The sequence below is a fragment of the Budorcas taxicolor genome, chromosome 12, assembly GCF_023091745.1.
Source record: "Budorcas taxicolor isolate Tak-1 chromosome 12, Takin1.1, whole genome shotgun sequence".
NCBI classification, from domain to species: Eukaryota; Metazoa; Chordata; class Mammalia; order Artiodactyla; family Bovidae; genus Budorcas; species Budorcas taxicolor.
The window spans coordinates 24,834,102-24,906,190 of record NC_068921.1 but is presented as its reverse complement, the minus strand read 5'-3'; the positions used below and the strand labels follow the sequence as shown (position 1 = coordinate 24,906,190).

General features: G+C 41.7%; 2 protein-coding genes across 2 annotated transcripts; one reads left to right on the top strand and one right to left on the bottom strand.

The window, feature by feature from the left end:
- The first annotated feature begins 29,070 nt into the window (after positions 1–29,070).
- Positions 29,071–37,590, top strand: RFXAP (regulatory factor X associated protein). Its single transcript, XM_052650236.1, has 3 exons — positions 29,071–29,577; positions 33,648–33,755; positions 36,100–37,590. Exons 1-3 carry the CDS (start codon positions 29,086–29,088, stop codon positions 36,208–36,210), a joined length of 711 nt encoding a protein of 236 aa, XP_052506196.1. The 5' UTR covers positions 29,071–29,085; the 3' UTR covers positions 36,211–37,590.
- Positions 37,591–48,122: 10,532 nt separating this feature from the next.
- On the bottom strand, positions 48,123–70,945 carry SMAD9 (SMAD family member 9). Its single transcript, XM_052650171.1, has 5 exons — positions 70,534–70,945; positions 64,115–64,372; positions 60,872–61,093; positions 50,691–50,947; positions 48,123–48,337 (listed from the first exon to the last, which is right to left on the bottom strand). The coding sequence occupies exons 1-5, from the start codon at positions 70,943–70,945 to the stop codon at positions 48,194–48,196; spliced, it is 1,293 nt and encodes a 430-aa protein (XP_052506131.1). The 3' UTR covers positions 48,123–48,193.
- Between the last annotated feature and the right edge of the window lie 1,144 nt (positions 70,946–72,089).

Sequence of the window (72,089 nt, the reverse complement as noted above, 5' to 3'; positions counted from 1 at the left end):
TTCACTGAGTATATGTGCTTGAGCAAAGCCCTGAGTTTGATGCCAAGGTTGCATATCAAAATGTCATTCGTGTAAAGGGACAAAGACAGCTGAGGGCAAAGGGGAAAGGGAGCCCTGGAGATGGAGTAAGAAGGCCTGGGTGCGAGCCCTAGCTATGCCATTCACCAATTTTGTGATTTTGGACAATATACCCAACCTGATCACCTATCTAATGGAGATAATAATACCTACTTCAAAAACATTTTATGAAAATTAAACAAGATATGTCAAAGTGCCTTTGAAATGATAAGACTCCATATGATGGAATGTGGTAAGTGGAGCGAGAAAGGTCCCAATAGAGTGGTTTGGATATTCATAGGAGAGAGTACACCCCCACCTCATGTTACAGCTGATACTTTCCTTATGCTTTTACTATTTATAACAGATATAAATCACAGTTCCACGTAAACAGTCCCAGGATTTCTTCTCAGGTAAAGTAGGCCAACAGTCTGCTTGGTGGTATTTTGTAAGCTAAAATTGTAAGTCACAAATGTTGTTGTTGTTGTTCAGCTGCCAAGTTGTGTCCAACTCTTTGTGACCCATGGACTGCAGCATGCCAGGACTCTGTCCCTCACCATCTTCTGGAGTTTGCCCAAGTTCATGTCCATTGAATTGGTGATGCAATCCAGCCGTCTTATCCTCTGTTGCTCTCTTCTCCTACTATCTTCAATCCTTCCCAGCACCAGGGTATTTTGCAATGAGTTGGCTATTTGCATCAGATGGCCAAAGTATTGGAGCTTCAGTCACGAATATTTATTCCTTATTCTTAGTAAACAGCTTAAACAGGCAAGATTCAAATAATTTACGTATAGAATCATGGGATAGATAAACAGAAAACTTCCCACAGAGATAGGAGAATCTTGTCTATCTTTATCCTCCAAGAACTTTTGATGGTGACCATATAAATGTCATTGTGAGAGCTGAACTTTTTTTCATGTGTTGCTATCTTAAAACCCTCTATATCATTCCTTCCAACCCCCAAATCTGAATACATGAATAATTTTTATTTTTGAATTGCAGCAAGTTTTCACACTTGCCAGTAAAAGCCAACTCCATTACTGTTTTATAAGCTGAACTTTTGTTTCAATTTTTTTTTTTATAAAGGAATGCCGATTCCAGTCCAAGAAAGGCATTTTCTCTGAATTGCTTAAGCACTCCTATTCATACTTGTGAATCATGGGTGCAAAAATGCAGGCACAAATCTGTCAGAAAATGTGAATGTCTTTAAAAACACCTTTATGTGAGAAATCATTAACATAAGATGGTGAGGTATGAAGTAAAATGAATTGCATCGATAACAGCATAAGCAGACACTACTCTTAAAGTAACTTATGAAGGATCTGCATTTATTTAAAGAAGAGAAATGACTGCTAACATGTATTGAATAGTAGCTTTATAGTATGAACAGTGGTTGCCATTATAACCTTTTAATTAATTTAATCCTCACAACAACCCTATGTGTTTGAGGAACCACAATACTGTTTTCCACAGCAACTGCACCATTAAAACAAAACAAAAACAAAAAACTTCCTGTTAATGTGTTCAATTTGAATTGTTTATATAATGCATTTTGATATTACAGCATTAACATAGTAGTGCTTGATTAAAGATCAGCACATCTTTGTCATAACACATTAAGTTAAAAAATTACCTCAGAAGGTAAATATGAAATTGCCTAACTTCTAGAAGCAGGCAGTAGAATGGTGCTAGCCAGAAGCTGGAGAAGGGGGAAGGTACTGGACGATAGTAGTCGCAGGCCACAAAGTTCAAGTACCTATAGTTAACCTTAGTGTACTGTATACTGAAAAATGGGCTGACAGGGTAGATTTTATGTTGCTTTCTTATCATGCACATATTAAAACAGTAATAATAAACAAAAGGAGACAGGAGGAACTTTCTGGAGGAGATTGATGTGTTTATGGTGTAGGTTACAGTGCTGGTTTCATGGGTGAATACTTATCTCCAAGCTCCTCAAGCTTATATATCAAATATGTACAGCTTTTTGTGTGTCAGTCATACCTCATTACCATCCCCATGGAAAAGAAACGCAAAAAAGCAAAATGGCTGTCTGGGGAGGCCTTACAAATAGCTGTGAAAAGAAGAGAGGCAAAAAGCAAAGGAGAAAAGGAAAGATACAAGCATCTGAATGCAGAGTTCCAAAGAATAGCAAGAAGAGATAAGAAAGTCTTCTTCAGAGATCAACGCAAAGAAATAGAGGAAAACAACAGAATGGGAAAGACTAGAGATCTCTTCAAGAAAATTAGAGATACCAAGGGAACATTTCATGCAAAGATGGGCTCGATAAAGGACAGAAATGGGATGGATCTAACAGAAGCAGAAGATATTAAGAAGAGGTGGCAAGAATACACAGAAAAACTGTACAAAAAAGATTTTCACGACCCAGATAATCATGATGATGTGATCACTAATCTAGAGCCAGATATCCTGGAATGTGAAGTCAAGTGGGCCTTAAAAAGCATCACTACGAACAAAGCTAGTGGAGGTGATGGAATTCCAGTGGAGCTATTTCAAATCCTCAAAGATGATGCTGTGAAAGTGCTGCCCTCAATATGCCAGCAAATTTGGAAACCTCAGCAGTGGCCACAGGACTGGAAAAGGTCAGTTTTCATTCCAGTCCCAAAGAAAGGCAATGCCAAAGAATGCTCAAACTACCGCACAATTGCATTCATCTCACATGCTAGTCAAGTAATGCTCAAAATTCTCCAAGCCAGGCTTCAGCAATACGTGAACCGTGAATTCCCTGATGTTCAATCTGGTTTTAGAAAAGGCAGAGGAACCAGAGATCAAATTGCCAACATCTGCTGGATCATGGGAAAAGCAAGAGAGTTCCAGAAAAACATCTATTTCTGCTTTATTGACTATGCCAAAGCCTTTGACTGTGGGGATCACAATAAACTGTGGAACATTCTGAAAGAGATGGGAATACCAGACCACCTAACCTGCCTCTTGAGAAATCTGTATGCAGGTCAGGAAGCAACAGTTAGAACTGGACATGGAACAACAGACTGGTTCCAAATAGGAAAAGGAGTACGTCAAGGCTGTATACTGACACCCTGCTTATTTAACTTCTATGCAGAGTACATCATGAGAAATGCTGGACTGGAAGAAACACAAGCTGGAATCAAGATTGCTGGGAGAAACATCAATAACCTCAGATATGCAGATGATACCACCCTTATGGCAGAAAGTGAAGAGGAGCTAAAAAGCCTCTTGATGAAAGTGAAAGAGGAGAGTGAAAAAGTTGGCGTAAAGCTCAACATGCAGAAAACGAAGATCATGGCATCTGGTCCCATCACTTCATGGGACATAGATGGGGAAACAGTGGAAACAGTGTCAGACTTTATTTTGGGGGGCTCCAAAGTCACTCCAGATGGTGACTGCAGCCATGAAATTAAAAGACGCTTACTCCTTGGAAGAAAAATTATGACCAACCTAGATAGTATATTCAAAAGCAGAGACATTACTTTGCTGACTAAGGTCCGTCTAGTCAAGGCTATGGTTTTTCCTGTGGTCATGTATGGATGTGAGAGTTGGACTGTGAAGAAAGCTGAGTGCCGAAGAATTGATGCTTTTGAACTGTGGTGTTGGAGAAGACTCTTGAGAGTCCCTTGGACTGTGAGGAGAGCCAACCAGTCCATTCTGAAGGGGATCAGCCCTGGGATTTCTTTGGAAGAAATGATGCTAAAGCTGAAGCTCCAGTACTTTGGCCACCTCATGTGAAGACTTGATTCATCGGAAAAGACTCTGATGCTGGGAGGGATTGGGGGTAGGAGAAGGGGACGACAGAGGATGAGATGGATGGATGGCATCACTGACTCGATGGACGTGAGTCTGAGTGAACTCCGGGAGATGGTGATGGACAGGGAGGCCTGGCGTGCTGCAATTCATGGGGTCGCAAAGAGTCGGACATGACTGAGCGACTGAACTGAACTGAACTGAACTGAACTGTCATACCTCATTATTTTTTTTAAGCAGTTTGTGGGATGATGTTTTGGGACTATGAATATCTTGTTTTCCAACAACTTTTCTCCTGATAGTTTTAGCCTCAAATGATGATTCTTATCTATATCAATTCCAACAATAGTGATTGGAGCAAGGTGATTTTTCAGTTCTGTAATTCTCAATACATCTCAATTTTTAATGTTCAGCAATATACCTGACTTTCAAAAGAACGAACTCCCTAAGGGCAAGTGGAGGCTTCTCAGTGTGCTGAAAGTATAAATCTCCTAAATCTAATGTCACTCACAGACATGTCTGAATGCTCAGCAAGAGAAGGAAGAACCACCTGGTTGTATTCTAGAATAAACATATATGGATAGAAGTTGTTGAGAGACTGTGGCCTTAGTCTGCTATTATAAAAGTTCAAAAGTCTGATGATCTGGCCATTAATATGGATGCTTCTGCCTCTGGAGAAGGTGATCAGAAAACATACTTTTTAAAAAAGGGATATTCATGCTGCTGCAGTTATAAATCATACATTTGCAATCAGGCAGTTCTCTTCTAGACATTTAATTTTGCTTTAGCCTTTTCTTCTCTGCCACATGCGGATCATATTCTAGATGAATTAAAATCTGCTGCAAGTGGGTGTGGCATACACAAAGCCCTGTGACTCTTGGGGGATGAACCCTTGGTATGATGTGGGAGCCCACATCATCCTCCACTTATACCGTTTTTGTTTTGATGTGTATCATCAAACAGAGATGACTGTTTAATATTCTTGGGCTTTCTGGTGTTGTACCTCTTGGAGAAAGATTATCACTACAGCGAATAGCCTGAATTTTCAAGCCAGCTCTCTTCCCAACAATAGGTCGCTGCTCTGGAACTTCAGCACCTGGGATGAAAGGAACTGCGCTCAGCACATTTCAGCTCTCCCACCTGCACTTGCCTTGCTCGTTTCTGGAATTTCTATCACAGCCCCCACAGCAGCCGTGCACACCTGACTCAGGTTATAAGGAGGCCCTCAGACTCTTGAAAGTCTAATCTTATTTCTCCTCTAACAGATGTTCTCCTGGAAGGACCAATCAAGCTGTGAAATAAAATGAATTGTTAGGAAACTAGAAGCATCTCTACCCTTCAAAAAAATAAAGCTTGCATAATGCAACTTCCTGACTTTTTTCTAGTTATTTCATATTTTGAATATTTAAATGCCTGAAATTATTGTGGTTATTTGCTTCCTGTAGTGCAAACTCATGTTTTAAATACTTTATATTTATAAAAAATAAAAATTAAGACATATACATACTTATATTTTGATATCTTCAACATTTGACCCATTAACTTTTTTAAAAATGGTAATTTTTTAAAAAAGATCTAGTTAAAATGATATAAGTATTAACATGGAGAATTAACCTAAAAAGTGAAGATGGCCTTCCCCTTACAGACAGATATTGCTGTCACATAGTGTGGGCTTAGGAAATTGAGAAACCTTAGGAAATTGTCAAAGAAATGGAAAAGCCCCCACCAGCTATATTCCCAATTCCCAGGCCCCTGTGTGCACACCATGGGCCTTCACTGAAAAAGACACAATTGACATTAGATAAGAAGTCATGCTATGCCTTTGTCAGGATTCCATTGGCATTAACCTAACATACCAGATTTTAAAAAATCAACTTCATTGGCTCACAAAAGTGAAAAGTCAAGAGGCACATGTGGCAGGTTGAAGTCAGAAGTTCAAACAATATTATCTAGACTCTCTCTTTCCTTCCTCAGCCCTGCTTTCCTCTGTGTGTAGCTTCACCCTCAGACAGGCTTTTCTCCAGCACCAAGAATGGTCACCACCTACTCTCCACCTACCTAGTCCTTAGAGGCAGAGATTTCAAAGTAAAAAAAAAAACACAAGCTGCTCTCACCTGGCATCTATACTGTTAGTGAAAACAAGTTTTTATACATGATAAACTATAATTTAAAAGGAAACTAAAACAGTCTGCTCATCAACTATTTGTATTTATATTTGCTAACAGGAGAAGACTTTTGAGGAGGTAGCAGTTGATGGCAGAGGGGTGCAAGAAAGGCACACTTTGTTTCATTTTACTTTTTGTCACACCACGCAGCCTGCTGGATCTTGTTCTCCAACCAGAGGCTGAACATGCATGCTGGTGGAGTCTTAACCACTGGACTTCCAGGGAAGTTCCTAAGAAAGGTACACTTTGGATGGTGCATTATTCTCTCTACATTATCTTCACCTTTAGGAGAGTTTGTGATTATCTTGTACTGAATATAGCACAGAAAAATATCTTTAGTGCAAAATTATGGGTAAACTTAGTAGTGCTTCAAAATGCAAAAATAGTGCACATGTAAAGCAAGATCCTTCCACCTCAATTCTCTTACAGAGAACAGTTTTGAATTCACCAAAAGTGTGAAGTTCACACTTGTTCTTTTGATATCCTCTGACTATGAACTGTTGTGTCAATTGATGAATATGTTTTTGCCTGAAATGGATATAAAATATAACTGTATTTAGTGTGCAATTGGGTAAAAACACATAAGTCAGGAAAAAAAGGGAGTAACTGTCCAAAAAGTGGTAGAATCTTTCAAGATTTATTAACGGAGCAGACAAATTATGTGGAGTAAGTATATATTTGAAGCATTTATGACTGAGATTTTCCAGTTGATGGAAGATATAAATCCTTAGGTTCTAGAAGCACAAAGATCCTTAGGCAAGACAAATCAAGGAAATGCAAACTCAGACATTTCACAGGGAAACTGCAGAACACCAAAGACAAGCAGAAAGTTTTAAAAGCAGCCGGAGAGAGAAGACAAACGATTTACAAAAGGACAACAGTTAGGCTGACAACTGACTTCTCAACAGCAATGACAGAATCCAGAAACAGTGGAATGATACCCTCAGAGTTCTGAGAGAAAATAACTGCCAATCTAAAACATATACCCAACTAAATCATACTTTAAGAATGAGAATGAAACAAGAACAGTTGAAACAAACAACTGAGAATGTTTTCAATCTACTCTCACTAAAAAAATACTTTTTTAAAGGGTAAACTTCAAAAAGAGAGAATGCAAGATTCAAGAAGAAGCTATCTGAGGAACACCTGAATTTTAAAATTTACTTGTGCATTTCTTATAAATAAATTAGTACAGTATTTGCCCTCCTTGTTATGCTGTTAGTAACCTATACATGCCCATCTTTCCTTTGCCTTGTTTACTTCACATTAAAGCCTGGCAGTATTTCCTCAGCAGCATAAAAAACTAGTTCACCAGCACTTTTCAGGTTTATGATTGTGTCATGTTTGCTACTGTTTCATTGGAGATAGCAAGTTGCACAGAGGTCAGAGCCCATGTGAGAGAAGACTATCTGAGGGTGTGACAGAGGGAATCGTGAACAATTTGAGGGTCACTGCTGCAACATTCTCCTACCTTGTGCAACACGGACCCCAGCATCTTGGCTCAGGTATCTGAGGTTCTACAGGATTTGGACCAAAGACCTTGGTACACAGCTGTATCTAATGTTTTTTCTTTCTTCATTCTAGAAGGGTGGAGCCAGCCCACAATACTGAAAACATTTCAGTCTCTACACAGTAGACCCTCACATAGTAATGCCAGAGCCAGTGAGTAGAGGGACTGTGTGTTAAGTCTTCTGAAGCCCTTAAAAAACTGCAAACTGGGTCAGACCTTTGGCGCACAGCTTCTCAAACCACTTGTAATTGGGAGTGGAGAGGGCAGAAAGATACATCTCCTAATGTGTATATGCTAAGTCATTCTTTGCAGCCCCAAGAACTGTAGCCCACCAGGCTCCTCTGCCCACGGAATTTTCCACGCAAGAATACTGGAGTGGATTGCCATTTCCTCGTCCATGGGATCTCCAGGGATGGAACCTGGGTCTCTTGTGTGAAGATTCTTTACCTCTAGCACCACCTGGGAAAGTCGGTATCACCTAGTAACAATGCCAATTAAATAAAAGTGTTGACCTTTTGAAGATAAGACAGTACAGTGGATGGGTATGCTGGAGCTTTTATTCCCTGCATTCTCTTCCCTGCCTTGTTCTATGTCAGCACAGGCAACAAGGGACACTTTGCTTGAGATTCACAAGGCAGAAGTGAGGCAGGGGCCATCTTTTTATGCTCAAAAGGTTGGGGCAGAGCACAGGGCACTCAAGCACATCATCTCACCTGGCTGATGGGGGCCAGAGTGGGGCCCACAACATTCAGCGCCCATAGGATCCTTCCTCAGCTTCTCCAACTTTCAAGCCAGGTGCACGTTTTTCCTCCTTGACAAAGGACACCATCGCCTCCTACAGGACAGCCTCGTCATCACGGGTGGAGGCTTGGAGGCAGGAAGTGACCAATATGCATCCTTGCCCTTCCCTGGGGGCTTCAGTTGAGCCTTGCATGTTTCAGTTCACATCCATCTTCCCTTTCCGGCCCCCTGCCCCCTGCCCCCTGCATGCCATGCTCTAGCACCAGGTACAGAAACATCGACTTAGACTTTCTAGTTAGCTACGACAATGATATTAGGGCAATGTATTTGTTATCTATGGCTGAACAAACTACCTCAAAACAATAGAAACACTTACAGTTTCACACAGTTTTGGTGGACCAGCAATCTGGCAGTGGTTTAGTTAGTGTTTCTGTCCCATGAGGTTGCAGTTAAAATGGCAGCAGTGGTCTGCAATCTTTTCCTCTGAAGGCCAGGTAACAAATATTGTCAATTTTATGGGCCGCACAGTCTGTGTTGCAACTACTCAACTCTGCTGTGAAGGGGCAAGAGCAGCCATGGATGATACACGTACAAATGGTTGTGGCTGTACCCCAGGATAGCTTTATCTACAAAAATAGGTAGCAGGCTGGTTGGTGTGTGAAGTCAGTAGGCCAATGCCTGATCCAAAGGTTTAACTGTGGCAGGGGTATCTGCTCCTAGAATGGTTCATTTGGCAATCTGTTGCTGGCCTCTGGCAGGAGACAGTCCCTCATCTCTCCCGCTCAAATGTCCCCACAAAAGCCTGCTTCCCCCAGTGAGAGACCCAAGAGAATAGGCAGAAGCAGCCATGTCCTTCTGGCCTTGAAAGTCACATGTTATCACTTTCACTACATTCTGTGGCTCATATAGACCAAGATTAGTAGATTGTGGGAGTGGTTTACACAAGGGCACAAATACCAGAGATCATTGAGTGGGCTACCTTGAAGTCTGGCTACTATAAAACCAATTCCCTAAGATAAATAATACCCACACTGGTTTTGTTTCTCTGGTCTTACCTCAACTGATATGAGCGATATAACAGTATAAACTTTAGATGCTAACAACAACAACAACAGAACAGTCAATATGAAAACTGACTCATAACAGTCCAAGTGAATTTGAATTCTAAATGCCTGTACATAGACATGCTTTGTAAAAAAAAATTAATTAATATAAAATCCTGCAAATATCCAAGTAGAAAGCAGGAAAAGCAGCTTTCCTTAAAGGAATCAAAATTTAGATGCTTGCCCCAGACTTCCCTGCAACACTGAGTTCCTAAAGATAATGGTAAATTTGTGAAGATTTGGGCTTCCCTAATAGAAAAACATCTATTTCTGCTTTATTGACTATGCCAAAGCCTTTGACTGTGGGGATCACAATAAACTGGAAAATTCTGAAAGATGGGAATACCAGACCACTTGACCTGCCTCTTGAGAAACTTATATGCAGGTCAGGAAGCAACAGTTAGAACTGGACATGGAACAACAGACTGGTTCCAAATAGGAAAAGGAGTACGTCAAGGCTGTATACTGACACCCTGCTTATTTAACTTCTATGCAGTGTACCTCATGAGAAACGCTGGGCTGAAAGAAGCACAAGCTGGAATAAAGATTACTGGGAGAAATATCAATAACCTCAGATATGCAGATGACACCATCCTTATGGCAGAAAGTGAAGAGGAACTAAAAAGCCTCTTGATGAAAGTGAAAGAGGAGAGTGGAAAAGTTGGCTTAAAGCTCAACATGCAGAAAGCTAAGATCGTGGCATCTGGTCCAATCATTTCATGGGAAATAGATGGGGAAACAGTGTAAAGTGTCAGACTTTATTTTTGGGGGCTCCAAAATCACAGCAGATGGTGACTGCAGCCATGAAATTAAAAGACACTTACTCCTTGGAAGGAAAGTTATGACCAACCTAGATAGCATATTAAAAAGCAGAGATATTACTTTGCCAACAAAGGTCCATCTAGTCAAGGCTTTGGTTTTTCCAGTGGTCATATATGGATGTGAGAGTTGGACTGTGAAGAAAGCTGAGCGCCGAAGAATTGATGCTTTTGAACTGTGGTGTTGGAGAAGACTCTTGAGAGTCCCTTGGACTGCAAGGAGATCCAACCAGTCTATCCTAAAGAAGAACAGTCCTGGGTGTTCATTGGAAGGACTGATGCTAAAGCTGAAACTCCAATACTTTGGCCACCTCATGCAAAGAGTTGACTCATTGGAAAAGACCCTGATGCTGGGAGGGATTGGGGGCAGGAGGAGAAGGGGACGACAGAGGATGAAATGGCTGGATGGCATCACCGACTCGATGGACATGAATTTGAGTGAACTCTGGGAGTTGGTGATGGACAGGGAGGCCTGGTGTGCTGCGATTCATGAGGTCGCAAAGAGTCGGACACGACTGAGCGACTGACCTGAACTGAACTGAGTTGCTCAGTGGGTAAAGAATCCACCTGTAGTGCAGGAGACACAGGAGGCTCAGGTTCCATCCGTGGGTTGGGAAGATCCCCTGGAGATGGAAATACTGACAACCCACTCCAGTATTCTTGCCTTAAAAATCCCATGGACAGAGAAGCCAGGCAGGCTACAGTCCAAAAGGTTGCCAAGAGTCAGATACTACTAAGCACGATCATGATTGTAACTAAGAATTCTGTTCCTAGCCCAGCTGGGAACTAAAGAATAGGAAAACCAAAATCAGTTCTGTACTGGGACTCAGGCATGAATAACTGCTGTAAATATAATCGCGAAACTCATTACAAAAACAAAACTGGTGAAAATAAGGAAACAGTAGGTTAGCAGATGAGTAAGATGAGTCCATTCCTCTGATTAATGATACGAAGCCTGGGGAGTAAGAGAAGAAAAGAATGGAAACAAAGGTGGATGAAGTTCTGCCTCTTGCAGGAGGAAGGAACAAACACTGACATTAACACAGAGACCTTGAAAGAAAAGTTGGAGTTGGCCAGAAGAACAGTGGCTGTTCTGGTGGCCACAGCAGAAGGGCACCTACTCGAGCAGAGGTAAACAACGGTTTATGGGATGGATGTCAGGATTTCACCGAAGCAGTGAAAGGGCAGGAGGGCCAGATTCAGAAAGTGAAACACGCAACGCTGGAGGCTGGTCACCAAGGTCATCCCTGCTGGTGATAGAGCACTGCCCCCGGATGCAGGCATCCTAATGGGTGTCCACCCTTGTGTCCTTTTGCCCTGGACTCGAGGTCTCCAAGGAGAGAGCCTGCTGCTGGCTGGAGGAAGGCAGGATGTTCCCTGATGGCCCTGAAGAGACAGCTCACCAGCCAGGGGTCTGAAGGCTCAACAGGAAGAGGGAGGATGGCAGGGCTTTCTAAACCATAATTGTTTCCTCCGAAGGGAATGATGCAACCTGAGCTGGTGAGAGGAGCGGAAGCCAGATCACATAGGGCCTCGTAAGACATACTGAGCAGTGTGTACATTTTCCAGACTAAAATGGGTAATCAGTGAGAGGTTTGGAGCAGGAGAGTAACAAATTCCCGATTCCACTTTAGAAACATGGCTCTGGATGCTGAGAACATGCAAACTCGTGCACGGAACTCTAGCACGGTTTCCAGGAGCCTAAGGTCCACTTTTCAAACAGCCTGGAGTTTTTGCCTAGAAAAGGTCCAGGTTACCAAAAGAACTTAGCCTTTGTTCCAGTCAACAGCTGAGAAAGGTCCTTGACCTCTCTTTAAAGAGAGCATTTATTTAAAACGCTTATAATTGTGAATCCTTCTTCTGTCCTACAGAAGATTGTCTGTATTTCCTATAGCCCCAAAGTGTTTTTTTTGAAGGATCTCCAAGCTGTTCCTCTAAAGTGTAACCCTAAGGACAGGGCCTGGCTCCCACCCTCTGTGGAGGGAGACTAACTTCAGTAGATGTGTTAGCAGGCTCCAGTGGCCTAATCACCAGAACAGGAACCACTCACCTGCTTTTTGTAATTTCTCTTGTTCCTGACTCTGCTCCAGCCCCTACTCACTCCCTCTTCCTACTACCTCGTTCGCCCTTTAAAACACCCAGTGACCTCAGCAGAGATCAGAGTGGAACTCAGGATATCCTGGGGTCTCTTCTTTATTGCAATAAAATCCATCTTTATCATCTCTGTCTAGCACTGGTTTTGTTGATCTTTGACATGGAGATTTAGAGACAGAACTGGATGAAGGCAGTGATCCCTGCTTAACAGGAGTGGCCCAACCAAGGTACCAGCTATGAGTTGCAGAGAAGCTCAGGAGGGCTCCAGAGAAGAAATCGATTTAGGATGAATGGATTTTGTAACAGACTTTGGGGGACTATCCAAAACAGCCAAAAAAAAAATTTATGCTACAAAAACTGTGTTCCCCACCCCTCCAAATAACTGACACGCTCTATGCTATCCCTTAATTAGAAGTGTGTTATTAGCTTCCACTTAAATCTCATTCATAGCAATAATGTGGACTCCTGTCATTTGTGGTTTCCTTGCCCATGATTCTGACCTTTACCATCTTTATATATATGTATATATATGTATGTGTGTGTATATATATATATGTATGTATATATATAGTAAGGTTTCTAAAATACCTTAAAATGACAAAATAACCAAACAAGAACTCATCAGCCCAATACCCTCAACCAAAACCACTCTCCCCTCTTCCTCCCTTACTAGTAGTTCCATCCTTTCTCCCACAAGCAGCTTTCAGATCTCATCAACTAGCAGTGACTCTCCCCTGCCACTTCTCCTGAGTTGCTCATAATCAAATTATCTACACATGAAGAATTTTTTAAGTCAGTTAGTTCCCTACTTTTCATTCACACTTGCTATGAGTTTAATCTTTTCCTCTTGCTTAAAAATTCCGTCAGCCTTCTGACCAGTTTCTTCACATCTTCTGACTCTGTATCATTTCCATACTAAATTCTGATTAGTTTTACTTTCCTGCTGTAAAACTCTAATGATGCACCAGAGCTAATAAATTAAGCTCAAACCATTCTAGTGTTAAAGATTTCCTCTCAGAATATTATACTATGAAAAAGTTATGAACATAGAATCTCCCAAATTGAGTGCATATATGAGTGGGGGGTGAGGGTCTACTTTGCTTCATATTACTTCCCAGGACACAGATACCCCTGGCTTCTCACTCATGGAGTGAGAGGAGCAGTGAATAATCCAAGTGGTAGATTTGGGAGCTGGAGCTCAGCCTCTTTTCCCCCCAGCCCTCTCCTGGGTCTGCCTGCCTGCTGAAAACATGCACTCCGGGCCTCTCTTAGCCTTGGCATAAGCTTGTTTTAGAGGCCTTGTGCCCAGGGAAGGTAAGAGAAAAGTGGAGTGCTGGGGCTATTCAGGATGGGCAAGCCCAGATCTAGCCCCAGGGTTTGGTATCAGGAATTCTATTGTTGCCACACACCTGAATCAATTTGAAGACCAAAACTAAAACATGTGGAAAGTGAGGCTTCTAAAGGCTGGAGGAATTGATTGGGATAATTTCAGTTTTGAGAGGACTATACCAAGCTCAGGACCTGTGGGGGTTTTAAATCACTGAAAAGTTTTTTCACAGCTAATACTTGGTGCTTAGTTTTTCATGAAGTTGGTTCTTAGCTGCTTCAGCCTGTGTGAGTGAGATTAAGCCTCAGCTGCATAAAGATCTTGATCTGGTGACTTTGTATACAGGCAAGGGGCTCTCTCTATATTGCCTGACCTGCAGGTACGGATCACTTCAGGTGATCTTGGTGGCCTATAACATTACCCATATAGGTCTTAACAAGCAAACCTGGGTTGAGGTAAAATTTACTCTCTGGGCAGCTACAGATGACCTTGAACAACACATGTCCAGGAAGGTCTGTGACCAAAGATAGGGCTTATATGGGGATTAAACCATCAAGGGAGAGCCTTGAATCTTCAAGGCAAGGTGAAGTTTATGCCTTGAAAGAGCCAGTTTCAGCAGCATATTTTCCTGCTTCTACTGTGGTTTTCATCCAGGTCAGCAAAGATGTTAATTTCCTCATGAGTCATTGAGCAATAGCATGTAAGATTCTAGCTTTAAATTGTTAACATTAAGCTCAGGTAGGTAGTATCAGATTTTATTGCCCACATTCTATTCTTTAATCAGAGCAAGAGGGATTAATCTTAAATTCATGTGACATGTCAACAGTCTTGAGTCACCTTCAATCGTGCAAACTCAAGTTGGCTTGAATTTGTTAATTCCATTAATTCAAATCAAGGCTTTAGATTTCAGACTAAAATCATAGATTCAACCATAAAAGGCTGGTAGATTTACAACAAGAATAAATGAGTATCTGTAGTGAAAAAAAAATCCATCTTCTTAGTTTACACTAGTGAAATAGCTGAAACAAACTATTGCTGACCCAAGGCAAATAAAAAGGCTGATCATTTAAAAATACTGTGTCTAGGGAACAAAACTGCATTGGTCTGCATTTGTAGCTCTATAATCACAGTGATTCTAAGTAAATGTACAGATTTCCTCATTTAGCTCTTCTTTCAAAATGTCAAATATAAATTTTAAATGTCGGCAAATATTCAGTTAAATATTTGAAGCTGGGTTTTACAGGTTTTTGTACAAATGAACAGTCACCAGTGTGCTGACTCTGCCAATGCACTTTTTCTAATTAAGCCAATGAAAACATCAAGATTAAGTGAACATTTTACAAAGGAACATGTTGATCAAATTGGAAATGATACATATATATATATTTCCGATATTTAAAGAATACTAAAAACTGCAATACTGTCACTGGACTGTTTGACACTGTTCTATGCAGAAGGAGACGAGTCTCATTGTTTTCTACAGAACAACATTAGTGATCATGAAATATGGCATGCCACACAGTACTCAAGAAAAATTAGTCTTCGCTATAAAAACGGTAACTACAAAAAGGATGAAAAAAATCAAATTAAATCATTTCCTTTATTCCATTGTAATGTTGGTTTAAAAACAATACAAAGACATTGAAATCAACTGCATAATGTAAACAAGTAGATGAAAGCATCTATGATAAAGAAGCTTTACTATTTGCATATAGAAAATTTCCAAGGCCAGAAAAAATAGTAGAAAAAATGTTATTTTTGAAATGACTGACAATGAATACAAAAGAATTTTCAATATTTGAAATCCTCACCATTGCTTATTTAACAGATGAAGCATCAGTAATGTTAGTTCAGAGCTAATTTAAAAAAGAAGCACCAAATGTTTTTAAAGTCATTTCATTATTCATCAACAATACTTACAATACCAAGAATCTCAGAGAAAGACACCATAGATCAATGAATGTTTAAAAGTAATACCTTCAATGATAGATTGCCCATAATTTACCAAATGTCAATGAAGAGTTTGAATGTCTTGTCCAAATAAAATGGTTCAAGATTTTGTTTTGTAAAGATTTGGCTCACATTATGGACTTTTGTGGAATTTTTCATATAATCAATGAAAAAATTAATATCAAATTTGAAATACTGTAAAACAGGTTTATCTTTTAAGCTAAAGAAGATCTTTCTCTTTATTCAATTAATAAATATTTTATATTTTGTATATTACTATGCATATTTTGGGCTTCCCAGGTGGCTCTATGGTAAAGAATCCATCTGCCAAGCAGGAGATGTGAGTTCAATCCCTGGGTCAGAAAGATCTCCTGGAATAGGAAATGGCACTCCAGTATTCTTTCCTGGGAAATCTGATGGACAGCACTAAGCAACTCTCAGTCGTGTCTGACTCTTTGTGACCCTATGGACTGTAGCCTACCAGGCTTCTCTGTTCATGGGACTCTCCAGGCAAGAATATACTGAGCCACTGGGGAAGTCCCAGATTAATAGGTCCCTCTTAAAAGAAAGGGAATCAATCTTATTACAGTGCAGGGAATTATCTTGACTTTTTCAACAAGTCAAATATTTTAAAATAACCGTGTTCACTAAGGATTTTAATAGTTTCCAGCTTTGCACCATAGTCAATCTAACATGAAGAGAGATGAAAGGATACTGACTCAGAAATACATTGCTCTCATGTCGAAGTTATGATGATTAAAGATCAGTTAACATTTTACAACACCAGATGGGATGGTTTTAAGCAGATGTGGAACATGTTAACCAGAATTTTCAAGAAAAATTAATCGAGCTTCAAAAGAACCTTGAGGACAAAGCATGATTTCATCAGTCTAATTAAAAACGTTTGGGATCCAGCTAAGACTTTCACACCCACTTGTTTGAAAAGAATCAAAGTTATGGCAGCATTTCCTACCATATATATAGTTGAGAATGGTTTCAGCCTGTGCACTTATTGTAAAAATCTACAGGACGTTTTAAACTAATAGTACAAAATGATAAAACATAGACATAGGAAACAGATGTCATTGTATTTCAATGAAAGATATTTTTTCAAATATTTCATTTTTTATGTAACAAAAAATTTCTAAGTACTTTGATATTTATGTTATGAAACTTAACATTTTGAAGCTGTGCATTTATTTTTTGGTTACTTGGGTTTTTTTCTATTTATTTCTGATACTCAAGACTCCCCAGAGATCTAGCACAATCTCTCCATAGCCTTTTGATGGCTGTTTCTTTTTCCTATTTTTTATTCTTTGTTACTTATTAGAGGATGGTCTTTCACATTTTTAAATTCTAGAGGCTAGATGCAGCACCCGATAAATTGTAGGATTTTTAGACAGAAGAAATGTAATCTGAGATAATCTTATCAGTATCCTATGTCATAATATAAAAAAATATTTTGCCTTTCATTTATAAATAATGTCCAACTTATTCTTCATTGCTTCCTTCCTTTGGCAGTCCATAATTTGTCTTTGAGTATTCTCCCTACTTCAATTAAATGTTTTCCCCTCTTTCTTATCATATGAAATGATCTGTTTTAACTTATCCTAAATTATTTCTATTCTGGTGTCCTCCAATGCCTCTGCTCTTTCTTTGTCCTGTACCCTTTGAAACAAAAGACTTCTAATGTTCTTGCTCATTTTTAACAAATGAAGACATCTGACTAGATCATTTTATTTTCCAGCCTAACTGCCTGAAAACTAATCTGTTAGATATACACATAAGTTGATTATAAACAACCTTTTATGTTTCCTTTATATTACCTTTAGGGCAATGTTGATTTTTTTCAAAAAATGTGCTAAAATACACATAAGAAATTTCCACCTTACCCATTTAAAAATATGGCATTGCCCTATCTAAATGTACAGGTTCGGTTCAGTTCAGTTCAGTCGCTCAGTCGTGTCCGACTCTTTGTGACCCCATGGACTGCAGCACACCAGATCTCCCTGTCCATCACCGACTCCTAGAGGTTACTCAAACTCATGTCCATCGAGTCAGTGATGCCATCCAACCATCTCATCCTCTGTTGTCCCCTTCGCCTCCTGCCGTCAATCTTTCCCAGCATCAGGGTCTTTTCAAATGAGTCAGTTCTTCGGATCAAGTGGCCGAAATACTGGAGTTTCAGCTTCAGCATCAGTCCTGCCAATGAATCTCAGGACTGATTTCCTTTAGGATTGACTGGTTTGATTTCCTTGCAGTCCAAGGGACTCTCAAGAGTCTTCTCCAACACCACAGTTCAAAAGCATCAATTCTTTGGTGCTCAGCTTTCTTTATAGTCCAACTCTCACATTCATAGATGACTACTAGAAAAACCATAGCCTTGACTAGATGGAACTTTGTTGATAAAATAATATCTCTGCTTTTTAATATGCTGTCTAGGTTGGTCATAACTTTCCTTCCAAGGAGTGTCTTTTAATTTCATGGCTGCAGTCACCATCTGCAGTGATTTTGGAGCCCCCCCAAAATTAAGTCTGTCAGTCTTTCCACTGTTTCCCCATCTGCTTGCCATGAAGTGATGGGACCAGATGCCATGATCTTAGTTTTCTGAATGCTGAGTTTTAAGTCAACTTTTTCAGTCCCCTCTTTCACTTTCATCAAGAGGCTTTTTAGCTCCTCTTCACTTTCTGCCATAAGGGTGTTTTCATCTATATATCTGAGGTTATGGATATTTCTCCTGGCAATCTTGATTCCAGCTTGTGCTTCATCCAGCCCAGTATTTCTCATGATGTATTCTGCATATAAGTTAAATAAGCAGGTTGACAATATACAGCCTTTACGTACTCTTTTCCCAATTTGGAACCAGTCTGTTGTTTCATGTTCAGTTATAACTGTTGCTTCCTGACCTGCATACAGATTTCTCAAGAGGCAGGTCAGGTGGTCTGGTATTCCCATCTCTTCAAGAATTTTCCACAGTTTGTGGTGATCCACACAATCAAAGGCTTTGGCATAGTCAATAAAGCAGAAATAGATGTTTTTCTGGAACTCTCTTGCTTTTTCGATAATCCAACAGATGTTGGCAATTTGATCTCTGGTTCCTCTGCCTTTTCTAAAACCAGCTTGAACATCTGGAAGTTCACAGTTCACGTACTGTTGAAGCCTGCCTTGGAGAATTTTGAACATTACTAGCGTGTGAGATGAGTGCAATTGTGCAGTAGTTTGAGCATTCTTTGGCATTGCCTTTCTTTGGGATTGGGATGAAAACTGACCTTTTCCAGTCCTGTGGCCACTGCTGAGTGTTCCAGATTTGCTGGCATATTGAGTGCAGCACTTTCACAGCATCATCTTTTAGGATTTGAAATAGCTCAATTGGAATTCCATCACCTCCACTAGCTTTGTTCATAGTGATGTTTCCTAAGGCACACTTGACTTTGCATTCCAGGATATCTGGCTCTAGGTTTGTGATCATACCATCATGATTATCTGGGTCATGAAGATCTTTTTTTATAATTCTTCTGTGTATCCTTGACACTTCTACTTACTATCTTCTGCTTCTGTTAGGTCCATACCGTTTCTGTCCTTTATTGAGCCCATCTTTACATGAAATGTTCCCTTGCTATCTCTGATTTTCTTGAAGAGATCTCTAGTCTTTCCCATTGTATTGTTTTCCTCTATTTCTTTGCAGTGATCATTGAGGAAGGCTTTCTTATCTCTCCTTGCTATTCAAGTCTGCATTCAAATGGATACATCTTTGCTTTTTGCTTCTCTTCTTTTCACAGCTATTTGTAAGGCCTTCTCAGACAGCCATTTTGCTTTTTTGCATTTTTTTCGCTTGGGGATCATCTTGATCCCTGCCTCCCGTACAATGTCAAGAACCTCCATCCATGATTCTTCAGGCACTCTGCCTAGCAGATCTAAACCCTTGAATCTATTTCTCACTTCTACCGTATAATCCTAAGGGTTTGATTTAGGTCATACCTGAATCGTCTACTGGTTTTCCCTATTTTCTTCAATTTAAGTCTGAATTTGGCAATAAGGAGTTCATGATCTGAGCCACAGTCAGCTCCCGGTCTTGTTTTTGCTGATTGTATAGAGCTTCTCCATCTTTGGCTGCAAAGAATACAATCAATCTGATTTCAGTATTGACCATCTGTTTTAGTAGTGTTAAATACATTCACATTGTTGTCCAACCAATTTCCTGAACATTTCTATCTTCCAAAATTAAAAGTCCATACTCATTAAATAACAATTCCCCATTCCTCCCTGTCCCCAGCTTCTCAGGACAATGTTGATTCTTAAATTATGTGCATCAGTATATTATATTAAATGTGAACTTCATTTTTGGATAAGGAATTTTATAAAATATTTGATAAAATACATGGGACCTTTGGATCTAACAGGTGATAATTATTTTTATGTGTTAACTGAACTGGGCTAAGAGATGCCCAGATAGTTGGAAAAACATTGTTTCTGGATGTGTCTGTGAGAGCGTTTCTAGACGAAATCAGCATTTAAATCAACTGACTGACTAAAGAAGACTGCTTTCACTGATGTGGGTGGGCATCACACCATCTATTGTGGGACTAAATAGCATAGAAAGACTGAGAGAGAGCGAATTTGTCCTCTGCTCAAGCTGGGACATCCATCTTCTTCTGCTCTAGATCAGCACTCTTGGTTCTCAGGCCTCTGGGTTTGGACTGAATATACCACCTGAATTCTCGACTTTGCAGATGATCATGCGACTTCTCAGCCTCCACAACTGGATGAGCCAATTTCTATAATCAATCTCCTTATATGTATATAAAGTCAACTTATATAGTTTATATATATATATATATATATATATATATATAGTTGACTTAAAGAAGAATGCACACCAGGAGAATTGTGCCTTCAAGTTTTATTCAGGGGCTCAGTGAAGACTCTAACCTGGGAGACAGTTCTCAGGAGCTGCTCCCCACAGGTGGGGGAGGAGCCAGCATATATCCGAATTGTTTAGCTGGGAAATACGTATAGTCAAACACAGAACTTGGTAAAAATTATTGCTGATGACAAAGAACAAATATCTCAAGTTAATAATTTCAGTGCTTTTCTGTGTATGAGGAGGGGCAAGAATATGAGGTCACTGAAATTCTTCCTAAGATACATATATATAATTATTCCAAGCACAGAATGCCTCATCCTTTTTATCATCCTGAATTCCCCTCAGGGTGCAGTGTTGGTGGGCAGCAACAGTGGATTGTGACTTACTATTATAGAAATGGATAACGAGTGACACTCTTTATTCTTTTTTGTTCTCACTATATATATATATATATATATATATATATATATATATATATATATATATCCTATTAGTTCTGTTTCTCTGGAGAATCCTAACTTAATAACAGTGTCAAGGACCACTTGAAAGAAGAGTGTTTTATTTATTTTGATATTTCCAGAGCCTATAGCACTATGTAATAATAGAAGCTAAACAAATGTTTATTGAAAAAAATGAATGACTAATATGCTAAATGAAATGGATTGGAGAGGAAAAACTCAGAAAAGAACACGTATTTTATGATACTATTTAATGAAATGTCAAAAATATGCAAATGAGTGGACACAGAAACTAGTGGTTGCCAAGGGCTGGGGGAGGGAAAACAGAGAATGGGGGATGATTGTTAATAAGTGTAAGGCTTCTTTTTGAGTTGAATATGCTCTAAAATTATATAATTGTGATGGGTGCACAACTCCATAGATATATTTTAAAACTCTGAATTGTATACTTTAAGTAGGTGAACTTTATGATATGGAACTATCTCAGTTTAGTTCAGTTCAGTCGCTCATTCGTGTACGACTTTTCGAGACCCCATGAACCACAGCATGCCAGGCCTCCCTGTCCATCCCCAACTCCCAGAGTCTACCCAAACCCATGTCCATTGAGTCGGTGATGCCATCCAACCATCTCATCCTCTGTCATCCCCTTCTCTTCCTGCCTTCAATCTTTTCCAGCATCTGGGTCTTTTCAAATGAATCAGCTCTTGGCATCAGGTGGCCAAAGTATCGGAATTTCAGCTTCAACATCAGTCCCTCCAGTGAACACCTGGGACTGATCTCCTTTAGGATGGACTGGTTGGATCTCCTTGCAGTCCAAGGGACTCTCAAGAGTCTTCTCCAACACCACAGTGCAAAAGCATCAATTCTTCAGTGCTCAGCTTTCTTTATAGTCCAACTCTCACATCCATACATGAATTATCTCAATACAGTTAAAAAAAAAAAAGAATGATGGATTGATTGACTAAATCTTCAAATTCATAGTTCCCATACTTGACAAATCATAGGCCTTTATCAAATATTCAGCCAATTTTGATTTTATACTTTCCTTTGAAATGCTAGGTATTTTCAGAATATCAGATATACAAATGCATTTTATATCCAAAACAAAATATAAGTTACCATTTTATTTTATTTAACCATCAGAACAAATTTTATTCAAGACACCAACTCAGCTTTGTTATTGTTTGGTTGCTAAATCGTGTCTCACTCTTTGCAACCCCAGGGACTGTGGCCCACCAGGCTCCAAATCAGCAGCATAGTGTAAATTCAACAGAAGGGAAATACTGACTTATTTCTTCCTATATTGGCAACTCACGTTAAGCTCAATTAAACAAGCAAATGACATCTTAGAGGTAAGGGATAACTTGTCCAAGGTGGATCCCTTGCAGGCAGAGCTTCATATGTCAGCCAACTATATAAGGAATAAACTCTGATCAGTATCAAGGATTGGACCCTGGCACGTGATCTCACCCTGGAAATAGCTAGTGCTTCCCTAGCTGAGCTGGCAGATTAGGGCTGCAGTCAAGGTTCTGCTTTTGGATCTTAGTTCCTTACCATGCCAGGGGAGGGGCTGATGCTACCCTATGCTTGCAGTTTAAAGCTCCATAGCCCAAGGGCCTCGGTTGGATTCCTCTCCCAGAACCTAACATTTGACCCTCAGAAGGCAGTAGACAACAGGGGGATGACAGAAATACTGTTGCAACCCATGCCCAGCTCATCACTGTTCTAGAAGGCTTGCTGCCTTTCCAGCTTGGTCCTTTGCTATACTGACATACCATTAGTATACTCTTTATTTGTCCTATATGTATTTCTAAGGCTGGAAGGGGAAAAGATTTTAAATACTGTTCAGTTTTTTAAATCACAGTATTGTGTTAGTTTCAGGTATACAGCAAAATGATCCAGTTATATATATATATATTCAGATTATTTTCCCATTAAGATTATTACAAGATATTAATAGTTCCCTGTGCTATACAGTAAATCCTTGTTGCGTATCTATTTTATGTTTAGTAGTTTGTATATTCAGGTAGTTTTTAATATTTAGTTACTTTGTTAAAGAAAAGAAAAATCCAAGATAGTCTCTTACTATATTGAGTAAATACAGATGTATTGAGTGTTACGAATGCACTTAGTATGAATGTATGTAGTGTTAAACATCACCTTGGAGTTACTGCCCAGCTAGAGGTTACCTGACAATTACTTTCCCTTTTTTGTTTCCTTTTGGAAACAAACACTTCTGTTATTAATACTTGGTGAATAAGCTTGGCACTTTGACTTAATTTTTCTGCTGAATTTCACTAGCACTTAAAGTTGTATTCTCAACTCAAAAGTATTTTTATTGCTCTCCCAGAGGATACAGCCTTGAATTTAGTATAGTTTTTGTCTTCTAATCTTAAAATGTGACAGAGCAGTTCATTAAAAGCAGTGGTGAGTATACATAATACAGATGGTGTGATATCTAGCTCTTTTTTTTTTAACCTTATTTGAAAAAGCACTTCTATCAACAATTCTCCTTGTATTTTTAAACTGTATTTGCATGACTCCTGAATTGATTCAACCTGTTTGTTTTTTTTTTTTTAAAGAAGTCGTGTTCCCTGGGGCTACATTACAGACAGGTCTAGATGGCCCTCCTGAGATAGAAGCTGAAGTTAGCCACACAGAAGGGGATACCTATAGAATAAGTAGATTTTCACTGACCATAAATGTCAATCAGGCTCAGACTAGCAAACCTAAAATAGCCTCATGCAGATAAAACCTTTTTGGCTAAGAATAGAACTAGTGTTCCAAAGTTTAAGAAAAAGTATATTCATAAGTTGTACACTACAGCTTTAGAAATTATTTAAGCACACTGATCTTCAAAGTGTCCATAAAGCACTGGTGATTCTGTTCTAGAAGAAATGGACTACTGTTCTCTGTGTACTGCATTCTGAGCACTTTAAAGGACAAAGTCAGCCCATAAGATGGGCTGAGGGCACAGGTAAGGAGTTGCTGGACATCAAATAGCCTCTCGCAGTCTGTCAAGGCTCCTGGGATGACCCAGACTTGCCATGTAATGAGTCATTCCCATGCGAAATAGGTGGTTCGTGGGCTCACCCGTCACAGCAGTGAGACTGAGGGGTGCCAAAACACACTTCGAGGACAAACACCAAAGACTGCAGGGCATGCTTCTGGTCATTGCCATGATCCTCAAATCACTTATATAAAGTGGGAAACTTCATTTAAATATTTGCTAACAATGATGACATGTTGCACTCTTTCCAACCTTCGTTGGAGCTGTTTGTTCCCAGCTCCCTGACATATTTCTTTAATTGCTCTTCAATCACTTTAGTCTATACAATATTATCCTCTCACACTCAGGTCTCCTGGGAGTCTTCTGAATATTGTATTTCAAACTTTCCTTTGGTTCATGTCTACCTCTATATGCAATCAATTATTTTTAGGCAGAAGGTCCCTGTTCCCAGTTTAACTTGTTCAAACTATGTCTCCAATCCAGCTTCATAGGCTCAGCTTCCCTCTTGGAATCTTCATGTTCACTACCTTCTATGTCTCAGCAGATCTTCCTAACAGGCAGTATATTCCCTCTCAGTGTGAATCCCCTTTAACAGGCAGCCAAAAAGCCCATATATACCAAACACCATGAAAGAAAACCTTCACTTCTTCGTCTCAGTTTCCCATTTAAAGGAACTCTCTTGATCACACATAAGCATTGTTTTCAAAAACACAGAAGAAAGAATGTACACGGTTATGGAGAAACAGTAAAGCAAGCAATAGAGGAAATGAAAAAGCCCCTCAGAATTTATACAATGCCTTGTCTTTAGTAGTAAGTTTTTCAAAGAAGATAAATGGATAGAAATATTGTTAAAATTTTACTTTGACTATAATCCGAGTTTCTACCACTTTAAAAGTACTATATATGCAAAATCTTATTGGTTAGTGCAAATATACTGTTAATGAATCTCATAGCAAGGCTATCTGTTTGCATACATAAATCTACTAGATTACATTTTAGCTTTAGCAGATAAATCAGTGGTTCTCACTCTTGACTACTTATTAGAATTACTTAGAGAGCTTTCTAAAAGTATACATGCCCAGTCCCACACCAGACCAATAGAATCAGGATCCCAAGCAGTGGGCTTAAGCACTGACCATTACAGTATATTATAATCGAAACTCAGGACAGAGCTTACAGATCATTTAGACCAACTTGATCATTTTATAGCTGAGAAATGAAAGCACAGAGACCCAGAGCCCAGAAAGCCCAGGTCCCCACCTGGTCAGTCACACTAACACTTAGGGACAGAGCCAAGCCTAGAGCCCAAAAGTCTTGTGTCCATCCAGGTTCCTTCTTTCACCTTGACTCATTCACTTGTTAATATATTCATTCAGGAAATAGTTTGAGAGCCCATTCTAGGCTAAATCTTAGATTAAAAAGTTGTTGCTATTATGGAACATTGCTGGAAAGAATCCAAATGTCCTCCAATGGTGAACAGACAAACAAGGCAATGAAATAACATTCTGCAATAAAAAGAAACAAACTACTGATACAATTAACAAAGTAGATGAACTTTAAAAACATTTATGCTAAGTCAAAGAAGCCAGGTAGAAAAGACCATGTATTATATGATTCAGTTCAGTTCAGTCGTTCAGTCATGTCCGACTCTTTGCGACCCCATGAACAGCAGCACGCCAGGCCTCCCTGTCCATCACCAACTCCCGGAGTCCACCCAAACCCATGTCCATTGTGTCAGTGATGCCAGCCAACCATCTCATCCTCTGTCGTCCCCTTCTCCTCTCTCCCTCAATCTTTCCCAGCATCAGGGTCTTTTCAAACGAGTCAGCTCTCTGCATCAGGTGGCCAAAATATTGGAGTTTGAGCTTCAAAATCAGTCCCTCCAATGAACACCTGGGACTGATCTCCTGTAGGATGGACTGGTTGGATTTCCTTGCAGTCCAAGGGACTCTCAAGAGTCTTTCTTCACCACAGTTCAAAAGCATCAGTTCTTCAGCACTCAGCTTTTTTTATAGTCCAACTCTCTCATCCATACATGACTACTGGAAAAACCATAGCCTTGACTAGATGGAACTTTGTTGGCAAAGTAATGTCTCTGTTTTTCAACATGCTATTTAGATTGGTCATAACTTTCCTTCCAAGGAGCAAGCATCTTTTAATTTCATGGCCGCAATCACCATCCGCAGTGGTTTTGGAGCCCAGAAAAATAAAGTCAGCTACTGTTTCCCCATCTATGTGCCATGAAGTGATGGGACCAGATGCCATGATCTTCGTTTTCTGAATGTTGAGCTTTAAGCCAACTTTTTCACTCTCCTCTTTCACTTATATAAAATGCCCACAAAAGGCAAATCTGTAGCGATGTGAAGTAGATTGATGGCTTCCTGGGGCTGGGAGAAGGAGCAGGGGTTGACAGAGCCTGGACAGGAGGATCTTATACAGGTGATGAAAATGTTCTAAAACTAGAGTGTGGTGATGGTTTCACAACTCTATAAGGTCACCAAAAACCATTAAGTTATTCACTTACAATAGGTTCTTTAATGGTGTGTAAATTATGTCTCAATAAAACTTAAAAAAAAAAAAAACCAATCTGCTGTCATTTATTGAATACTATATAAAGGAATTTGAACTAGGATTTAAATAGTACTTCCCTCAGTGATGTGCTAGTATTTTTTTAAACCAGTTAACTGATATAAAGAAAGCTTAGCACACAGTTTACAATCAATAATACAATACATGACTCTTAATTGTAAACTCCAAACACTTATACTTCGGTGTGACTTGCCATTTCTTGCAAAATCCACTATAAGTTTTTTTCACCAACAATAGTGTCACAAATTCAAACAATAAATAAATGCTTGATATCTGGCTAATACAGTAAAGAAGTTGTGCACATTACTGACCAAGAGTGTAGTTCTGACAAGAATGTTGGCTCATATTTTTATTTACTTTCAGGACAAAAGTGAAACAATGAAGATGTATGCCAGAACTTCACATGTTCTTCACTGAGGTACGCAGCTTCTTTGCTGAAATCAATTATGACAGTTGTCAAAGAATGAAAGAATATTTCCTCAATTATGGATGGGTGGTATTGACGATATGACAGCCACAGACATGAAACATTTTAACTTTAATCTTCATTAACATTTTTGCTATCACTTTCTTAAATCTAGAGACAACCAACAATAAATTCAAGCCCTCCTTTGTAGCATTTGACAATTTCCATGGTGTTAATACTTCCACAATGGCTGGTTTCAAGCTACCAACACATCTCTTAATGCAGAGCTGAGAAGAGACAGGCAGTATCACACCAATAAACAGTATTTCCACATACAGATACAACCAACATAATTTATCTTATCAGCATAGCTAAGAGTAAAACAATTATGAAGAGATGAGTTTTGAGTTTGTGATCTTTGTTTTTAACATAAATTAATTGTAAATTTATGTAATTTAATTTAATATATTTAACATAATTATGTAATTTAATGTAACAATGAATAGTATAAAGTATAACAACGAACTTCCATCCACTGGCTCTAACATACAACCAACTGCCCATTTTACCAGCAAGAAAACTGAAGCTCACAGAGATTGTCACTAGCCCTGGTCACACAGGACAGTGCCACCCAGGTTGGTCTATTCCAAACCTTCTTCTTCTCCTTAAAATGTAGCTGGTCTTAGCAACTACTACAGGAACTGACCAGTAGCCATCAACACTGGGGCAAGACCTTCCACCAGCCGGCTTCCATCAACTAGCTCTAGTCACATGAAAAGACTAAATTGCTGAAGGCTCAGATGATGGTTAATAATTTTTTTAGAAATAAAGTGTTCAAAAAATTTTTTAATGTAGTTAAGACCAAGACATAGCAACATCCAAACACTCTGCTGTGAACAGATATATCATTTGTTGGGTAACCATCGCTTTCCTTTCCAATGGGTGGAATGGGAACTCTGACTAGAGAAGGAGGAAGGAAAAAAAAGGAGAGAGCACATCTACCTGAAAGTCTTGCTCAGGACATGGCAGGATCCGATTTGACTGAGTCCAGATTCAGTGACCAGCAACTGCATAACCGGTAGGAATGACAGATCATTGTCTTTTTAACGTTTGCCATTCGTTAATCCTATTCACACATTCCCGTCACTATAGTTCGTGAAAACTGAAGACTTACCTTAGAGGTCATAGCAAAGGCCACGAGCTGTGCGTCCTCAGTCACCAACGACTCTTTGCGACCCCCTGGACTGTAGCCCATCAGGCTCCTCTGTTCCCTGGATCTTCCAGGCAAGAATACTGGAGTGGGTTGCCATTTCCTCCTCCAGAGGATCTTCCCAACTCAAGTCTCCTTTGTCACCTGCATTGGCAGGCGGATTCTTTACCACGGAGCCGCCTGGGAAACCCAAAGGCCACGTATGATGAACCAATTTCCAAGAAAGAAAAAGGTTTCAAGAGTAAACCATTTAGTTCTCCACCGAAATACATCCCGGCCCGGGTCCGGTTCACTCCTTCTCCTCCATTGTACCATTTTCACATCGGCCGCCTCTGCCTTCACTGACTGCTATCTAGTGGGGCCTGGTCGTGACACGGCCACAGCTCAGCCTCTCAGCTCCCATTCCTGTCAGGGTGGGGTGAAATATTATAATGCGGGTCCTGATGCCGCATAAGAAGGCTCATGAACAATGTGAATTTACACTGTGGAGTTTCAGTTAAAAAAAAAGAAAAGTGCTTCAAACATTTTAGGCAGAGTCGGTTCCAGTCAAAAAGCGCCGCCAGGCCCAGGTCCTCAAAACCTCAAGGGCACGCATTACCAGACGCGGGACCGCGCGCGCGACGCGGCAATCTCCCGCCACCGCTAAGCGCACATGCGCAGTCAGCACCTCGGGCGACCGCTCAGCCCCACCCTTCAGAGACGCCGGGTTCCCTGAAGGCCACAGAGCGTAGAGACGCTCACGCGCCGGCGGCAGACGCGCAGGCGCAGTGGGGCGCCGTCGCGGAGCCCTGTCGGGTTTTCCTCGCGGTCCGGGAAAGCTGGTTTGCTAGGTGCAGTTGGGCCCGCCAGGTGCTGAAAGGCCGGGATCGTGGATCCCCAACACCTAAGCCTCAGCAGTACGGAGGTGCAGGGTGTCACCGAAGGCGCGGGGCCGGGCGCCGTCAGCGGCGCGCTCCGCCCCGGGGCCCCCGCCCCTGCCCCGGGCCAGGCCCTGGCTCCAGCCCCCGTCCCGGGCGCCGCGGGCTCGCAGTTCGCGCTGCTGGTGATGCACCCCTGTGGAGGGCAGGACGAAGCCGCGGCCGAGGGCGTTCTGCGGCAGGCGGTCCTGGGGGGCAGCGGCGGGCCCGGTAAGGCCGTTCGGTACCTGTGCGAAGTGGCGGGGGATGGCGAGGAGGAGGCGGGGGAGGACGAGGCCGACCTGTTGGACACCTCGGACCCCCCGGGAGGAGGCGAGAGCACAGCCAGTTTGGAGGATCTGGAGGACGAGGAGACCCACTCGGGGGGCGAGGGCGGCGGTGGGGGAGCCCGGAGACGGGGCAGCGGTGGCGGCGGCGGCGGCGGCGGCCTGAGCAAGACATGCACGTACGAGGGCTGCAGCGAGACCACGAGCCAGGTGGCCAAGCAGCGCAAGCCGTGGATGTGCAAGAAACACCGCAACAAGATGTACAAAGACAAGTACAAGAAGAAGAAAAGCGACCAGGCCCTGAACTGCGGTGGGGCCGCCGCGGCTGGCAGCTCAGGAAACGTCAAACTGGAGGTATGGCCTGGGGTCTGGGGGAGTGTGAGGTGGAAAAAGAGACCCAATTCCTGCCGCAGGTCGCAGCTCCAGCGCCTGCCCACCGGCGCCCAAAGGGGCCAGGTTTCCGTGGCTGGACTTGTGGCTGAAAGTTAGCGAGGGCTTGCCCTCAAGTTTATGCAAACGTAGGCAAAGCCTGAACAGTTTTGGTACATCCTTGTAGAGATGAGTAAATCTCAATGAAAATGGTGTGACATGGTAGCAAAGCTGTAATTGCAAAGATCTGGGATATGGGCTGGAAGGTCAGGTAGTAAATTGAGCTGATTCATCACTGGAGGAGCAGGCAAAGAGATAGGAACCCAACTGAAATCGGTCCTTTAGAGAAGGTAATCTCTTCCTTTTTTTACTACCCTATTCTCAGTATCCTTTTCTTAAGTATACCTAATCTGAGTACCCTGTTCTCAGCACCTTTCCACTAGCTAAAGTGGAAAAAAGAGTACTTTTGTTAGTATTCTTTGTGTTATATTCTTAATCTTATCTCAGTACTCTGATCTGATTAATAGTGCTTAGTTCTGTTCTCAGTGTCTTTCTCTCAGTTAACTTTATTCTTAATACTCCAGTTCTCAGTAAATAAGCATCTCCCTTATTCAAGAATGAAAGTAAGGGTAGTCGTTTGACCCTCTGTTTGTTCCAAAGGTACTCATTCACTTCAGAATTCTTTATAGAATGAGATGATACACTTCTTTTCAGGAAGGAAATGTTTTACCTGTAACCACTTTCTTTTTCTTTTTCTTTTTTTAATTGTCAAGCATTTACACCTACAGTTTGAGGAAAATACATAAAAGGCAAGTAGATACCTGAATTAGAATCTCTCCCTTCACCCCCTACAAGAAGAAACTTAAATTTTTTCCTATTCTGAAATAACTTGCATGATTTCTTAGGAAAGAGAACTGCTATACGCAACGAATAGTAGCCATTTACTTAAAGGATACTATCAGTTTGAGGAATCGGGAGTTCTAAGTCTTTGTTGAACTGAGTGTAAAGAAAAGAACTAACGGGAACAGTCAGGATACAATAAGGGCCAACTACTAAGTGCTGCTTTCTTTAGTAGTGGAGAGGATAGATCACTGTAGGCTGAGATATTCTAGAAAGGCTTTGCAGAGAAAATACAACTCAGTATAAGCTAGAAAGGACGGCTAATAGTTTGTGTTTAATCAGCTAAGTTTCTTAGATGCCAGGCACAGTGCTCAGCTATAAATGGAGTCTCACCCCTTCAGCAGTGAGATAGATACTTTACTTTCCATAAGTGGAAACTGAGGCAAAGAGAGGTTAAGTAACTTGGCCCAAATCATGCAGCCAGCAAGTACTCAAACCCAAGCAGTCTGGTTCTAGAACCTTCAGTCTTATCCGCATGCTATCCCGCTTCCCTAGAATTTTGATGGTAAAAAGAAAGAGAAGCACGTCTTAGTAAAGGAAGGAGAAGTGGGAATACAGGAGCTACTTTTTGGAAGACAACAAGGGGACCTTTCTAGCTAAAGTGGATTATCTGTGTGGAAAATTGACAAAAGATAAATTTGGAAAGAGTTTGAAGCCAGTTTTTTTTATGATACTGAATGCCAGGCAGTGGGATTTGAATTTGGAGGCTTCAAAAGAAAGTTCCTAGTTAGACAGTAAGAAGGGCTCCTATTGTAATGGTGTGGGTTAAAGTCAAGGGCCTCTAGATGAAGAGATTTTTAGGAGATAGCTATAGAAGGACTGGTAGGTGGTGACGGGGTGTGCTGCCATAGTATGAGCAGCAAGATTAGAAATTAAGGTATTTAAAAATCAGTATTCCTTAAAAAAAAAAAAAATCAGTGTTCCTGACACAAATCAAGGTTAAATGAGGAACAGATGTATATAATGTTTAGTCCATGTATCTAAAAATGGTGCTGTGTGAATGACACAGAAAGGAGCCAGGGATTAAAGCAGTGACCTGTGGGATTGAGCATTATCGTAAAATGTCTAAGAAGGCTATCATTTGGAAGAAGCAGTAGAGATATTTTGCATAGTTCTGAAGTAACCGGGACTCAGGTGAGTTACAGGGGTTGTGTGTTTCAGCCCAACCTAAGGAAATACCACCTAAATGTTAATTACGCAAAACGAAATCAGTTCAGTTCAGTTGCTCAGTCGTGTCTGACTCTGCGACCCCCATGAACTGCAGCACGCCAGGCCTCCCTGTCCATCACCAACTTCCGGAGTTTACTCAAACTCATGTCCATTGAGTCGGTGATGCCATCCACCCATCTCATCCTCTGTTGTTCCCTTCTCCTCCCATCTTCAGTCTCTCCCAGCATCAGGGTCTTTTCCAATGAGCCAGTTCTTTGCATCAGGTGGCCAAAGTATTGGAGTTTCAGCTTCAGCATCAGTCCTTCCAATGAATATTCAGGATGGGTAGCCTCAAAAGATGGTAACTCCTTAGAACAAAAAGTGTTGAAGATTTCTATAATTCCAGCACTTGCAGAAGTTAGGACTGGATGACTGAAGGTTATTTTCACTACAAGCTTCTATGATTTTATGTTACTGACATTCTGAATGTGTTAATGCACAGTGATGTGTGTGAGGTGGTGAGAATAAGGGAACTCCACTGTCAATTTCAGCATCCCATTTCTAGTGTACATAAGGATGAATTAGTCCCATAAGTAGTTAATCTTATGGCGAAAGAGAAAGAAATTATTTTTGTTTTCTCTGAGTATCAGAGTCTTCTTTTTACAGGTGTGTGGGTTTGTTTGTTTGTTTTTTTTGGTGAGGCTTAAAATGTTTATTGATTGAATTTTTTTTAACATTAGATTGATAAACTTCTCATAGTGAAAGAGATAAGGTGAATATTCTAATAAATAACTCAGAAGCCAGTAGAAAGAAAGTCAAAGGACTTCCCTGGTGGTGCAGTGGTTAAGACTCTGCACTCCCAATGCAGGGAGCATGGATTTGATCCCTGGCTGGGGAACTAAGATCCCACATGGCATGGCCAAAAATAAGTAAAATTGGAAACGTAAAAAAAAAAAAAAGGTCAAGAGAAAAAAACAGCTTAACATCTAAATGCTCTTTAGATGAAGAGCAGAATAAGGGTAAATTTATAGAAGGCATGGCTTATGTGACTTTATATTTGTCAGAACTTTTGTATGTGGCCAGCGTTTTATAAGAGTCAGAATGTTTCAGTAAACTTAACATTTTGTTGGCCAGGAAAATTGTAAGTATTTAAGGTCCTACCAATGGCACCCCACTCCAGTACTCGTGCCTGGAAAATCCCATGGACGGAGGACCCTGGTGGGCTGCAGTCCGTGGGGTCGCTGAGGGTCGGACACTACTGAGCGACTTCACTTCACTTCACCAGGTAACTGGGGGAACATAGTTGGTAGTAAGTGCTGCTGATTTTGAGTAAGGATGCCTCAGGGTATGTTGTGATTTCAGGGCTACCTGTTTTGTTTATACCAGTGGCAGGAAATTACTTACACCAGTGCTTCCAAGTCTTTTCAAAGCCAGTTTGTCATTTTTCTCCTGATGACTTCCAGATTTTGAAATCTTTGCGTATCAGTTGCCTTTCTTTAAGTAATATTTTACTGCCCACCCCATTTTTTTGGTTGGTGGTGTTTGTTGTTTTGTTGGGCAAAAAAAGCAGTAAAGAGTGTTTCATTAGCACTATATAAATGGCCTTTGAGTTCACCTGTTCCATCCAAAGGCAGGCAGATGGTTTGACCTGGATAGCTATATCTGAAGAAAGTGTTCCTTTTCCACTTGGCATTGTTTTGTAATATTGAAAAATTGCTCACAGCTATTAAAATAGGTCCCCTTCCTCTACCTGTGCTCCTCTGTTGATTTTTGAGAACTTCTGGAGACTGAAGATCCCAGGTTGGAAATCCTGGAGGGTGAGGGAATGAGCCATGTTATATAAAATTAACTGTCAACACGTGGCCTAGTGACTTAAAGAGGGACTTTCCTAAAGGCTCCCAGAAACTGGGCAAGAAGGAAGAGAAGCAAAGCATCATTGGAATGCCTGTAATCATGAATTATTATATCAACTCTTAATCCTATTTGCATTTTACCTTTTATCCCAGGAAAGTGCAGACAACATACTCTCCATTGTAAAACAAAAAACGGGATCTTTTGGAGATCGACCTGCAAGACCTACTCTTTTAGAACAAGTGTTAAATCAAAAAAGACTGGTAAATATCTGTTTGTACAGTAGTTCCAAACCTAACACATTTGTTTGTTATAAATGGAACTGTTCAACTTTTGAGATTTTTAAACTGGTTATCAGTTTAAAATTGTGGTTTTAAACTGGTTGTCAGTTTATAATTGCGATACTGTGTTAAACTGGTCCCGAACAGAACTGAGCTGCTGCCAGTATACACTGGAATCTCATAAAGACAAAATTACAGAGAAAATATAATTTCAGTTCAGTTCGTTCAGTTGCTCAGTCGTGTCTGACTCTTTGTGACCCCATGAACCGCAGCACGCGGTTCATCCCTCCCTGTCCATCACCGACTCCTGGAGTCCACCCAAACCCATGTCCATTGAGTTGGTGATGCCATCCAACCATCTCATCCTCTGTTGTCCCCTTCTTCTCCTGCCCTCAATCTTTCCCAGCCTCAGGGTCTTTTCAAATGATTCAGCTCTTCTCATCAGGTGGCCAAACTATTGGAGTTTCAGCTTCAACATCAGTCCTTCCAATGAACAACCAGGACTGCTTTAGGATGTACTGGTTGGATCTCCTTGCAGTCCATGGGACTCTCAAGAGTCTTCTCCAGCACCACATTTCAAAAGCGTCAATTCTTTGATGCTCAGCCTTCTTTATAGTCCAATTCTCATATCCATACATGACTTTTAGCAACATAAAAATGAATACTATAGTAAAAAAAACGGCAGCATAAAAATAAAAATGCAAACCTGGAAATAACGGAAAAAGAGTTGCAACAAATATATAAAAAATGATGTTTGATAAGGTTGACATTTTTGTCATACAGATTGATGAAGAAAAATTTTGGCCTCAACACATTGCAAAAAATATATAAACAGAAAAAAGCAGAAATGCTTCCCTTACGTGATACGGAAATGTATTTCATATCAGTAAAAAATCACATAATAGTTCAATAAGTGAAAATTATTTAAATGAAAACACACAGTGATGTTTAGGACTCCCATGAAAGGGACTCTCATTCTGATGGCATCTTACATTAGTACAACACTAATATAATATTATAATATTAATCAAAGAAAGCAGTTGGACAGTCTGTATCAAAAGTCCTTAAAATAGTCATTCCTTCACTCAGAAATCATTTTACTGTGAAGACATATGCAGGAATTGAATCCTAAATAGAGAAAGTTAAGCGTAAGGACATTGCCAGAAATGTATTTATCACAAATAGTAAAATAGTAATTTAAACGAGTTCATGGTTCAGTAGCCTCATAACAGCTAAGTAGACTGTTGTACATTTACTTAATAAAGGTTGGGCAGTCTTTACAAGAGCTGGACACGACTGAAGTGACTTAGTGGGCATGCATGCATTGGAGAAGGAAATGGCAACCCACTCCAGTATTGCTTGGAGAATCCCAGGGACAGAGGAGCCTGGTGGGTCGTCTGTGGGGTCGCACAGCGTCAGACACAACTGAAGCGACTTAGCAGCAGCAGCAGCAGCAGTCTTTACAAATAAATTTTAAACAAAAGCATTTAGTAAGTAGGAAATATACTATGCTGTAATGTTAAATTTTAAAATCAGTATTTAATGATGGCACTTCCATCTTATTTGGTTTATCTTGTTCAGTATATTAGGCTCAAGGTTTTTCTTCCTTATCAATTTATATAAATACTTTAATAAAAACATATTAGTCTTACATTTGTCATGTGAGTATAACTATATTTAAAAATGGTCAGTGTATAAAACTTGTTAGTTGTTTTAGAGCAGTTGTATTTCTTTTCTGAAGTTTTGGTAGTGTGCTAATATTAGTTTTATTATACATGTATACCTGTATTTACACACACATACCTATACACACAATCATACATCATTTTTAATTTCTTCCAAATGACTTAGTGAGCTAGTGGGAGGAACTTGAGCTCCAGTACTTGTCAAAAAAATGTATATGTTTCTAAAGTGGAATTTAACTGCCATATTTACATGGGATATCTTTTCATGTCTTTTTTTTTGTTTTTTTTTGCCCTTGCTGTAATCTTGGGCCAGCGCTTTTCTTGGCCCTTAGGTTTTATAAAGAGTATACATGCTGGCATATCATAAAAGCATTTCCTTTGTGTGCAAAGTCACCAATAAAATCAGGCTTCCCGCATGAGTTTTAGATTTTAGTATTTGATGCATGATACCAGATTTTATTATTATTAATTTGAGGTTTAACTGCAGTGCATCAAATGAAGAAATGAATTCAGTTCAGGAATTCTTTTTGTAAGTATATTGTATCAGGTGTAAGGATATAGCAGAGTGATTTTATAGGATGAATACAATCTCATAAGAATACTGCTACTAATAAACATATTTTCTCTTTTTCCTTTTTAAGTCATTACTAAGAAGTCCAGAAGTGGTGCAGTTTTTACAGAAACAGCAGCAGCTATTAAATCAGCAAGTTTTGGAACAAAGACAACAGCAGTTTCCAGGAACATCAGTGTGAGGAAATTTATTAAGAAGATCTACATGTTTTTTATCTCATTGTAGTAGATGGACATATTTTTATACTACAGATAAATGGGGTAAGACATGCCAGCAGATGGTAAACAGTTATTTTCCTGTGAATGTGTGTGTGTATTTGGAGACAAATAAGCATTGCACATTGTGCATCTAGCCCTTTCAGATCACCATGGATTGAAGAAATCGGCTTATCTTTCCAGAGTAGCGTTTAAATATAACTTTTTTTAAAAAAAAAAAAAACAAAGTGTTTCTCTTCAGTTATTGTTACTGAGGATAATGCAGTAGTTGCTTTCTGTGGAAGTCATGAAGTTAGTAGATATTAATCTTGGGTCATCTAACTCAGTGGTTCTCATCAAGGGGTAATCCATGGCAGTCCAAGGGCCAACCAGCCATCCAGTTGGAAATGGATGGGTATGTTTTGTCACAGTGACCTTGCAAACTTGCTGTTTTTTAGTGAGTGGGCCAGGAATGCTAAGTGTCTGGAATGGTCCCCCACAATTCAGAATTATCTTACACTCAGTGCCAATAACCCTCCTCTTAAGAAACACTGAGGGCTATTTGTGTTGATAAAATGTAGTTAGGGCACCTAGAGTTGGGTTCTCATAATAACCTTTTCTTTCCCTTTAAGAGTGGAGCTGTCAAGGTGGTAAGTGTATTTTTTATGTGTAAAGAAAAGGATCATTATTAAATATCTGAGAGAATAGGATGTGCACCTCTTCTCAAAGATGTGCTGGTGAAACCCAGGGGGGATTAACTAAGTACCCTGGAATGAGTGCGCCTCCTAGAGTCGGCCTCTCTGCTTCTATCAGTGTTCTGTTTTAAAGCAAACAACTCTTGTGTACTGAATTTGTGAACAGTACAAACGTATGTCCTCTTACCAGTGTCAGAACAAAACAACTTTTTTATACTCATTTCTTTTTCAAAAACAGATCCCCAAAATAACACTCCAGAATTTTTGTCAGTGATTTTCAAAATTGAGCTATTTTAAGATTGTGTTATTCCTAGATAATGTTCAAGAGTGATGGGCAATCTGGATAGATACTTTTTTCTTGTACTTTCTCCTAGTAAAACTTTTAAAAGGCAAAACTTACCAATAAGAGTACCAAATCAAATGTCAAGAAAATATTTCCAATGTTAGAATAATAAGTGCATGTGCCTCAAAGTTAAAACTGTGCAGAAAGTTGTTACAATGTCTTGAGTTTTAAGCTCTGGAATATATATCAAGTTAAATTTAGTCATGGATGTTCTAAGATGTCCTTAAGGAGAGAAGGAATCTTTTTGTTCACTTTTTATATCTGTTTTTATACCTGCATATCTGTGCAGAAATGCTTTTACCAGAATTACTCATTAAAGTCATAATTGACCATTGAGTTGTCTGATTCACTAATTCTGTTGTTCAGTTGCTCTACACCAGATGCAGAGGAATTCATTTACATTTGTTATCCACTGTTAGCTTGTTTTCTTACTTGTGGAGCTGGGAGCTTTTCTGAACCCCTAGAGTATAAGTTAACTTCTGTAGTTAAAAAGCAGCTTATCCTTCTTCAAGTGAAACGGGAGGATGAGGAAATGATAAAGTAATAGGTCAGTAAGAACCTAAAAATTAAAAGAAAGGAACTTAATATATATTATTAAAAACAATAAGGTTTTTACTTATTTGGGGTAGGTTTATTGCAGTTTGCCCCCAACATTGTTTTACCCCTCCATGTATGTGTAACTTTTGTAACGTGGCTTCACTGTTCCTCCCACTGAGAGGTTGAGTTTATTTATCCTTTAAATCTGGAGAACTGGCCTTGTGTGTGTATCCTTAGATGGCCTCAGGGAGCAGAGACACCATCCCAGCCTGGGACCCCCTGTTTTGGACTACTGTGTGAAAGAGAGGCAGACTTTCTTGTATCTGCCATGGTTATTCAGGTGTTCTGTGACATGCAGCCAAACCAATATCCTCAATAATCTTAGTATTATCCTCAGTAATACTGTATGTAAGAGGGTTGATGAGCAGCATTAAAGATTTGGTCTGGAAACCGGGAACCAATAATGGCAATCTGCAATCAGGTGACAGTTTCATAGGGCTCCAACAGGCATAGAGGAAGAAAGATAAATTGCAAGCTTGAGCTCAACTTCATATAGTGGAAGAAGTGGAGGAAGTTAGGTTGCTTTTGTGAGAGTACTCAGTAATAGAAGCTAGAGTTCTTGCTGAACGGAGAAGAAATGAGGCCAACTGGAGTTCACTATGATATTGAAGAGCAAGTGTAGGAAGAATCCGAGAGCACAAGGTTATTTCATCTAGGAAACTAGCAGTACTCGTTACAATGAGTTAACAGCTGCCCCAGTCTTTATAACACTCTGTAACAGTGAGTATGTCAATAACTCAAGCTTCTTAATGCCTTGGTTTTAAGACCATTCCTAGACTTCCACTTGAAGAGTGGGATTTGGAGGGATTGAATAAACAAGCCCGTAGGATTTAGTGGCAAGTAAATAACTCGGATGGCTCTCAACTCGGAGAAACCCAGAGGGATTTGCTTCAGCTCATCAACCAGCAGCTCTAGTGCACGGCCAAAACTTGCTGAAAAGCAATCAGAAAAGGAAAGGGAAAGAAAGAAAATGATGAAACAGATGTTTTGCATCAGAAGTAGTTAATCCAAACAAGATGGTCTTCAAAAGAGGTGTCCATCAAAGATTATATTAGCGAAAAATTGTGAGGGGACTACAGTTAGTTTTGAATAGGCAAGTACAAAGGATCATAAATAATGTTACCAACATTATATGTCAGTGTATAATTATATGCTCATGCAAGCTCATATGCAAAATTGGAAGTAGCAAAGGAAAATTGGGGCACTGGTGTCATGGGGTAGAAGAATGGGGGTGTTCAGTGGTTGGGAGATCTTTTATCAAAATAATCCTTTGAATACTTAAATTTTTACCACACACAGATGACCCTTTCCAAAATGTTTTTGTTTTGACTACAAACTGAAGTCCTATTACAAATTGAAAACAGTAGATAGGCTGTGCTTTTTTCTTGGCTTTCTAGTTCAGTTTATAGAAATATGTTTTTACTGCCGAATCTTTATTTCTGAATATGTAGCACTTATTTATTATGAGAGTCCCCTGTAAGAGTTTCTTACCATCTATGTGAGATCTTAGTTTCCTGATCAGGGATTGAATTCTGGCCCCCTGTATTGGGAGCATGGAGTCTTACCCAGGGAAGTCCCTGGGAGAATTTATTTTCCTCTCATTGCTACCAGCAATAGGAATTGCTCTTCTTTTTTTTTACCTCTTGCCTTTCTGATAGCCATATTATTGCTGACCGTTGGATTTACTAGCGTTTCCATGAATGCTGGTAAATTTGAGAACCTTTTCCTATGCTTGTTGGCTACTTAGATTTGGCTCTTCTCTGAATTAGCTAGTCCTATCTTTTGTCTCTTTGTCTATTTTTTCCACTAGCCTCCTTTTTTCCTAAAATGTGCAAAAAGTCTGGTGACTGTTACAAAAATGAACCCTGTGTCATTTTTATTTCTTTTTTTCATGTCTAACATTGGTTTATTTACCTTTTTATGGTATCTCTTGCCCATGCAAGCTTTCAAGTTTTGAATATTTGGACATATCTGACACTTCTTTTATGGCTTTCGGTTTAAAAGGTCTCAATTTGGGATCTTTGACATGATTGTTGATTTAAAACTTGTTTCTTTTTCTAGAAATAGAAAATATAATTAGTATGGCTATATGGCACATAGTTCTGATTTCCTTTGTGTAACTAATCGACATGGAAATTTTAGTATTCCTGTCATCATGACCCCCTCAGTTTCTAACTTTATGTAGCTATGAAAATGAGTATTATAATCATGATTACAGATGCTGTTGAATGGTGCATACATAAGACCTGCGTTCAGATAGTCTAGCTTATGATTGAACTCTAATTTGTTGAGCAGACTTGTTTCACTATAGGAAAAAATTATGATTAAAATACTAATTAAAATGCTGCTTTTACTGAGTTTAAGCTTAATATTTTCAGAACTTTTTAGTGAAAATACTTGACATGTTTAATAATTAGGTGACTTGATCTCATCTTCTAATCAGGACATGGACTACATTCCCTGTTCTCCTTATGATATATTGCTCCACCCTCCAAATAATCGTTTGTATTATTCTAATGCAGCAAAGGTAAGCTTTTATTATTATAAACTGCAGCAAATTAAATGATACTTTCTATTCATAGCTTGACTCTGCTGCTGCTGCTAAGTCGCTTCAGTCGTGTCCGACTCTGTGTGACTCCATAGATGGCAGCCCACCAGCCTCCCCCATCCCTGGGATTCTCTAGGCAAGAACACTGGAGTGGGTTGCCATTTCCTTCTCCAGTGAGTGAAAGTGAAGTCGCTCAGTCGTGTCCGACTCTTTGCGACCCCATGGACAGCAGCTCACCAGGCTCCTCCATCCATGGGATTTTCCAGGCAAGAGTACTGGAGTCGGGTGCCATCGCCTTCTCCGAGCTTTACTCTAGTGATACAGAGATATATGCAGCCTTTCTTACAATGTATTCATTGAGCACAGATACTAATTTTCATGAGCTGTTTGTAGTTTGGGCTTAAAAGGACCCAAGAGTATATTCAGCAGGAAAGCCAAATCAGAGAACTAAGGAAAACAAGCACAAAAGAAGTTACGACTAGTGAGATTTTCTATTTGTTTTCCTCTCTTATAATTGAAGTCTGGGTCGTTTACTATCTTTGGTTGGAGATCACTGTCCACTGTTAACATTTTATAGCAGTTGCCTTTGAAAATCTAATAAGGAGCAGGGTATATTAACATCAGATATTTGCACAAAATTATATATCATATTAAATAAAATATATGTAGTTAGGTGTACTTCACCGTCATGTTGATTAGGATCATCTTTGTGGGTGGCAGGTGACGGTAATTGTGACAGCATTATTTCCTTTCAGAAAAGGAGTCTTCAAGAAAGCAGTATTTTTCTAAGATCACCCAAAGTTGTCTGCCAGTATGGAAGCTCCAAGTCGTACTCCGGGACCCTGTTTCCAGGCTCCTGTGATGCTTGGCTTTTTCTTCCTAAAAGACCCTTCAGGGCTCAGACACCCTGCTTTTTGTGCCAGTGAGTGGACCCTCGTGGGGTCAGGGGTCTGCCAGTGTGAGAAAAGCCAAGCCTCCCTCCCTTATCCAGGTACCTTTCTCTCTTCATGCCCAAATGCCACATGGCCATGTTTCCTGTGTCTTTTCTTTTTCCTGTTCACTCCTTTAGCACCAGCAACCATCAGAATTGCCCTTTGCTCCCTAGTCGCAGACATTCACTATCTTTAAATGGTGTATAAAGTCCATCGAAGACCTTGAACATTTCCTGCTTTGTTAGCGATTGGAAAATGACCACAGCCCCTGCCCAGGCCAGGCACTGCCTATTCTGAAGGGCAATGAGAATTTAAAACCGAGACTCACCGAGTAACTCACAGGTATCCAGTTGGAGAGGAGGGCTGGGTGTTTTGGGGCCAGCAGAGCGCTGGGCTCTTGCCTCTTCTCCAGCCGCAAGATGAAGCCTGAGATCACTGTGGTGCTCCCCACCACGTGGGTCCTCAGAGGCCAATGCTGCCTAACTGCCTGCACTGTGCCCTCACTAGGCAATGCCAGGGCTCACCTCTGGTGTTAGTAACAGGAGGCAGGAGTTGAATGCTTAACTCCTAGCAACCAAACTGGCAAGCCTTCCCACAGAGCCTGAAAAAGAGGAGTATTTTGAACACAGATCTCTTAAACAGCTGTTGCACGGGCAGAGCAGATGGAGCCAGGGTAGTGTTCAGAACCAAAATAGCAATTGTATTGCAAATTACAGGTGCTTCCAAACAGGCTTGCCTGCACTTTGTGACAAGAAGCTGCTCCTCCCACCTGAGGGTTCAGGACGAACCAGAGACAGCTGCATGAGCATTCCACACATTGATGGCGACTGGGTCAGTTATCTAGCACACCACCCTGAAGCATAGGGGCTTACAGTAATCGCCTCCCCCCGCAATAGTGTTAAGCATTAGCTGAACTTACCAGAGGGCTTCTGGTGGTCAGGCTTAATGCCTCCTCGAGGAGGCATTCAGATGAGAGCACAGCTGTGGTTGGTAACATTCAAGACGCCTTATCCTCGGGTCTCAGCAAACTGGGAGCCCACTCCAGGCGAGATCCCACCCACAGTTCGTTTCTGTACTGCCACAGGCTAAGAATAGTTTTTACATTTTTAAACGGAAAACCAAAAGAAAAATCATCTCATGACATGTGAAAATTACATGAAATTCAGATTTTGACATCTGTAAGATTTCATTGGCACAGAGCCACCCCTGGCCACATACATAGTTTATGGCGGCTTTTGCACTGTGGTGGCAGAATTATGTAGTTACAACAGACATGAAGGTCATATGGCCTGCAAAGCTAAACATTTTTACTGTCTGGCCCTGGATAGAAAGTCTTCTGACCCCTACTCCTAAGCATCTCTCTACAGACAACTTCATTAACCATCAGTGGGTTATTTTGAGAATGTTTAGTTTTTTTTCTTTCTAAATGATGAGGCCAGAGAGAATCCAGCCTGCCACTTGCAAACATTATCTCCAAATAACATACTGCATGCAGGTGTGAGTAATTTGGGGCTTAAAACAACCATGAATATAATTTTCATTATATTTACTCCATCTTAACATCATCTTTCAGATTACTGGAGTAAATCTGAAGCCACAGTTAACATTTTTATCAGATGTATGCAAATAATAGAACCATCTATGATGATCATACAGAGATAAACGTCCAGAACTGCTATCTTCTTTATACTCCGTGTCGACTTGTTCTATGAGAATTCTTAATGCTTCTTTACTCAAATTCACATTCTGAAATAAATGCTTAGAACAGAAATTATTTTAACAGTTTTAACTGTGAAAGCTGCCTTTCCTTGCTACTACTGTGCAGCTGAGTATTTGCAAACTAAGTCTTAAGCATGCTTCTCTCTTCCCCACCAGCTGCAGCATGGTCACCTGATATGCAGTTGGAAGCTTGCGATTATTTTTGAGAAGAAATTAAATAATTGCTGATTTTAAAAAAGGAGAATTGGAAACAAATACCATTTCTGCCTTCATAATGGGAACCCAAAATGCCTTTCTAAACAAACAACAGCTGGAAAATGCTGAACACAGATAGATCGAATCCTTGCCTTTAAAAAGTTCCCAGCCTTGTAGAGATGGATAGACAAGAAGACAGTATGGTATAGGGATTGATAGTGGATCGTTGATGAGCACAAATTATGATGTGGGCATAGAGATTGGGCACCTAAGCTGGTCTAGAAATGTCTGGGAGCCTTGCTAATGGGAACCAGTGGAAAGGAAGGCAAGGTGGATCAGCCCAGAAACCTTCCGGGGTACACACCCAGGCCTGGTGGAGATCTCATTGCTAGGCCCTCCAGCAGCCTGTTGCAGCTGATAGCACACTGACCTTTATCAGTTTACTTGTTCATCTTCCTCCACAGACTAGGAAGTTTCTTTAAGGCAGAAACTGTCATCTTTCATTGTTATCTACAGTGCCTGCCTGGTAGTAGCTGATGCTCAAGAATCATCTAATAAATGAATATGTGCAAGTTTCTAGGCTAATGAAAATATTCTGTCTCTTAGATAGGCTAATGTTTAAAGAAAATATTTTATGTCTATACAATGGTATATTTAAAAATATGTACTAGTTTGTGGTTGAAGTGCCAGTACCAAGTTTTGGATGCAAGAACAGGGGCAGGAAGAATAGGAGATGCAAAGACAAGCAAGAAACAATCACTGTTCTCCATAAACTTCCAGCTTAAGTAAGATGAGATGGTTGGATGGCATCATTGACTCAATGGGCATGAGTGTGAGCAAGCTCCGGGAGTTGGTGATGGATAGCAATGCCTGGCTTGCTTCAGTCCATGGGGTCACAGAGTCGGACATGTCTAGGCGACTAAACTGACCGAACCCTCCTCTGTGTGGAACCAGAATAGCTTGTCTTTCATCTGTTTACATTGTGGAATTCCACAAAATATTTCTTTTGAATAAAGGGAACTTAAGTTAATAAAAGACCAAGTTTTCGCAAAATATTTACATATTCTACCTCCCCCCACCCCCACCCCCTCATTTAGACTGGAAGGAAATTTAATGGCGAGAACAGAAAATTTTCATTTTTAGATATTTTCATATTCCTCCTGGATTCCATCTTCATTTTTCCTGAGTTGCCTTTAACACTTTTCTAACAGGTACTATATAGCAGTGCACAGATGTTTACAGTAATTGTTCATTCCCATATACGGTAATATCACTTAATATTTGCTAATACACAGGAAAAAAAGCTATGCATATCCTTTCTAAAATTACTGCAAAATATCTTCACGGTTCTATATTTTTTTCTACTTTATATACAGTAGTGTGTATGTGTTAATCCCAACCTCCTAATTTATCCCTCCCCCTCCAAGGTTCTATATTTAATGCCAGTTATTCTAAGATGTTTAATTCAAAACTATTACCTAATTTCTCTATAGGATGTTGGATTTTAAAAAATCCCATTTTCAAAACAGGATTGTATAAGATCATCTTAAGGACTCATTCAATGAATCCTTCTATGAGGTTTGCAGGGAATAATGAGCCAAAAGACATTTAGGTACAGTATTCTTTATTATAAACAATCAGATAACAGTGTAAGTGTGCATTTGAAGGATAATTCAGGCCTAGCTATAATAAAAAACATGACTTAAATAGAAAGTTTCTTTTTTGTTAGTTTGTTTTACATTAATTTGAACTTAACAAATGCCAAGATCATGTAATTTGTCATATAGTTTGGCCATTAAATCCTTAACAAGAGCAGACAAAATTTGGAATGCGTGTTACATTTTGTTTGTTGACTATGTATACCAAGTATTCAGGACATACTCAAAGTTAAGCCGGTGCTTGAAGTCTAACAAGCAATACCTAAAATTTGTTTTTGTTCCTATGACGGGGTATTCACTTCCTAAGAAGACAATGAAAAGGAGATTCTAAATGCTAGGTGGTTGTCCAACTTTTTCTGAATTAAACTGAATGTTAAAAAAAAAAAAAACATAAAGTAAATGTATTGAGAATTGACATCTTAATAGTTCCAAAGCACTGGTAGGTATTAAAATATCATCCAACTAAAAATTTTTACATCTCAAATTTTTAACAGGAGAAAAAACAAAACCCAGACTTGAACAGAACTATAAATGTTCTGAGTCTTGTCAGCAGGCCAGATGTTACTGTTCTCTATTGCCTTGTCTACGGCAACCTTAAACGTGTTTGGCAATTGCTGATGCAATTAATGGCTCGGCATGTCCACTTTGCTCATGATCCTATAAAAGAATGTGAAGACATCGTTTGGACTGTCTACCTCAAGGATTGAATGTTAAATAAGCACATTTAGAAGTCAGAAATCAAATCCTGCATTACAGAAAAAAATTTAAAAGCCTGATCTAAAATGTGACTGTTACGATGACTTAAGGGTTAACTTCCCATCACTTCTAAATTCTCTGAATTTCACAGCATTTTGATAAAGGCTTTTGGTGAGATAGACCTGGTAGTGATGCATACGTACCACTTAAATCGTTTATTTTTTGAAGATACAATTCCGATTCACTGGAACGTTCTGTCCTGGTTTCCCAAAGCTGAGTGGAAAGCCAGTGTATTTTTTCATATCATTTATAAGCAACTAGTACCGATCAGTTCTGTAAAGGTGTAAGATTACCAGAGGAGGAGTCTGACCACTGACGGATAAAGCGGTTTGATCCCTGGAGCCCAAACCACGTGTACCTCATGCTGTTCTGTGCAGCAGCACTCGTTTGAGGAAGACTTCACCATACTAACGCCTTTTCCAAGGAAAGGGGACATGACATAGGGAATTACTGGAAAATAGGGAAGAGGAGAAAAATCCAACGTTGAGACCAAGAAGAAAAGCCTTATTTATCCAAGGATGTCTTCATCCATGACTTGACTGCTCAGAAGAGAAAGAAAATCAGTTTCAAAATAGAGATAATTAGGAAATCAATTATATTTTTTTTCAAGCATAAGAGCGCGTTTTAATAGTTCTTGAAACATGAGGATGATTCTACAGATTTCCGTGTGGACTCTCAGCTCCAGAGGGCTGGGACGGTTTCTCGTGTACATTGACTCCACAGTACCTAACACTGTGCCGGGCACATACATAGTTGGTGAACCAATAAACTACAGAGTTCTCTAAACACTAAATGGACCACCTAGCTTTACTGTAAAATGTGTTATTTTCTATTGTATATATGAAAGCTTCTACTAGGTAACACTAGTCATTACAAGAGGGGACGGCAGTAGCTCACGCATATATTGTTTTCATATGATCATTCCTACCTTGAATACAATTTAATGAGAAACAGCTACTATACACTAATGCTAGAAAGAGTTGAGACAGAATGTATAAATGAAACCTGGATCACTGAAGTACCGTCTGTTAACAAGCATAATTACCTTCTTAAATTACACATTTTAAAGAGGGTGTGAAATAATTTTCCAAGCAATGCAGTGTTTAGTGGGTGGGAATTATATATATATGCAAGTACCTAGAAATTTGATAAATGGCCCTCTCTTTATCATCCAGGGGTAAGTAACAGGTTTTGGTATGTTGTATACATTTTTAAAAAATGTCCTGTTATTCAAGACCACTGTTCTCAGAAATGATAGGGATTATGGAATTACTATCTTATTTGGGAACTTATTTCTAGGTATGAGGCTTTAGTTTTGTAAGAGGCTACCACCTATGACCAGCAGGTCACTTAATCAATAGAGACACTAAGTTAAAGAACTCACATTGATCACAGCAACGTGTCTAGGTTTTCTCAAAGGCTTCAGTGAACATTGTTTGAGTCATCTGTGAAGAGTTAGTATTTACCAGCGTGTGAGGAACATGCAGCAAAATGTGCCCTCGCCTAGAGGCTGAATGTGGGAATGTGAGAAGGAGTAAGTAAACACAGGGTGTTTCTGTCCAATGCTCGCTCTTTACTGCTCCCCCCCCACCCCCCACCCCCCCCCACACACACACAGGACTTAAACACAAGGCCAGCAAGCATGCTGTGCAGACGAAGATCTGCAGAGCTGCCTGCCCTGAATCACCAGGAGAACTTACGTGGAACTTAACGTGATTTCCTACGTGGAAGGCAGGCATCTCTGTGGGTGATGCATGGATTAAGAAAGTGCTGGTCTTATTTTGCAGTTGGGGGATATAGCTCATTTCATGCTATTTTCATATTTATAATATCTTCCATATAAGAGTCATTTACTTTTTTGTACAGTGGTAAGATAATGAGGCAACCTGGCTCTCAGCTTCACAGTTTCTTTTCCGATCACAGTTTTAATTTGTTTAAAAGGTACCATTCATATCAGCACAACAGTCTACCTACAGGTATTTCAACTTCAGAAATAAAGCTTATGTGACTTGTCTTTAACTGATTTTACAAGCTTGATTTTCTTTTTTGGTCAGCACTTGCAGTGAGGTTATTAAAATATTATGGGTTTGATAGCTTTGTTCTGTCCAAAGTGTTATTTGCCCTAGTGCTGCTAGTACCTGATTTTTGCTACGTAAACAGTTTTAGTATTTTTCTGAACTGGCCACACAATATGCCTTATGTGACACGGCAGACGAAAGCTGCCTTTGTTCTGCCAGCACCCTTCAAACACTGTCCACAGACTTGCCTCTCATTTGCTCTCTCCCACAAAAGAAGCTGCTGCTTATTAGAGCGTAGGCGCGACAAACCTGCTTTTCTCATCGTGGTGTAGTGGCATCAGGTTAACTAGAAAGCACAAACCAAGATGGTGATACAAAATATGAAGAGTATATATTAAATGTATTTACATGTGTACTTAGAAACTTCAGTTAGTCGTGAATCTGAAATGATATAAGCCACTGCCTGCAACAGCATCTACCCTATAGAAATGTGCGTTGAGACAGGACTGTTAAGACACCGAAGAAATCGGGTTGTGTGGGGAGCCCATCTGAGTCAGAACTTTGTCCAGCCACTGCAGCGGTCCATGAAGGTGGATCTCAATCCAGCAGGGCGTGCTTGTGACATCCTGGCGATGGTACTCGGCTCCCCAGCCCTGAAAAGCAAAAACAGAGCCATGTGATTGTGCCAGATTTCCAGGCAGCCTCCAGGGGCATGAGACAGGCCTGCTGGATATAGCCCACCCACCAGGGCAGCTTCTGGGACCTGAGAACATGAACTCTGCATTCCTGCAAGTACAAGACAACCTTTTCATCAGCCAGACACCCTAAGATGAGTCCCCATCCGAGGTTTCCTCCTGGGCTCGCAACTAAATCCACGGACCTAGAGAGGGCCTGGGTTCCAGCCACGTCAGAGACACTGGGAAATCATGCTGTCTTCCCCAGGAAAGGGAGCTTGAATGCATGTTCACCCCTTAATGCTGAAGTCCGTGTTTTGCATGAAACAGAACAATGGCTGGATCTGAAAGTTGTTAAGTGAGAGCTGAGAGTGTTCTCTGTTACTCAGGGTTGATGAAGAAAGCTTGTTTCTCCTCTCCCATGCTGGCTCACTTATGGCAATTTGCCACTGGTGACCATCCACAGGAGAGACCGCAAAAAATAAAGAAGTTTCGTTAACATCCATGACCTCACATGGTTGCAATTTTTTATTGTGGTGAGAACTTATCAATTTCTTTTACACTGATCACCTATAGTTATATTTGCTAGGAAACTTTTTTTTTAAGTCTCTGCAATATTAGTAACAGTTTATTTTGTGAATTATGTGGTTTTATGAATTTAAAGGTTGCATATATGAGAAGTACATCTAGTTGAATTTAGGAAAATCAGATTCCTATACAAGTTTATAATACAGTGAAATTATTATGTCTGAGACATAGGCCATTTCATCCCAATTTTTAAAACAGGCCTAGAAAAAAGTACGTCAAATGGTTGCTTATTATCGCCCTCTGCTGACTCTAAAGCATCAGAGTGTTTGAAAAGACTTTCAGGTGTTTGTTAATTGCCTGATGGTGTAAAAATGCGTTTAAAGCTTAACAGTAAACTTGAATAAGGGCTTCCCTGCCTGGTGGCTTAGATGGCAAAGAATCTGCCTGCAGTGCAGGAGATCTGGGTTCGATCCCTGGGTCAGAAAGATCCCCTGGAGAAAGGAATAGCAACCCATTCTTGCCTGGAGAATTCTGCGGACAGAGGAGCATAGGGGGCTACAGTCCAAGTGATCACAAAGAGTCGGACACGACTGAAACAACTTAGCACGCATGCAAATTTGAATGAAACTGTTTTGTCACCATGAAAGAAATGGATTCAAGAAGTTATTTTCTAAACTGGAAACTCTATTCTTGATTCTCACTTTTAAAATAATTACTGAAATTATAAATAAGAGTGTAGAAAAATGGACACATTTTTCACGGTAATTTTACAGAATAAATAACTAAATTTTTCTTTGAAAAAATCTGGAACAAGCCATACTGATACCGCTTGAATAGATAGGTCACCATGGGAAAACTGTCACATATACTCAGTTTGACAAACAAGCTCAGATTTGGAAATATTAGAATTATTTGCAAGTGCTTTGTGAGGAATGAAATAGACGATAAACTGAGGGCTTAGCTTCAACGTGCAAATCCAGTTTTTCCTTCCTACCAAGTAACTCCCTCCATTCTACAACCTTCACATCAACTTTAATTAAAGAACTAACTGAGAAATTCAACAAATATTCATAAGCAGAACATCTGCTGTCTCAGAATTAATCATAAGCCCCATAATTTTTTATCCCAACCTGTTTATACTTTTGTAAACAGCACTTAATTCGTACTCTCTTGTATTAGACTCAGTTCTGTTTTGTAGTTTCTTTATAAATATGATCGCCTCTGTTGGCCTGTCTGCTTTGTAAGAGTAAGGAGACTGTCTTATTTGATTTCAGGTAAATTCACCATTTACTGAGTGACCCTAGTGCTCAGCAATTTGAGGGAAGAAAAAAAAAATCTCTATAGCATTAAGTGCTATACAACCATCATAGTCACTTTTTCTTCTTTATTTAAAGAAAAATCAGGTAACTGTCTTAACTTAGTTTTCCTCCAAAAGTAATATACTTAAGAATTTTCTTAAAATTGCTAAACAAGAGATGTCATACTCATGGAGGAGCTCTTCTGAAAAACAATTGAGTTTTCCTCCCCAAATGCTGTCTACTTGCCCTAGCTGTCCAACTGCCACATCAACCAAAGACTGTTTAAAAATATATATATATATTACTTATTTATTTTCTTATTTGGCTGTACTGGGTCTTAGTTGTGGCACACAGGATATTCAGTTGACCCATGTGGGATCTAGTTCCCTGACCAGGGATCGAACCTGGGGCCCTGCATTGAGAGCAGGGAGTCTTAGCCACTGGACCGCTCTGGAAGTCCTGTGCTTTTGGTCTCTGTCTACAATCAGGAAGCGAGCACTCCTTACCTTGACAAAACTCATCCTGATGGTGCACATCTTGGTCAGCTCATAGACGACTTCAAATCCATGGTGCACAGACTGGGCGAGCAGCTGGGCGAACAGCTGGTTGTTGAAGATCTTGAGGCTGCAGCCGCTGGGGATCTTGCAGACGGTGGCTGGGTGGAAGCCGTGCTGATAGTTGCAGTTCCGGCTCTGCACGAAGATGCTGCTGTCACTCACGCACTCGGCGTAGACCTCTCCCCCGACGTAGTACAGGTGCACGCCTGTGAGGCAAAAGCAGTCTCCAACACCAGCACTGATTTCCACTTAGACTTACCCCCCTTCCCGTCTCACCCGCCTCTGTCACCTAAGGAGACATGACTATCAACTGTGAGGTTAATTTTAATATCAACAATCATTGACTAGTACCACGAGTGCCCCAAAGGTTGACCTGCTTTAATTATCATCTGTATTTTTTCCATGAGTGCATTTAAAAGTACATTGCAACTCAGGTTTGCATAGAAGGAGGCTGTCATGTATTAACACCACTCCTGTCACTTTCAGTCTCATGCTTCATTCTAAAAGGAAGATCTCATACTATTAGAGGCAAATAACAACTAATGCAGAAAACATCAAACAGTCCTTCAGGGACGTATGGAGAACTGGACACAGTAAGTACCATGGTAATGTTACTTACATGCATATACTAAATCCACTTCAGAGGACACGGTAAACAAAGTTTACATTTTATTTTACTAACAATTATAAATCCATTTCTCTTAGTACCTCAAAGAGACCTGCTAAGTCGCTTCAGTCGTGTCCAACTCTGTGACCCCATAGACGTCAGCCCGTGAGGCTCCCCCGTCCCTGGGATTCTCCAGGCAAGAACACTGGAGTGGGTTGCCATATCACCTACATTTACAGTCACAGAAATAAAGCCTATTTTCACCTACAGCGAAATTCATGCCACATTTTCAGATAAAATATGAAGACAATCAAAATGTAGTTTATGCTATTTTATCTCATGTTCTTAGAACTAAAAGGTGAAGAGGTTCTTGAGAATGTTGTTGCTCAAAGTATATTTTAGTTGATGCTCTTCCTCCAAATTCTGGGTTTAAGACGCAGGTGAAGATGCTGTAGTCTAGGGAATATTAAATACCAGAACAATTGTTCCCCAACCTTTTAGCAGAAACAAAATCTCTATCTCCAGGTGTCAACATGGTTGTAAATACAATCTCCATGCAGTGGCAAGGGGATTGTAGAAACGGTCTTGAATCTACTAATAGGGACAGATTTTGGTACTTAAAAAAGCACACTTTTAAATAATACAACTGAAAGACTTCCAGGGCTTCTCAGACCTGCATTTAGGAAACATGACTGACGTAGCCACTCAGTTTCTTGGCAGGATCTAAGTAGCAATGGAGGCAACTTTTGCACTACTATGTAACTACTTCCTGCCAGCTTTATGGTTTCCTTTTCCCATCTCCTTTCCCTTAATACAATTTTAGAAAAGAATGGCTTTCAGGGTCATGTATTCAAACCACAGACTAACACAGTCTGAAGAAACTGATTCAGGGTCACAATGATAAAGCTCTTGATACTCAGGTCAAGGTTCCCCTCTCACTGCCTCAGTCAGACCAGGTCCCCTCCTCTGCTCAGCCTTCCTCTCCTTTTTCTGCCTTGCCTCCATGAGTCTATCCCCTGAATGCTCTGGGGTCTGATCCCCATGGCCCTGGCCCTGAGGAGTAGGCAGAAGGATGGTCCTAACTGGCTGGGACACAGTGCTGGACCCACATGTGGGAGGTGTGTGTTATTAGTTGCAAAGTCATGTCTGACTCTTTGCAACCCCATGGACTGTAGCCCATCAGGCTTCTCTGTCCATGAGATTCTCCAGGCAAGAATATTGGAGTAGGTTGCCATCCCCTCCTCCAAGGGAATCTTCCAGACCCAGGGACTAAATAAGGCTCTCCTGCATTGCAGGCAGATTCTTTACCATCTGAGCCACCTGGGAAGCCCAGACTTACTTGGCTGGACCCACATGTTGGGAGATGAGGAAGGGGCAAATCCAAGCAAACTTCTCTAAAAACTCCCAGGGGAAGGCCTGCCTCTGGGGCGGCTGGAAAGCAAGTGGTCAAACTGCCAGAGCATGAGGCTGCTAAGTGTTCAGTATGTCTTTGAGTTGAATGCCCTTCAAATACATAAATCCTCCTAGAGCTTACTAACAAGAACAGATAAGACGTTTTGCTATCTGACTCTGGTCTTTATTTAGGGGATGATTTTCAATCCTGTTAAACGTCTCGTCTGCAACCACAGACATCCTGGCGGAGCACAGAAAGCAGAGAAGAGCCTGGATGGGGAGGCAGCAGTGCAGCGTCCTCAGTGAGAAGGGGCAGAGTGGGTGGGATGTGCCCGGGCAGGCCCTGAGCCAGCCCTGGTCACCGGAGCAAGGAGGGATATTCAACCCCATGATGAAGAAGGCTAGAGACAGCCACATCTAAAGAGTCAAGTAAGCTAGGGATTTTATTCACATCCATTTGACAGGCCAGAAGCCTGGCTTTAAACCACGTCTGTGAGATGCTAAATCGCCACGGAGAACAGTGAGCGGATAAATGCCCAAAGAAGGTGCCGCCTGAGACGAGAGAGAAGCCAGGCAACGTGGTCCTCTGGAAGTTCCACCCACCCCTGGGACTACATCTATTCCTGTCTGCGTCTGCCTCCATCTGAGTTTTCCACCTGTTGTGCCTGCACCCGCCCCCTAGGAGACTAGGGAGTCTGGATTCCTGGTGGTGGTGAATGCTAAGGGCTCTTTGGGCTGGATTTGGATCTGCTGAGTCAGACTGCAGCTTGTTCCTTCTGGTATCTTCTGAAGCCTTGACTGACAGGGATGATGGAGGGGAGGCTCAGGGAACAGCAGGTTAATTAGGCTGGTGAGTGTGTCCCAATGGTCTTGGAGTCTAGTAACAGAGGGGGATGTCCCAAAGTGGAAGGAATATGCATGGATTCCCTCCAGAGTGGGATGGGGGGCAGGGAAGGGATATTCCATCCTGTGGAAATCTCATCACCCCATCACCAGCTCAGATACATACTTAAAAATACCAGAGAAAGAATACGAGGGCTGAGACTTGCTTTAAACTACTCTTCCCTGGTGGCTCAGATGGTAAAGCATCTGCCTGCAGTGCGGGAGACCCGGGTTCAACCCCTGGGTCAGGAAGATCCCCTGGAGAAGGAAAAGGCAACCCACTCCAGTACTCTTGCCTGGAAAATTCCATGGACGGAGGAGCCTGGTAGGCCACAGTCCATGTGGTCACAAAGAGTCGGACACGACAGCGACTTCACTTTCACTCTCATAAAAATACTGTGGAGGGGACTTCCCTGGTGGTCCAGTGGTAAAGAATCTGCCTGCTAGTGTGGGGACAAGGGTTTGATCCCTAGTCTAAGAAGGTCGCACACGCCTCTGGGTAACTAAGTCCCTGTGCCACACCTCCTGAGCCCACATGCTGCAACTACGGAAGCTCTAGAGCAGGTGCCCTGCAGCAAGAGAAGCCACTTAATGAGCAGCCTGCGCATGGCGACTAGAGGGCAGCCTCTGCTTGCTGCAATTAGAGAAAGCCCGTGCACAGCAACGAGGACTCAGCGCAGTTTGACAAGAAAACACAATTAAAGTAAATAATAAATAAATTATACAAATAATATAAAAGTAAAGATTTCCAGATCTACAGCAGGGCTTTGGGCCAGAGGATGGAGGTGGGCCCGCCCAAGACTGTGACTGCAGCTGTGCACCGCACAAACCCAGGGTGTGCCTCAGACTTCCGAGATTTGTATGGTTATTACAAGACTCCTCCAGCAGATGGCAGCAGGGGCTCCTTTCACTTCACACAGCCGCCTCCGGGCTGGTACAAAGTTAGTCCCCTCAAGCTATTACTTGAAGACTTTTAAGTATCTCTGGACAAACAGGATGAACAAGCAGATTTGGGCCCAAATGAACTACACTACCAGAGGCTTCCCTGGTAGCTCAGCTGGTAAAGAATCCACTCGCAATACGAGAGACCCCGGTTTGATACCTGGGTGGGGAAGATTCCTTGGAGAAGGGATAGGCTACCCACACCAGTATTCTTGGGCTTCCCTGATGACTCAGATGGTAAAGAATCTGCCTGCAATTCCAAAGACCGAGGTTCAATCCCTGGGTTGTGAAGATCCCCAGGGGGAGGAAATGGCAACCCACTCCAGTATGCTTGCCTGGAGAATCCCATGGACAGAGGAGGCTGGCTGGCTATAGTCCATGGGGTCGCAAAGAGTCAGACACAGCTGAGTGACTAAGCACAGCACTGAGCCACATGGAACGCCCCACTGTGCATGCACACACTCAGTGATTCTGCCAAGGTGGCTGCCCCTTGGCACTACTTCCTCTCTATTTTTCACTACCACTCTTGACTGCAGCAACCCCAGCTCACCTGGACATACTGGGTCCCACCCCACCCTTACAGGGGCAGGAAACCCCACTAGAAGAAATGTTGAAAATACTGAGATGCAAAGAGTAAAGATCAGCCACAAATCCACAACCTAGAAATAATCACTACTAACATTTGCCTTATACTTTCAGTCTTTCATGCGCACATTTTAAATAAAATTGGGATCATACTCTGTAGGCTCTTTTATAACCTTTTTTCACATCTTAAAATACTGTCAATATTTTCTCATAATATTAAGTATTCTTCAGTATCCCGTGTAATTACTGCAACAGTATGATGTTCTGTGTTAAATATTTTTTAGGATTTGCTTTTTCAGGGATGAGAAACTTTACACACATTCAAAGGCAGAATGAAAAGAACGTTTTGAGACCAGGAAACTAAATCCACTGGGAAAGAAGGAATCCAAAAATCACCTTAAGGGACTTGCCTGGTGGTCCAGTGGCTAAGACTCCACACTCCCAATGCAGGTGTCCAGGTTCAATCCCTGGTCAGGGAACTAAATCCCACGTGCTATAAGACCCAGCATAACCCCCCAAATAATTTTTTTTTAAATGAAAAAAAAAATCACCTTGAGGTACAGACTCTGCTTCTAAGGAACTGACAAACTAAACCCTTGTCTCAGGATAATTCCATTCACGAAAAAGAGAAGCATTACTAGATTTCCACAGAACAACTTGAGATGTACAAGAAAATTAAGTTTCATAAAAAAGTGAAAAACTAATTCCCAAAGCAATTCCATGATTTGAAATCTATGATAATTATGTCTGGGAAGGTCCGGGTTTGCCTCATTCAATGTGTGCGTGTGTGTGCTAGGTCAGTTCAGCCATGTCTGACTCTTTTCAATCCAATGGACTGTGGCCCGCCAGGCTCCTCCGTCCTTGGGATTCTTCAGCAAGAAAACTGGAGTGGGCTGCCATTTCCTTTTCCAGGGGATCTTCCGGACCCACAGACTGAACCCATGTCTCTCAGGTCTCCTGCACTGGCAGGCGGGTTGTTGTTGACCACTAGCTCCACCTGGAAGGTCCCAGTAGGTTCAATACGTGGGGCTAATGCCTCAGGAACTATCAGTCACTCCTTCCTTCTCCCACAGGAAGAAGAACAGCCAGCAGCCAGGACACACGCAGCTCGTCTGCAGCTGCAAAGAGAAACGTGGCCGTCCTGCCCAAGTGTCCTTTCGCACCAAGAACCTGGAGCAGGCTCCTTATGTGGGTCAGTGGTGCTGCCTGCAGTGACTGCGCAGCCACAGGTGCTCAGAACACACACTGCTATTGATTAGGATTATGTCAAATTGTGCAGTTCTAAGAAAGATAACCCGACCTCAATGACCTTAAGAGCACACATATGCTCACGCAGTCTTTTCAAAACTGCGGCTTTCCTCATTATTTGGAAATCAGGGCCATCTTAAAAGCCACTCTAAAAAAGCAGGTATCCTGTATATACCAGTGACCCAAACCTGCTATTCCATCATTCCCCAAACCTCAGGAAATAACCTTGGCTTTATTTTGGGCAGTCAGACAGGTATGACATGTCAGCAGCTCTTCATCTTTTTTCCCCTATAAAGATGCTAATAATCCTCCCATGGAGCTCAGAGTAACTCAGTGTGGGACTGCTTTTCTAGAGTATTCTTGGGGAGAAAACACAAAATCTTTTCTGGTTTACATTTTTAAAGTAAATGGGGAGGGGGGTTCAGGATTGGGAACTCATGTACACCCATGGCGGATACATGTTGATGTATGGCAAAACCAATACAGTATTGTAAAGTAAAATAGAGTAAAAAAAAAAAAAAATTATAGATACAAAAAAAAATAAATGATTGTAAAATTTCATCACTGCAGTACTACAAGGGATATCCACATCTCAGAGTTGATTATGACATATTGTAGCTGTGGCATGCGACAACCATTTTCATTCGATATCAAAAGATTCAATTCCTCAAGCACTGAACTAAGAGGGGTGCTGAGGTGAAAAAGCAGGAGGGTCCCTCCCCTCCAGCAGAAGGGAGCAACTGGGCCTGAGAGACAGAGCCACGGGTGCAAAATCTATCACTTGTGGAACCGTTGGTAAGCTACGGAACTCTTCTGAGCTTCTGCTGCCACCTGTGAAATGGGACTAAGAAATCCTAACTTTTAGGGTGACTATAAAGCAGTAATATGTGTAAGTGCCTGCCAGGGTGCCTCTCAGATCTGAGAATCTGTGGGGGTAGCTGAATCATTCAGAAGAGTTCAGGCAGTTTGCCTGGTTTTTAAGGAAGAGTATGGACAGACCTCAGGTTAGAAGGCAGTGTTCCAGGTTCTTTGAGGTCCTGCCTCTGATACTGAAGCTGCAGCCTCTGAGGTTCTAGTGCTAACTTGCTAATGGCTATTTAAAGCTCTTGGCCAGAGAGGTCAAAGCAATAGATGTGTTAACTGTTGCAAGGTTACAGAGAAAGGCTTCGTGCCAACCCCTTTGCCTCACGGTGCATCGCATTAGATGGAGAGCAGGATGAGAGAGCACAGGTGAGTCAGCACGTGAACCATCACCACCACAGACAAAAGCTCAAAGGACATGCACTGCTGATGGGGCAGCAGCTCGGATCTCTCTAGGGGACTGCCATCTTCCCTAAGCGGCAACAAACACGCGCCAGAAGTGACCGCGAAGCCACTGAAAACTACCGAGGGAGAAATGGCCCATGATTAACAAAAAGAATCTTTATAGGTGTCTCACCTCCCACACCCCACAGGCTCATCTCAATATAATAGCCAGGGGATCCTTTTACAGTGAAAACTCAGATCTATAAACTCCAACTTAGCTCCACCTTCTTGTGTCACACAGGCAAAGCGAAAGCACTCGGCATGGCTCGAGGCCCTGAGACCTGGTCCTGTCCCCTCCTCCTCTGTGACTTCCTCGCCCCCTTGCTCACTCTGTTCCACTCGCCCTGGCGTTGCTGCTGTTGCTCACACTGCGCCAGGCAGGTTCCAGGCCCCCTGCACATGCTGTTCCCGTCACTCGGAAAGGTACCGACACTGCCGATGCCCTCTTTAGCTCTCAACTCAGAAGTCACTTCCTTAGCAAGCCTGCCTGCCTAGCTCCCCCATCCTCCCCCATTCTCTTCCCCTCCTCTGTTTTTCTCATTTGACCTAGTGTGTGTGTGTGTGTGTGTGTGTGTGTATGCATGCGTGTGTACTAAGTCACTTCAGGTCCTGTCCAACTGTTTGTGACCCTGTGGACTATAACCAGCCTGACTCCTCTGTCCACGGGATTCTCCAGGCAAGAATACTGGAGTGGGTTGCCACGCCCTCCTCCAGGGGATCTTCCTGATCCACGGATTGAATGCATGTTTCTTACATCTCCAGCATTGGGTGGCGAGCTCTTCACTACTAGTGCCTCCGGGGAAGCCCCCATGTGTGTATGCGTGTGTGTGTGTGTGTGTGTATAATTTCTTGTTTGTCTTTCTTTAGTCGTAGGTAATCCACGAAGCCAGGAGTTTTTGGTTTTGTTTTGGTTGTTTCCCATTGCTATATCCTGAGTGGCAGAATCGCTTGGCCCAGAGCGGATGCTCAATAAATATTTGTGAGATGAATGTGTATCTCTGAAGTCTGAGCATCTCCTGTAACTAACTCCGCAGTTACGGAATTAGTCAGTTAACTAACAAGCTAACTTGCTCCCTATCCTTGGGGTGTGTTTGGCTGCAAACTCACTCAGGCTGGTGCTCCAGAAAGCCATGGAGCCCCTGCGAGAGGGCCCCCTGACCTCACAGAAGACCAATCATTCCTGCTTTGGAAATGTCCCATGCCATGCTTTGCGGCATGTCTTGCAGCCAGCACCCCCCCACCCTGCCTTCTTTTTCCCCCACATTAAGGCAATTCCAAAGCAGCTTTCTGAGAAAACTGTGCCTTTGCCTTGGGTACCCTGTTGAGGGTTGGGGTGTCCTTCCATCCAGGTGAGTGTTTCCTAGGCTCTCTGGATCCTGCTCTCATGTTTTTTTTAACCTTGTAGATTATCTCTCAGTTAGTAACATGACACCAGCCCTCCACATCTGTCCATCCACATCAGCAGCACCTTGAACAAACTGCTTTCAGAAAGCTTCCCAGAAGGTATCCAACACTCTCTGCATATTTTAATTCTATTTTTAGATCAAGTGGCTTAAGTAGAAGTCTCTCGTGCAGACCAATCTGCAAAGCCCTGCAGCAAATGGCTCTACAGCAGCACATTTTAACATTCTATCTTTAGATCACCTGATGATTCTTATAAAAATCATTCCAAAGTAAAACCATCCTGAGAAATTTAAGAAGTCAAAAGTATCACTTTCTGTGAGGACTGACTATGTTTTCCCCTTGGGATAGAAGTTACAGATTAAGTTTCCGTTTTCTGAACTCTCTGGGAGCCTAGGGGAAAATTTTTAACCCAGTCATAATCGCAGTGCTAATTCTGAGGGATGACATACTTGTACTCATCTCCTCGACTTGCTCCCAGCTTCTGACTTTCTCTTTCTCATTTATCATTTCTCTACAAAGGCTTCTCATAAGCCACCACAGAACCACTATGGGAAGACACAGGATAAAATAAAGTAACTGTCACCATTAAGGGTTAACATCAGGGAACAAATTCGGCCTGCCTCTAATTGACAGTCTGTAAGTTAACAACAGGAGACATTTGGGAGATAGTTAGGAAGAACACAGATTGCATCACACATGAAATAATGGTTCTTCCCTGGAAACTTGAAAGAAAAGGCTTGTGGCTACTTCCCAAGGTGGTGTAAGTGCTGGATGGGGAGAGAAAAGATCAAATAGCCCTGAAGCTTCTTTACACCTGTGATTTCAGTGGACAACCAGGCATCATTCAGACTGCCAACTCTTTGGATAGAAAAGAAAATATGAGGGCTTCCCTGGTGGCATCCTTCCTGATGATGCAGGAGGCACAGGTTCCATCCTTAGTCTGGGAAGATCCCACATGCCAAGGAGCAACTAAGCCCGTGCTCCACAACGACTCAGCCTGTGCTCTGAAGCCCAGGAGCTGCAACTGCTCTCGCGCCCTAGAGCCCGTGCTCCACAACCGGAGACTCCCCAGCAACGAGAAGCCTGTGGGCCGAAACTAGAGAGCAGCCCCTGACCGGCACCACCAGAGAAAAGCGCGCAGCGAGAACTCAGCACAGTCAAAACTAAGCAAATAGAAAGAACTTAAGACCCTCACCCAGGCCTCAGGCTAGGCTGAGACAATCACACCGATGAGGTGGGTTCCAAAGGCGTCATTTCCAGACCCGAGTGAGGCCTGTGCTTGTTCAGCTGTTGTGAAAGTGCCTGGACACAAGAAAACCCCAATCCCCTACCAAAGGCTTCCAAACAAGCAAGTCATCGATTTTTTTAAAGGGCTCCCTTCTCAGTCTCTAAAGGTAACTTTACCTGATACAGATTCCTCTTCTTCAGAAGTCATCCTATTTAGCATGTGAGGCAACTCAAAAATAATTCTTGCTACGTCTCTTCAATCATTTCATCCTGTCTTTGTATGTCTCGTCTCGTTCATCTTCCTAACACCCACCCTACGCCGTCCCCCAGAAGATGCTGTGTCTACCTCAGAGGTGGAGACACTAAAAGGCCCCAAAAGTTCTCACGCTCTCCCCAACAAAAATACTCCCCAGCAGTCTCCCAGCTCCCAGCCCTGGGAACATCCCACTAGGCCACGCAGCCAACCCATGGCTCATTTCTGTTGCTGTGTTTGTTAGCTCAGAAGAATATATGAAGTGGATTACACATTTGCGTTTACCCTTTCCTATGTGTCTTCTGGTATTTTCTATCGTTGAGTTTCTGTTTACGTTAGAAAGAAGTCCGAGACAGAATCTGTTCCTGTTATTTGAAGGATCTGTGAATCCATCGATCAGCACACTTCGGGAGGAAGCCTGGAACGTCTCCCCGACGCGGTTGTTCAGTTCATAGTAGGCAACGGAGCACCAGTGCTGCGGCTCCTCGTAGCAAACGGGCCGAAAATCTGAAACAGAAGTGAATCAGACAGGACATCACTACCACCATGCCCGGGGCCTCCCAGCTCACGACTCCACCAGGAACCCGAGGTGACCGCTGTCCCCCAAAGGCTGGCTGTGAGAACCAGCTGACTGCTGTGCACTGTTCTCAAACCTGCGTCTTTCATGGAAGTTTCTTGCAGGCTGCTCATCTGGTCCACGTACCTGGGAACAGGGGCCGATGTTCTGATGACTCTTCCAAGGCTGGAATCTTTGTAAATAAGTTTTTTATTTTTGAGGGGCCAGGCAACATTGGTATGAGTGGATCTGTGTAAACTTCATCCCCCTACCCAAAGGAAACACAGCTAACAGGAAGTTAGAAGGTCATGTCATCTTTACAGCTGAGAGACAGCATTTTACCACCAAAATGAATTCCTATAGTAAAGAGTATCCTTTTCTAAAGAACTAAAGATGAAAAATAATTGTTCGGATATGATAAAAAATCAAAGCAAAACTACTGCATATGATTTAAAATTGTTAAGAAAGAAAAAAAATCCATATAGAATCACATTCTTTGTGTATATATGGGATTATTATTTCATGGCATAAATACACTTTAAAGGGAGAGATCTAATTTATTAGGAAATTGATGAATGTTATGTTTTCACCCCAAATTTTTCAAAGTAAGTTGCCAGTAAATTCAGAAACCCAATTTCAGAGTTCTTTCTTTCTTTGCCACTCACGTTCTTTTTTTGCCTTTCTATGGATTATAATATCTTTCTTTTCTTTGTATATCCTAGTAATTCTTGTATCTAGAGTGTGTTCTTATAAGCACTAAAATATAAACTTACAAAACAGATAAATTAGGGGGTTATTATTTGGTTTCCAAATGGACCTTCACTTATGAAAGAATTCCCCCCAAGATATGTTGAATAGTAAAGTCCTTTAGACCTTCCCTTCTTGGTGTGGTTCCTGGGACCACAGCCCCTGCAGCCACCTAGGAACTTCTTAGGAATGCAGATTCTTAGAAGCCACTCCAGATGCAGGGAATTAAAATCTGCATTTATATAAGACAGGCACATGGTCTGTGTGAACCTTGAAGTTGAGCAACATTTATCTAGCTTATTACAAGGGCACAAACTGGAAGGAAATCCACCACAAAACTTCGTTGTTGTTTTTCAGTGGCTCAGTCGTGTAGGCGGAATTTTTACCGTCTGAGCCACCAGGGAAGCCCATGAATAATGGAGTGGGTAGCCTAGCCCTGCCCTAGGGGATCTTCCCGACCCAGGAATCGAACTGGGGTCTTCTGCATTGCAGGTGGATTCTTTGTGCTGGACGCACAAAAGAGAAGGCGACTCACCTCTGAGTGGTGGAAACAGACTGGCAGGAAATGACAAAACACAGTGACAGATGTGACGGTAGAGACACATGGAAAATAGCAGATGCAGGGGCAAAAGGATTGACTGACGGTGTAAGTCAGAAGGGAAGAGGTGGGACAACTCCTTTATCTTCCCACATTTTATAAGTTTTCTGAGGACAGGAACAATTTCAATTAACATTTTAATTCTCCTTTCCGAACCTTAAGGCAGTGCTTGCACACAATAAGAGCTTGACAAGTAACTGTCAAATAGTGGGTTGGCCAAAAAGTTTGTTGGGGTTTTTCTGTAACATCTTAAGGAGAAACCTGAACTTTTTGGCCAACCCAGCAAGTGACTATGGGAAGACATGAGAGGCAGGTAGCAGCATCTGGCACCAAATGCATTTGTGCACACCCTTAAAAGGGCTTCCCAGGTGGCTCAGTGGTGAAGAGTCTGCCTGACAGTGCAGGAGACCTGGGTTCAATCCCCAGGTCAAGAAGGTCCCCTGGAGAAGGAAATGGCAACCCACTCCAGGATTTTTGCCTGGGAAATCCCATGGGCAGAGGAGCCTGGTGGGCTACAGTCCACGGGGTCACAAAGAGTTGGACATGGCTGAGCAACCAAATAACAACACCCTTAGGAACTTGTGAGCTGGGGATATTCTTTATCTCACTCTCAGAAGGTATGTAAATCTCTCCTCCGTTACCTGACTTAGATCCATCTTTTGAAGGAAAGGACTCCCTTGGATTGCTGAGAGAGGCAGTCAGAGAAGAGGCCTACCACTGATTCCACTACACTGCCTGCCCGCAGGCCACATCTTCCTGGTTATGTTAGAGAAGTATTTTATAATCTTACTTCTAATTCCTTAAATTAAAAAAGAAAAATCCCTGGAAATTCCCAAGGATGATGTTCAAATCCATCTAGTTTCTCAGAGCTCCTGCACCCCAGGCAAGGCTTGCAGATGATAAGAGCTCAAAATATCTGTTAAATAAATGAGCATAGGAAGACCTGAATGAGGTGGATGATAGCAGCCAGCACCAATTGCATTCACGCATGTCTGCAGGAACTTGTCAGCTCCTGATATTCCTCATTTTACTAGAAGAAACTGATAACTCATACCAAGTGAAGCAAGTCAGAGAAAGATAAACATCATATGATATTGCTTATATGTGGCATCTAAAAAAAGGCTACAAAGGAACTCATCTATAGAACAGAAATAGAGTCACATATGTAAAAAATAAACCTATGGAAAAAAACTTATGGTTATTGGGGGTAGAGAGGGGAGGGATAAATTGGAAGACTGGGATTGACACATACACACATACATACACACTGCGATATATAAAATAGCTAATTAATAAGGACCTACTGTATAGCACAGGGAACTCAATACACTATAATGACCTATATGGGGAAAGAATCTAAAAAAGAGTGGAATATGTATATCTTTGCTATACACTTGAAATTAACCAACACTGTAAATCAATTACACCCCAATAAAGTTTTTTAAAAAAGAAAAAAGAAACTGATAGCTGCTCCAAAATGGATTGAGTCCTGATCAAGAGGGTGGGCAGGGTCCAAGCGCCCCCTAGAGCCTGCGGTTTGAACTGCAAGTGACAAAGCATGCTCACGATGGCCCCGCCCACACAACCGCGTTGGATCGCATCCCAGGAGACGGCGGCGGGCACTGACCTGAGTGCTGGAAGGGGCTCTCCGGCTCGGAGGGGCTGCCCGGGGAGTGGGGGTAGCCGGCCGTGCACGGGGACGGCGGGAACGGGGCCCCTGGCGACGGCGGGAAGGCCGGGCACGGAGGCTGCTGGAAGGAGTCGGGGTAGGTGGCGTTGTGCGGCATGAGAGGCTCGCTGTGCAGGGACGCGCTGCGGAACTTGGCCAGGAGGCTGAGCTGCGGGTTGTACTCGCTGTGTCGGGGTACCAGCACGGGCGGCAGCACTGCGGGAGGAAGAACCGATGCGTTAGATCCTCGGCTCGGCGTCCCCAAGTACAGAGCGGACGCGGGCTGCTGCCGTCTGTCCACTCGGGCCACAACCTGTCTATCATTCTGTGTGCTCCTCCTGGCACTGTCCAAGATGGTCCCATCTCTTCTCCAAAAGGGAGCTTGGCAATCAAGCTAAAGCAATGGTTTCACTCCTCGCAGCCAATTTAGGAAAAGTTTAGAGGAGAATCCTCCCGATGTTAGTAGTCTGCTGCTGCTGCTGCTGCTGCTGCTGCGTCGCTTCAGTCGTGTCTGACTCTGTGCGACCGCATAGACGGCAGCCCACCAGGCTCCCCCGTCTCTGGGATTCTCCAGGCAAGAACACTGGAGTGGGTTGCCATTTCCTTCTCCAATGCATCAAAGTGAAAAGTGAAAGGGAAGTCGCTCAGTCTTGTTTGACTCCTAGCGACCCCATGGACTGCAGCCCACCAGGCTCCTCCGTCCATGGCATTTTCCAGGCAAGAGTACTGGAGTGGGTTGCCATTGCCTTCTCCAGTTAGTCTAAGAACTGCCTATTCATTCCCACAGCAGAAATGACTAGAGCTGCCCTGTTACCTGACCTTCTGGGGATCTAATCGTTCACCTCTTCTGATTCTGCCATTAAAGTGTTTTTTCTTTCTAGTTTTTACTCAAAATCAGTTTCTATTGCTCATGATGAAACCCCAAGTCATGCCCTGGATATTTTTATTTAGATATTAATATCTCAGGAACTGTGTTGAATAATTTAGATGACTAGCCTAAACTTTTAGGCTCCATGGTGCTGGTTAAGTAAAAATATTCTACTTGTCTTTACCAGAAAGATTTAAAGGTAACTAAAAATTATAAACTAAAAGATAAACAGTGAATAATAATAAACGTGAATAAGTAGAAGATGAAGCAGTAATAGAGAACTTATCTGTTCATTTTAGTATGTTTCTCTCTGGGTTCCCTACTTTAAAAAAGAGCATGAGTGTTTTTGCTCCTGATTCAACACAAAAACAAGGACAGATGCAATTCTCAAGAGCAAGCATTGTCCAGACATACCTAGTGCCCACTGGCTTCTGAAGTGTCCCCAGGCTTGGCAGAAAGAAGTTATTCCATGGAGTGTTGTTGAGGGGTGAGCTGGGACCAACTTAAGTTGCAGAAGGAGAAGCAGGGGAAACAGACAGAGGAAGTGATCAAAGAAACAACAGGGGAAAATGTCTCGGAGCCTGAAGAAGGGTCTGTGTCATCAGATTGAAAACAGCCACAGAGTATACAGGCCAACGAGGGAGAAAAAGATCCATCATAGTCATACCATCTTGAATTTCAAACATCTAAGGACAAAAGCTCCCAGAGGATCACCTCAAAGTCACCACAAGGACATAAGAAACCAATTTATGACTTCCCGTCATCGATGCTGGACCACAAAAGGCAGCACACTGGACCTCTCCGGTGTCCAGTGGTTAACAATCTGCCTGCCGATGCAGGGGACAGGGGTTCGATCCTTGAGCCAGCAACTAGATCCCACATGATGTGGAACAACTAAGCCCAGGTGCCAAAGCTACTGAAGCCCCAGCTCTAGAACCCATGCTCTGCAACAAGAGAAGCCTCTGCAATAAGAAGCCTTGCACTGCAACGAAGATCTGGGTCAACGAAAAAATAAAATAAATAATTTTTTAAAAGGCAATGGACTAATAATCTTCCAAAGGGAAATAATCTGTACCCCCAAATCCCACACTGGAAATTAATAGCAAAAATAACAATATTATATTAACTTAAATAATAATATAATATAAACCAAAATATAGATTGAGAAAAGGAAGAAAGGATAAAGGTGATATAAATTAACTAAATCTTCACCTTTTATGTTAGAGTCAATGAAATTAGCTAAAAGTGATAAATTTGGAAATAGATGTATAAGCATATTATTTAGAATTATCTATTTTTTTTTTTTTTAGTTAATAATGGAGAGAGCTAGCAGAAGAACCAAGCAAGAATGATTAAAAGAAATTGTTCCTGGAGATAGCTGAGGTAGCACTTGTTTCAAATCACTCTATGGATTTCTCATCACCTGCAAGTATCTATAAAAACTTTCATAAAAAGTAAATATTTTGGAGTAAACAGACAATAAGATAATAACTGTTCTTAGACAATAAGAACAGTATGGTAACAATAATATCCATCACAAATTCCACCATTTACCCACTATCATAGTTATCTCTTCTTAACAAGCAATTATTTTCAGTTTTACAGGTGGAATATAAACTCCAAGAGGCAGATGAACAGTTTTAAGCTGCTGCTAAGTCGCTTCAGTCGTGTCTGACTCTGTGCGATCCCAAAGACGGCAGCCCATCAGGCTCCCCGTCCCTGGGATTCTCCAGGCAAGAACACTGGAGTGGGCTGTCATTTCCTTCTCCAATGCATGAAAGTGAAAAGTGAAAGTGAAGTGGCTCAGTCGTGTCCAACTCTTCGCGACCCCGTGGACTGCAGCCTACCAGGCTCTTCCGTCCATGGGATTTTCCAGGCAAGAGTACTGGAGTGGGGTGTCATTGCCTTCTCCGAGTTAAACCACTACAAATGAGGGTGGCAGGGAAACAGTGATTTCTTCCTCCTTTAAAAGCCAGTATTTGCATATATTGCCTTATGACATTATAGAACAATCCTCAATATCATGATGCAAAAATGATACAGATGATAAGCCATTCAATCTTCTTTTATGTATTCCATGAATACAGAGGAATAAAAAGATGTCTTGCCTCATGAATACTCTGAAAGTGAGGGGCTGACATACTAAATGACATATGGCTTATTTTTCAATGATGCTTCTTGAGCACAGTGTTAACAATGATCAAATAAACACTCACTTTTATTTTCTGGATGAAGAATTTGAATACTCTCTGTAACTTCAGTTCTAATATACCTATAGGGTATCCTTAACATTGATAAACAGAATTCCTCATATCTGAATGCAGAGACCTTCATTCCTCCATGGCTTGCAGATCTGAGGCACCAAAAGAGAAGATGAATTTGTCTTTATTGAGACAAACATCTTGATAATGTATTTCTATCATCTGAGTAAACTAAAGACAGTGGAGGTTTGTAAGGAAAACTGATAGTATCATCAGAGTTATAATTCAGCCTGACAAGATCCGTTAACCTTAGGATTGCACTGATCATATTTGTAAATACTTTCACTCAAAGCACAGCTGTCTTAGCCCCTGTGGACTACTAGAACGTATAGACCATAGACTGGGAAGCTTATAAACAACAGAAATCTCTTTCTCACAGTTCCAGAGGCTGGAGAGTCCAAGAAGGGGATGCAGCCTGGTCAGCTTCTGGGCAGAGCCCCCTTCTGGGCTGTAGGCTGCCTTCTCATTGAGTCCTCATACAGGAAGGGACAAAGGTTCTCTCTGGGGACCCGTTTATAAGGACACTAATCCCACTCATGGGGGTCTGGCTTCATGATCTAGCCATCTAAAGGCACTGCCTCTTAATACAATATCATCTTGGGCATGAGGTTCTCAATATATGAATTTGGGGGGACACAGATATTCAATCTAGAGCAATAGCTATTCTTAATCACTCAGTTCTATTTCTGTGTGACAACTGCTGCTTGCAAATAAGACCTAGTGAGCTTACAGACATTGGTCTCAACGTGTGCTCAGTCACATCTGATTCTTTGTGACTCCATGGACTGCAGCCTGCCAGCCTCCTCTGTCCATGGGATATCCCAGGCAAGAATACTGGAGTGGGTCACCATTTCCTCCTCCAGAGGCTCTTCTCAACCCAGGGATTGAACCTGAGTCTCTGGCATCTCCTCTACTAGCAGGTGGATTCTTTACCACTGAACCACCTGGCAAGCCCCTCAACATGATGCTACCTTTTAAATACCACACTATCTAAGCATGACCTGGGGGCAGATAATGGAAGGAGTTAACTGTCTGTAAGGGACTGCAGAGCAAAGCTGAAAAAAGCTTTTGTATCTTTTTCAAAAGTCATGTGGTTTTGATAAAGTGTGGGAATTTACAACAGAGGAGAAATTATACTAAAACCACCTCCGGCTGCCTGAAGAAAAATCGTTATGAGCCCTGAAAACATTTTTGCAAGGCTTCTACCAGACACAAGCCACACAGAGTGAGGTCTGAGGACTAGTGAGACGTTACCAGCTGTTGGGTGCCAGTCCATCCAGATACAAGTATTCAAACTGAAAGTTTGTGTTTAGAAACTTAATAGCCACTTGACAGAGTAATTTTATATCTGTTGAAATGAACAGTAAGAAAAAATATTGAGGTTGTATTTTTTAAAATCAAGCTTGCATTTTTAAGCCTTTTAAAAATTTCATCTGCCCAGTAATTTATTTGTATTGTAAAAATATTGATATTTGACAGATTGGAAGCTTTTAAAAAACTGGTGCTTCACTGCAGATAGTTTGAAAAGCACTAAAATAGATTATTTTAGTAGGTTGTGAGAAGAAAAAAAAAATCTAGAATGCAGACTTCAAGGTTCCAAGCATGGGTGGTCAAAAGATGAGAGATTTCAAAGGCAAAACTTCAGTTGTTTTATGGTAATTAGGGACCCAGCACATTTGCTGAACATTAGCATCTTTCATTGTTCTCAAAATATTGACTTTAAGCCTGGCCAGAAAGCTAGATATAAAATCTGTCTTTTTATTTAAAAAATCAAAGTTAGGAATAAAAAAAGCTTAAACATCACCTTAAAATTAATACCATATTTAGCCATCTTTCATCTTGGAAACTCAAACCTAAAATACCAAGATATGAAACCTGCCATATGTAAAAACATTCATACTATTATTCCTGAAAAACCTCACATAATATGAAAAATGAAAACATCAAATAATCCTTTAAAATCAGGGTTTCGAGTGTTCAAAAGGAACGCCTGATATATCTTACAAACACATCTAATAACTACATTACTGAGGAAGAGAAAAATGATTTCCTGATGAACATTTTTCATGGGATGTATTATTCTGAATGCTTACTATAACTCAAATCTTAGAAACCAAAAAGAATCAAGTCTTTTCTGTCATAAACTCCTTAATGACATGTTTTTAAAGTAGATGGAGAAAGCCCAGAGAGAAGCAAGAAAGAGAAGAAAGCAAAGAGGTATATGATGTAGGGGAAACATTGGATTCACCGGGAAGGTGGGCCTTTTTCATCATGGTCTCATCCTGTATCCTGAGTGACATGACTGTGAGAAGCATCCACCCTCAGGCAGGTAACATCCTTGACATCAGTTTAACAGCATGATGGCAAGATTTAGGGGCCTGAAAGGTCACCTCACTAAGACTGCTCTAGGCTGGGCAGGACTTAACAGGGATGGCTACAAGGTTAACTGAATCTGGGAGGGAGCCAGGCGGCTGCTGGACTCCCCCACCACCTGCGTTCCTAGACAGAACGGCCTCCTGATGGCCATGGGCTGCTTCCCAGAGTGCATGAGCCGGCCCCTCCAGGAATGGGGAGAGGAAGCTCCCTCAAAAACTGCATCCCTGTAGCTGCAGAACACTCCACTCCACTCAAAGAGAAAAGCAGTCAAACTGTTACACCAGTGTGAAGGAACAAAGATGAACACCGGACTTACACACACGTGCGTGCCTGAAACGTTTTAGGATTAATACTTTCCTATATTTAAAGTCATATTTAAGAAGAGCTGCCAATCTCCCCTCCCTGCCATTATTTTCAGTCTTGGAAGGGTTTCCAGCAACTCTTCCATCATCTGCTTAGTTTAGAGGACATCTCTGCTTACTTTAGCATGGGGAGAGTGTGGCTGGTTTAGTTCAGTACAGCTGAGTTCAAGGGGAGGAATTGGGGAGAAAGATTTTTTTTAAAAAAACAGTTGATCACGTCAAGGCCATATTTAGACCTTTCAAGAACTGGACGATGACTCAAAAATACATCAAAATAAAATGGCATTTTCCAAAATCACACAAAGCTTACATCTATACTGAAATGAAATATCTTCTGTCTAAGTTATTCTGACTACAAAATTTTGGCTCGGCCTCTCCAAACAACCTCCCTCTTCCTGTCTCTCTTGCAGTGGTGGTAGGGGGTTCCTTCTCCTGACGGCGGCCCATGGCTCTCCACTAACCGGGAGGCGCCCTCTTACCTGTCACAGTTAAACCATGAAGGAAACCCACCTGGCGTCTCCACGCGGCGGTAGTGGTAGGGGTTGATGCACACCTCTTTCTGCTTGGAGCCGAATGGGAACTCGCAGCACTCCAGCGGCTTCAGCTCGTGGTGAGACTGCAGGTCTGGCCAGCGCCACACCCGGCAATAGATGACGTGGGGCAGCCCCTTGCGGTGGGACACTTGCAGCCGCCCGTCCAGGGAGCGGGGAATGGTCACGCACTTGCTGGGCTGCCCTGGGCAGCTGAGCGCCCTCTCCAGCTCATCCATGGCTCCTTTCTTCTTCTTTAACTTCTTCACTAAAGAGTCCACCGCTTTCTCCGCCCACTTTTCCTCTTCATCTCCTTGCTTCCAGCCGAGCAGTCTCTTCACTGCCGGGCTGGTGAAGGAGAAGAGGGAGCTGATGGGGGTGCTGGAGTGCATAAGAGGGGGGAACTGCAGGCGTCCGGTGCACACAGGAGCTGGACCCACAGCCCTTCACTGCCTGCAGGGCCCGAGTGAAGTAAGCAGGGACGCTCCTCGTGAGGTCATAGGTCCCAAGTCCCCAGGGACGTCATAGGTCTTCCCTTTCTTCTGGAAGTGACTGTGACCAGTGAAGGCTGGGAAGCAGTTGACTTTCTCCAAAGCCCTGGGGTGGGCAGGACAACTCTGGGGGGAGGAAAAAAAAATAAGACTTCAGTGAACCTCATTGGGACAATTTTCAGAAAAGGGTAAAGGTTGGGTGTAAGAGAGAAAATATTTTTCAGATGTTCTATACTTGAAAATACTTAGGATTTCCCTGGTGGTCCGGTGATTAAGAATCCACCTGTCAATGCAGGAGAAATGGGTTCAATCCCTGCCCTGGGAAGATCCCACATGCCACAGGGCAAATCACGCACCACAGCTGCTGAACCCACATGACAGCCCGAGAGTCACAGCGACAGAGCCTGCGAACTGCAACTACTGAAGCCCGAGTGCCCTAGAACCACGCTCCACGACAAGAGACGCCTTCGCAATGAGGAAGCCTGCATGCCACAAGCAGAGTAGCTTGGGCTTGATGCGAAGAAAGCCCGTGTGTGGCAACAAAGACCCAGGACAGCCAGAAATTAATTAATTAATTAAAAATAATAAAGGCAGACACCAAAAAAAAAAGAAAACTCTTTTAGTCATCTTGACTCTTTCTTCTGTTTTATGCCCTATTCCAAGTCTTGGTAACTCTGCCTTCAAAACGTCTTTCAAGTTTGGGAGCTTTCTCTCCATTTCTGCCAACATCTAAGCCGTGCCCCACCTGACCTCTCCCCTTGATCACTGCAACACCTCTGAAGGAGCTCCTCTCTTCCAATTCTAATCCATGGCTAGAGGAGCCTGGCGGACTACAGTCTACAGGGTCGCAAAGAGTTGGACACAATGGAGGGATTAACACAGTAATCTCACCGCTCGTTTATGCTTCCAAACTACGTTATAGGATAGTGGTTCTCAAAATGTGACCCAAGGACCCCTGGAAGTCAGAGAGTCCCCTTCGGGGGACTGTGAGAGCCTCTCTTTTCCAACTAACACATCTGGGTGCACTAAACCTTCCCCCATATAC

Bases quoted from the DNA above. Each gene is read 5' to 3' on its own strand.
- RFXAP (XM_052650236.1), top strand. From the start codon at position 29,086: ATGCACCCCTGTGGAGGGCAGGACGAAGCCGCGGCCGAGGGCGTTCTG. The intron at 29,578-33,647 runs GTATGGCCTGGG...CTTTTATCCCAG, and splicing joins CAGGAAACGTCAAACTGGAG to GAAAGTGCAGACAACATACT. The intron at 33,756-36,099 runs GTAAATATCTGT...TTCCTTTTTAAG, and splicing joins TGTTAAATCAAAAAAGACTG to TCATTACTAAGAAGTCCAGA.
- SMAD9 (XM_052650171.1), bottom strand. From the start codon at position 70,945: ATGCACTCCAGCACCCCCATCAGCTCCCTCTTCTCCTTCACCAGCCCG. The intron at 50,948-60,871 runs GTAAACGCAAAT...TTTGCCTCACAG, and splicing joins CAGAAGACACATAGGAAAGG to GCGTGCACCTGTACTACGTC. The intron at 48,338-50,690 runs GTAAGGAGTGCT...TTTGCTTTTCAG, and splicing joins TCAGGATGAGTTTTGTCAAG to GGCTGGGGAGCCGAGTACCA.